Source organism: Thamnophis sirtalis, unplaced genomic scaffold, assembly GCF_051295495.1.
Source record: "Thamnophis sirtalis isolate CommonGarterSnake01/CBP01778 unplaced genomic scaffold, rThaSir2_p1.2 scaffold_6, whole genome shotgun sequence".
NCBI lineage: Eukaryota > Metazoa > Chordata > Lepidosauria > Squamata > Natricidae > Thamnophis > Thamnophis sirtalis.
The window spans coordinates 93973691-94045779 of record NW_028261386.1 but is presented as its reverse complement, the minus strand read 5'-3'; the positions used below and the strand labels follow the sequence as shown (position 1 = coordinate 94045779).

Here is a 72089-nt window from a genome sequence, read left to right as displayed (position 1 = left end):
TTTTTGGCAGAGAAGTTGTAGACTAATCAAATAAGTATGGAAGAAAAAATATACATCTCATTTGAAGTAATGGATTGTTGCTATAGTTCAATTCAACGTTTGAATTATTATTTTTCTAGAAAAGGAAAGGGAGTTTTCTTGCAATCATTTTTTTTTAAAAAAAACCGTTTATTTATATATTATAATTATAGTTCCCTAACTATACAATAGAGTTTAAAACAAAGTAATCAAAACAACTCAGAGAAATCAAACTCTCAATGCTTGTTCAGACAAAATTATCTTAACTACCTAGCTGAAGACTGGTAGAAAAATACCAGGTTCATTTCCAAGAAGACCACAACTGGGAAGGGTTGCTTTGAGATTTGATTGTGATTGAATTATCCTAAGGAATGGGATCTTGCAAGTACCCATTGGCCAAGCATACTCTATCTGGACAAGATGATTCCTACAGAACATAGAGCCAAGGAATATAGGTCAAAACCAGTGCTGTGAAATGTTAATAAAATTTTATGACTCTCCCTCTTGTTGACATCATCATCAACTTTGAAGTTACATTATATTGTAAATATCAACAAATACATATATACACTTTTTTCTGCTAATTAATTGGAGCAGTAAAATCTGTCTACTAAACAATGGAATTTTAGAGTTACCAAACTCTTTTTTTATTTACCCCAATAGAATTGGATGGCCTCCAAATAAGTTCAAATCATTTTTGAAATTAGGACTCAAAGACAAGTATATATGAAGTACCATATAATTTTTTTTTAAAAAAACCCTTTTAAATTCATTTCTGCTTTTGTTTCAACTGGTAAAAGCATTTTATGAGATTCCAGAAACTGGTCAAATCCTTCGTACTGAAATGAGAGAATTCTCACCCAGGCAGTCTGAAGTCTGAATGCTATCCTGAGAATTTTAAAATGTACTAGAAAAGGGCAATGGGATACTGCTTCTATACTGAAAGAAACTTATAAGGGGATGCCCAGGAAATAATCAGAAATAAAGCTGACGTGAAAAAAATTGTACCCAGAGAGCTCTAAACAAACTGTTTATTGCCCTAGTTAACATTCTTGAAAATTGCATATCTGATAATAGGAAATATTATTTCTCATGTAAGAATTTTGCATGTCAAAAGTACCGTAATGTCTCATTTTATTTATTACAGGCAGGGAGGAAGACTTGTTTAGTCCCTTTCTTTCTTAGTTTCCATTATAAAAGAGAATTATGACAGACCATCACTAGGAAAACATCTTGACACACTCTAGGATATCTAGCTGAGTTCTTCTACCATGAAAAGTAAGGTATTTTTGACTTCCCAGCAGCCTGAAGAAATAATAAACGTAATCTTTGGCCAGGTCATAGCTGCGTAACCATGCAATCATAATCAAGAGGAAGGTTTTAATAGAAACATCTCTTATTAAACCAAACCACTAGGTATAAAAATAGATTTGCTGGAAAAAAAGGAAACAAAAGAAAGCAGAAGAGACTTCCAAATAAAATAATATAGTCAATGGGATGAATCAGTTACTTATTATTTGCATTGATGAGATTTTGGATCTAAGTGCACATTTTAAGAGAAGGGAATAGTCTGTAGCTGAATAATGGGTAAGGATATACAAGTAACCAATCAGTAGTGTCATTATACAAATAAAAAGATGAAACCATTGCTTAGAAAAATAAACCATGAAAAGAAGACAGCTTAGAAATCAATAGGAATTTTTCTGTTATGTACACGATTCAAATATATACATGCCCAAGTGCTGGAATCAGACACAAAATCAAAATTTTGCAATTGGTCTTTTAGGTTTCCATTTGGAAATTGTCCTAAGCTGTGCTGCATAGACATTTTCACCTGAACCATTTCCTATCCCAGGTCCTCATGACTTCATCTCAAACACCTTCATCCCCAGATCATAGTTCAATGGAGCAGATGTTCTGAACATGTTTCTGAAACTTGAGTGTCCCCCGAGAATTTCAAAGAGCATTGCCTTCAAGCCAGCAGGCTTTTTCCACGCACTTGTTTCCTAGATCTAAAATGTGTATTTCCATCAGAGGCTTATGTGCTAATTTGTTTAGATGCTAGCAAGCCTTGCAGAACTGTATCCACTGAAGAGGGAAAAGATCTCTGAATAAAAGTGAAGGGGGAAAACTTCAAGATAATGAAGGGAAACTCTTTAAAATATTGACTGGATTAGAATGCTGCTAGAAGTAGAAGCAATGCAGAATTCTGGGGAATATGTTTGACCCATTAAAGAGGATATACTGAACGGCTACTTAAATCTAAATAATTGAAAGATATTCTGAGTTCATTTATCTGCAGTAACCATAGTTTCTAGAATACACTATATACATATATATGAGGCATAAGGAAATTGTGCACACACAAAGAGAGACCTATATGCATACATATATGGAGAAATCTAAAGTAATTATCTGAAATGTGTGTGTGTGTGTGTGTGTGTGTGTATTCAGGAGATGCCTATCTATATGTGTGTGTGTGTGTATTCAGATAATTAATATAGATTTCTCTATATAGTATATGTATGTGCACACATATACAGAAAAATCTATATTAGTTGTGTGTATACACAAAAACACACATATACATATATACACATACATACATACACACACAATTTCCTTATGGTTCAAATCTGTTTATATTGACTACTGAAGGCAAATAAATTAGAATTAGTCTGCCACTAAGACCTTTCTCCCCAATCTTTCAGGCATTTCTTTGCCTTAAAATTGTCTGAAAATAATATGTCATTGCTATTCCAAATGGAAAGAAAGAAGATTGAGGTTGAACACCTCTGCCTTTTTGAGTAATCAATTCAACTTTTCAACCATGTTAAAATTGTTTTTCTGATATTCAAATTACCATTTTCTCCCTCTATCCTACGCAAGGAAGAACAGATGTTCCCCTTCTGTCATGGAACACCTTTTCAGGCACCTGAAGATAGCTGTCATAGTGTCCCAATTCAATTCCATCTTCTCAAGCTTAAACATCACCAGTTCCTTCATTCCTCCTGAATTACGTAAACTTGATCAGATTCCTCCAATGTTCCAATCATAATGTAGGAAATCATGTGATTCTCTACATTACCTCTCTTCATATCTCACCTCATCCTAAGGATCATGTTCAAAGACTGCCTGATTTCCATTAGCAGGGTTGTTACGTGTCTTCCAAGGACACTGCTGAGGAAGAGAGCTCTCTCTGCCTTGGGAAACAAATATTCTAAAACCAGATTACTGCAAAAATAAGAATATTGCTTGGAGCCTGGCAAATGAGTTTGACAGGTATAAGACTATGGACGAGTGTGTGCATGCATGTACATATCCATCCCTCAAAGGCACAGGCAATGTTCATCCTACCATGTTTTTACCTGTTTAACTGATAATATTTATGGCGGGAGGGGAAGAAAAAGTTGCTGTTGTTTTTCCCCTTGAATATATGTCTGAAACTTCCTTTATATATGGAATCTGTAATCTTACCCATACTGTAGTGGAAGTTTGAATAAGCAGAGTTGCTGAATGCATAGTTATCTCTTATAGACTCAATGTATGTGTATATGGAACCTTGCACAGCTGAACTTTACTTGAAACTCATTTATTTATTTATTTATAAAAAAAAACCAGCTACACTAAAAAAGTGAACATAGGTCACTCCTGGATAACATGAGACTGAGATACCATTTAAAAAAAATTAAGTATACAAATATGATAATGGATGCGTTTTGGCCAATTAACATGATCGTATTTCAGAGGTGGGTTCCTACTGGTTTGGATTGGTTCGGCTGAGTAGGTAGCAACTTGGCCTGCCATGCCCCCAAACCGGTTCTATCGTCGGTGGCACTATCTTGATTTTCGGTTCTGCACATGTGCAGAACAATCTTCATTGCAAAAATGGAATTTTCCTCCTTTTCAAACGTTGTGCACATGCACAAATCTTTTTAGGTATGAATGGACATGTGCAAGGAGTGCATGTTTGGTGAAATTTGGCAAAAAAAAATGTACGCAGAACCGGCAGTAATGCCAGCAGCACCCCACCCCTGCCGTATTTTGCTCAGAATGCAACCTGAAACAATATGTACAGACTTCAGCTAGTTGGTTGGTGTTTTTTTTTACAGGCTCAGTTTATAGTTCAATCTGTAATTTTGCCATTTCGTAAGTATGCCAATTATTTGGGTTAAGATGCACAGCTAAATAATCATATAGTTTTGTTAGGAATGGCAAAACCTAGATAATTTGCTAGGCATTACAGATATGGAATCAGTGTGTGTGTGTGTGTGTGTGTGTGTGTGTGTGTGTGTGTATGAGAGAGAGAGGGAGGGGAGAGAGAAAGGAGGAGGAGGAGGAAGGAAGGAAGGAAGGAATAAGGAGAGGGAGGGAGGGAAAGAAAGAAAGAAAGAAAGAAAGAAAGAAAGAAAGAAAGAAAGAAAGAAAGAAAGAAAGAAAGAAAGCTAGCTAGCTAACTATTGGAAACTTCTCTGTAAGTGGGGAAAAAGACATCTTGATTTCATTGTTTTATTTCAAAATGCTTAAAGACAAAAGCCTTGCCAAGACAGCATACACATTACTTTCCCATATTTGGGCTAAAAGTTTCTTAAGCTTTTATTCCCTAACAATTACTTGAGGAATTTTAAGTGGAAAAATTGCAGGCAACAAAGGGTTAAGTAATTATAGCCCTCACTATTTTTTTCCCTGTTCCAGATGGCTCTGGGGTTGCTGCAAGTTTGAGCAAAGAAATAGCCAACCTTAGTTGTTCATCACCAAAGATACATTATCTGCTCTAAAATATTTCATTTGGCTTGAGATGAATGATGATTTAGGATAATCTTCCTCAGCCTGGCACCTTTTGTAGGTGTTGAAGTACAGCTGTCATAATCCTCATTTAATAGAGATGACTGGAGATGTTGGCAATGTTGAGGAAACTAGCATAGGGGGTGGAGGAGGGGTGCAAGAGAGAAAGTTTAGGCAGTACTCATTGCAGTGAACCGTAAGCATCTTCCATAGCTTTGAAAGTCCTACTTTAGGTCAACAATTACTACATTTTCCTTGCTCAGTTCTTCTTTAAATGGATAGGGCTAGAGTCAGGAAAATGAAGCCTTAAAAAAATAAAAAAAATAATGACAGTAAAATTTAAATTAAAAATATTTTAAAATCAGTTATAAAAATATGCCAAATCCACAGCTGCAACAATTCTCTCGTAGAAAACCTGAATTTAAAAAATCATCATTTTGACATATAAAGATATGCAAAGGGTTTTTAAAGAGATTGAAGTTAAAGAAAGTATTAGGTACTGTTGTGACTCAGCAGAAACCTCCTGTGAGTTGTTTTGGGATGCAGGGCTGACCGACTCACAGGAGAGGATAATGAGCAGCTGTGGTTCATTAGGATCTCCTCCTGCAGATAAAAGACTGATGGTGCCATGTCCTAGTTGCAGAAGTCAACATTTGTTACATCCCGTTCCGTTCCTGTTCTAGTCAAGTCTCTGTTTGTTTGCAATCATCGAGAAGAATCACTTGGATTAGTGATTTGATTTATATAAACCTGTTTTGCTGTAGTTTACTTTTGCCAGAGAATTTATCTGTGTTTATTTTGGGCTCGCAGCCATCAAGAGCCGGGACTGATAAAAACATTCCTTTGCAAGCTGTGTGTGGCTGTCGTTTCTGAACGGGCAAGGTGGGGGTCAGAACAGTTTGACTTCTGCCCAGACAAACCTCCATTCATAAATTATGCAGCAACTTTACGCTAAGAATGCCAGACTGGCCCAGCAAATAACAGTATTGGCTGATCAAATTTCTCAATTGCAGAGAGCTGCAAAACCCCCACAACCAAGGAGGAAGTGCCCAGTGGCTATGCTGGATAGATTTGATGGAAATCAAGCCATGTTTGCAGCATTTCTGGGACAATGCCAGCTGTTCCTGAGTTTGAGAGCAGAGGACTTTCCCACTGACCGGACGAAGGTGGGATTTATTATTAGTTTACTCTCAGGCACAGCTGCCCGTTGTGCTACCCCTTGTTAACTCAGCCTAGCCTGTTGTTGGATGACTTCCAGGGTTTTTGTCAATACTTTAAGCCTATGTTTGAGGATCCTATTAAGGGGGAAACAGCAACCAGTTGTCTTAAATCACTGCAGCAGGGGAGTGGTTCATTGCAAGACTATGTGAGTGAATTCAGGCTTCGTAGCCAGGATTCAGCATGGAATGAACCAGCTCTGATGGACACTTTCCAAGACGGGTTGTCTGAAGCCTTGCAAGATGAACTGGCGAGGGTGGACAGGCCACCGACGTTCGACGCATTGGTCCACTTGTGCCTTCGAATAGACACCCGGCTGCAGAGTCGGAGGCCTCGCCATGCATTCCAGGAGACCACTAGCGTGCCAGTTCATCAAGAGACTGCAGTGGAATGGGAGGAGCCCATGGAGTTGGGTGCTGTCAGACCTCGAGTGTCATGTACAGAGATGGACCGACGATGTACTGAGGGGTTGTGTTTCTACTGTGGGGATCCTGGACACCTGGCGGGGAGTTGCCCCAAGAAGAATAGAAGGGTTGCGCGGTCTGCGGCCGTCCCTCAGCAACGAACTATTGTGTCAGACAACCGGCACATTTGTGCAGCTCTGATACCCCGCTCGCACAATGTAGCGTCCATTCGTGGGGTGTGGAATCCAAGGGCAGATGCCCAGCCTAGGCAATTGGAGAACTCTGACCCTGTGGACTTGCTTCCACCCCGGACAGTTCTACCCATCGCATCCTGCACTGCAGTTTATCATCCCGTGAGCATACAGTCTCTGATACGGGATGCGCAGCAGGGTGATGAATGGGTGGAACGATGAAAGGCTGAAGTAGGTACGGCTTCCCTGTGGACTTTGGAGGAGGATCTTTTGAAGTATCGGGGCCGGCTCTATGTTCCCATAGGGCCCATCCGTAGACGGGTGCTCTCTCAGGTTCATGGCGCTTCTGCAGCGAGACATTGGGGTTTTTTCCAGACATTGTGCTTGGTATCCCGTAGGTTTTGGTGGCCCCGCTTAAAAAATGACGTGCGGAAGTGCGTGGAGTCATGTGTCCAGTGCCAATGGGCCAGGTCTGCGAGGAGGGCTTTGCCATGATTGCAGCCTTTGCCGCCCCAGTCCCCGCAGCACAGGGCTTCGTTTCTAGGATCTCGGCGGGGCACCAGTGTCTTGGACTGTGTTCTGTGGAGGCCGTCACCCACCCTTCCAGGCCGCATCCTGAGCGTCGGAACTGGGGGACGTGCCCTGCGGTGGGGGATAGTGTTGTGGGCTGGCAGGAGTCATTGGAGCTGCTGACAGACTCCGAAGGCAAGGGGTCTTATGAGTTGGCCTTGGAGGAGGTGGAGGACCTTGGACAGGGTGTTAGGGCCCGGCAGGAGCCATTGGAGCTGCAGCCAGAATACAACAGTACGGGGGCTGGTGGGTCGGCCTTGGAGAAGGTGGAGGACCCTGGACGGGGTGTTGACACCATGCAGGGCGGGAAGAGACGTGGTGGCCACCGGATACCGGGGGAGCATTGGATCAAGGGGAATGTTCCTGAAGGTATTCGGGAGTTATATAAGGAGACACACATGCTGAGGATTACTCAGCGTAAGGAACAAAGGAGGAAACACAGGTAATGTCGGGCCTATCTTATGGACAACCCATTCCGACCACATTCAGACCGTCAGACCTGGGGGAGGGCCCTGTGGTGAGGGATAGTGTTGTGACTCAGCAGAAACCTCCTGTGAGTTGTTTTGGGATGGAGGGCTGACCAACTCACAGGTGAGGATAATGAGCAGTTGTGGCTCATTAGGATCTCCTCCTGCGGATAAAAGACTGATGGTGCCGTGCCTTAGTTGCAGAAGTCAATGTTCGTTACATCCCGTTCCGTTCCTGTTCTAGTCAAGTCACTGTTTGTTTGCAATCATCGAGAAGAAGCACTTGGATAAGTGATTTGATTTATATAAACCTGTTTTGCTGTAGTTTACTTTTGCCAGAGAATTTATCTGTGTTTATTTTGGGCTCGCAGCCATCAAGAGCCGGGACTGATAAAAACATTCCTTTGCAAGCTGTGTGTGGCTGTCGTTTCTGAACGGGCAAGGTGGGGGTCAGAACAGGTACACAATTAAAGTTACCCACAATACCATATATGACATGTTTATAAGAATAATAATGTATTTGTCCAAAATCTAATACTCACTTTGGGAAGTATTATAGTCTTAAATATATACTTTTTTCTGACCTCTCAACTTATGTAATATAAACACCAAAAATAGATGAAATTGGTGCAAATCTCTTCTTGGCCACAAATACCCTTTGCTCCTTAAGCATGAATTCAATGGGGGGGGGGGGAGCACCTCTCAAATTTCAGTTTTGAAAGTCACTCAGTCTTACTGGGATTGAGCCTGATTCTGTTTCTTCCCATTCAGATCCCATAATCTTCAAACCTCCAGCAAGAATTTGATATGGGATTGTGATATCTACTCCCAAAGCTTATGAAAGCATATTCAGGAGGTATCTTCTTAACCTAGACAAATTCAAAAGTTAATATTTGGGGGAATTTGAATGGATGGGAGGGAGAGAAGAAGGAAATATAGGCAATAGATCACTGAAAATAAACATTCACTATCTTCAGCTATCATGCAGCAAATCAAGATCCAGAGAACAACCATAGAAAAAGCATATTATTTAAGCATAGGTACAATTGAGGGGGATGATATGCAATCTGCCACTATATATATCAGGAAAAATTTACTCTGTTCTTCCAACTGCCTAGTGCTTTGAAATTGCAGAATCAAAATTATACAGACCCTGACTATGTAACCAAGGAGAGCCAAATTAGTTTGGACCAAACTCCTTACTGGCCCCCTGTTACACCAGAAGAGTTATCCGATTGATCGGAGCCGTAAAGGCTAATAAGGCACCTGGTGCTGATAATGTCTTGCCAGAAATAATCAAAAAGAACGCCAGTTGGTGGGCTCTACTTTTAGCATCTCTGTTTACATTTATAAGCATCTCTGTTTACATTTATAGATAAAACAGGCCATATGCCAAGAGGTTGGGGAGTAGCAATTATCATACCCATTTATTAAAAAGGTAATAGAAATGACCCAGGCAATTATAGACCCATTAGTCTTCTGAGCGTTATTGGTAAACTGCATGCCAAACACCTAAACTATAAACTTCAGGATTGGCTAATTTCAGGGGGGATAATCAAAGATGAACATGCCGGTTTTAGAGAAAATCCTCTCTTTTTGTGGCCTTCCTTGATTTTAAGCAGGCCACCCTCTAGGCAAAATTAAAATGCACCACTATTGATAAACGCCTCCTCTTCCTCATACAAAAAGTGTATACCAATTCCACCTTGAAAGTGATGTGGCTAGCCCGTCAGGCCTGGGGATAATCTTATTTTCGCCCCTCCCGAATGCTGAGTGAATGCTGAGTTTTACTGTCTAATTTGCTTTGTGCACATCTTTTTTTTTGGTATTGTCCTACACTCCCCTTCCCTTTTTGATTGTAAGCCGCCCTGAGTCCCCTCAGGGAAAAGGGCGGCCTATAAATAAACAAATCTAAAAATCTAAAATCTAAATTCCCAAGGGAGTTTAACCAGTAAGGGTACAAAATGGGGTATGGCAGGGTTGCATCCTGTCCGCCTCCCTCTTTAACTTCTATATTAATCCTCTGATTTATCTCTTACCTAAGCCTGATTTCCACCCTCCTAACCTAGCACAACACAAAGTTCCAATTCTCTTATATGCTGATGATACCGCTATGATTTCACATACCCCTGTGGGACTGAAGAGAGCAATTAGGGCAACACTCGGCTACTGCAGGCAAAACAAGTTGGTCCTTAACTTTGATAAATCAAAAAAAATAGTTTTTGCTAAAAAAAACCCTAGCCAATACCCCTGGAAAATAGAAGGACATTATTTGGAACAGGTTAGAACATTTAAATACCTTGGGGTGGTTTTCCATTAGCAAGGGACATGGAAGACACACCTGGATCACACATTGCAAGCAGCCAATAGGTCCTCAAATGCAATTAAACGCTTATTTTACACAGGCGGAGGTCAGTTAGTACCTGCTGCCTTAAAACTTTTCGAGGCCAAAACATTGGCACAAATTCTATATGGGACACAAACTGGAATCCTTGCAAGAAAGACTTGCTAGAAACCATACAAACCAAATTCCTGCGAGCCATCTTAGCTGCACCCAAAGGAACTCCAAATGCCCAGTTAAGAATTGAGACAGGAATGCCTCAAATTCAGGTAAGAGCCTGGAAGATGATGATCATTCATTGGCTTAAAATGCATTTTTTTTCCAGAGGGACTGTCTCCACTAGTGTTGACTGACAACTTCCCTTCCCCCTGAAAACAGGCAATTGATCACAGGATGGGCTCTTATGGACTCTCACCGGTATTCTTAATGTCTCTAGGCTTTGATCAAGCAAAGCTAGTAATAATCAATAGAATGAAGGACATGGAGTTCCAAGAAGAACTAAATAGGTTGCCTCTCCACAGTAGGGACAGAATCAAACAGGGTGTGTGGGAATCGCAAGATATCTAAATGACCTGATCTTCCCAAAACAAAGAATAGCTTTCTTCAGAGCCAGTTTTAACATTCTTCCTTCAGCACTCCTCCAGGGCAGGTATAAGAGAACACCTATTGCAGAACGGGTTTGAGCTGAGGTGGCGCAGTGGATAGGGTGCAGTACTGCAGCCACTTGAGCTGACTGCTAGTTCTGCAGCTCGGCGGTTCAAATCTCACCGGCTTAGGGTTGACTCAGCCTTCCATCCTTCCGAGGTGGGTAAAATGAGGACCCAGATTGTGGGGGCGATATGCTGACTCTGTAAACCGCTTAGAGAGGGCTGAAAGCTCTATGAAGCGGTATATAAGTCTAACTGCTATTGCTAACTGCTATATGTGGTAAAGGAGAAGTTGAAAATATTTCACATGTTCTATTACACTGCGAGCTATACAGAGTTTGTAGGTCTGCACATATTCTCCCTTTTGAGGACTGGGAAATGAAGGATGCGAGAGCCAGGGTAACAAACTAGAAGAACCTTTATTCGAACAGTAGAACGAAGTGACAGCGATTCAAACAGGCGCTGGTCGCGCCAAGGTATTTATATAACGTTAACAGCCAATAGGAGACCAGGGACTGGGCAGCAACAGCTGTCAAGTCCCTGGTCCAATCAAAGGTATCTCTCAGCCAGCAACAGCTCCTGCTGCATCTCAGCCAATCCGGAGGCAGCAGGCTGTTGCTGGCCTTTAGTAAAGTACTGAACTGAATGAGCTATATTTGCATAGCTCATGAATATACAACACCCCTTCCCCCCGGATCAGCGCATGCTCCCCTGGTGGAGCATGCGTAGTCCTGTAAATAGGCGGGGCGGCGCCGGACCCGCCCAGATCTTCGCAGTTCTACAGGAGTCGTCGGCGGAGGTGGACCTGCTTGTTGTAGCTCCTCCCTGAAGGGGGTGCAGCTCCAAGGGACGCCATCTTGGAAAGGCCCAGAAGGCGGGCTCAACAACAAAGGTAGGCTGGGCCGAGGTGGCGCGTCCCTAGCGACAGTGTATGGCATGGGAGGAGAGTCACTGGGGGTAGGAGCGATAGGAGGAGTCTCTGCGGCGGTTTGAGCAGTCTGTGGGGCTCCCCGGAAGGGGGCGCCCGGGTAGGCCGGGCCTGGTGTTGCGAAGGCCCGACGCCGTGTTTCTTCGGATTGAGCACCTTCATCATCTGGCAATGGGAAGGCGAGGCCTGATTCAGCAAAGGCCTCATTCGGCAACTCCGGCTGTGCGGTGTTGTCTTGGAAGTGGCCCGGAACGCCGGCTGGTGGCGGGAGGCGCCTCCTTAGTTGATCCAGGTGGCGCCTCCATTGGGATCCGTCAGCCAGTCCGACCCTAAAAGAACAGGGGCCTGTGAGGGCGGTTACGGTGGCCGGAACCCATTGGGGATCCCCGGAGAAGGAGCGGGCCCAGACCAGGTCCCCCAACTTAAAAGAACGGGCAGGGAGGACCCCCAGGTTGCTCGGCTGATCCCCTGAATAGAGCGGATGGAGCCTATCCAGGGGAGTCCGCAGGCGCCGGCCCATCAAGAGCTCCGCAGGGCTTTTGTTGGTCGTTGGGCAGGGGGTGGAATGTTGGCTTAGCAGGTAAGCTGCCACTCTCGCCTGCCAGTCGCCCTGGTCCATGCGGCCCAGGGCCTCCTTGGCTGAGCGGACCGCCCTCTCCGCCCAGCCATTGCTGGCCGGGTGGTATGGTGCTGTGGGCGCGTGCCGGATCCCTTGCTCAGCCAGGAACCTCTGGAATGTGGTGGACGTAAATTGGGGCCCGTTGTCGGAAACTACAATGTCCGGCAACCCGTGGGTTGCAAATAACCTCCTTAAGGCCCGGACCGTACTCTCGGCCGTGGTGGAGCCCATCAGGACCAGCTCCACCCACCGGGAGTAGGCGTCCACCACAATCAAGAAGTTCTGGCCGTGGAAGGGACCAGCGAAATCAATGTGGAGGCGTGACCACAGGCCTCTCGGAGCCTCCCACTCTCGAGCAGGCCCGGCGGGGGGGTTGGGCCTCGATTGTTGGCATGTAGTGCAGCGGCCTACATAGGCCGCTATCTCTGAATCCAGCAAGGGCCACCAGACATAGCTACGGGCCAAAGCCTTCATCCGCGCTATGCCTGGGTGATCCTTGTGGAGCAGAGGCAGAACTTGTGGCCTAAGTGCAGCAGGGATCACTACCCGATCCCCCCAAACGAGACACCCCCCGTGGAGGGAGAGCTCCGCTTGCCTAGCTTTGAAGGGCCTAAAGCCCTCTGCCACTTTGTCTGTAGGCCATCCCCTCAAGACCCAGGAAGCGACCTGGGAGAGTATTGGATCGGCCTTTGTGTAGGCCGCAACGTCCGCGGCAGAGATGGGGAGGCCAGAGGACGCGATTGAAAGGACAGAGAGGCCTGGCACAGGGGCGGTGTCAGTCTCCGGCAAGGGGCAGCGGCTCAGGGCATCAGCATGCCCTAGCTGCTTGCCAGGACGGTACTGCAGCGTATAAGAATACGCTGCAAGGAATTCCGTCCAGCGTGTCATGCGGGGGGAGAGGATGGGGGGGGGGGTCGGCTTGTCACCTGCCAGAAGCCCAAGGAGCGGCTTATGGTCAGTGACAAGAGTGAAAGGCCGACCGTAGAGGTAATCGTGAAACCTCTTAATCCCGGACACTGCAGCCAGAGCCTCCTTGTCGATCTGGCTGTAATTGCGCTCCGCCGAGGAGAGTGTCCGGGAATAAAAGGCCACAGGGGCCTCCGAGCCATTCGGGAGGACATGGCTCAGGACCGCCCCGACCCCGTAGGGGGAGGCGTCACACGCTAGCATCAGAGGCATCCTGTCATTGTATTGAATCAGGACTGCCGATGACGTCAGCGTCTCTTTGACAGCCGCGAACGCATGCGCTTCGTGGCTCCCCCAGCGCCAGGCCGCGGATCGGTCGAGCAACCGATGCAGCGGCTCGGCTAGTGACGCCTTGTGAGGAATGAATGGGGCGTAGAAGTTCAGAAGCCCTAGGAACGCCTGCAGCTCCGCCTTGGAGGTGGGTGCCGGGGCGTTCCTAATGGCTAATACATTTGAAGGTGTGGGGTGGATGCCTTGGGCGTCAATCAAGAAGCCCAAGAATTCCACCTTAGGAACAGCAAACGAGCATTTGCTGCGCTTGAGTTTTAGGCCCGCGCCCCTGAAACGACTGAGGACCTTCTTTAGTATTTCGATGAGCTCTGAGCGGCTGGAAGCAGCGATCAGAACATCATAGAAATATGGTACAACGCCCGGTAGCCCATGGAGCAGCCGCTCCATGAGGCTCTGGAAGATCCCCGGGGCCACGGAAACGCCGAATTGAAGGCGGCGACAACGAAAAGCCCCACGATGGGTGACGATGGTCTGGGCAGCCGCCGCATCGTCATCCACTGGGAGCTGTTGGTAGGCCTGCGCCATATCCAGTTTGGCGAATGTGCAACCCTGCCCCAAGGAATGGAGCAGGTGTTGCACTACAGGGACTGGATAGGGGTTTGCCTGAAGGGCCAAGTTGATCGTCAACTTGTAGTCGGCGCAGATCCTCACCGACCCGTCAGGCTTGACTGGGAGGATGATGGGTGTCTCCCAGCGGGCATGGTCAACGGGCTCGATGACTCCCTGCGCCAGGAGCTTATCAAGCTCGGCGTCAACCTTGGCCCTTAAGGCAAAAGGCACCCTGCGGGCTTTCAGCCTAATGGGAGCAACCTGAGGATCGAGGCTCAGAGAGATGGGTGTGCCCCGATAGCAGCCGAGTTGGCCGTCGAAGACGTCGGCAAATTCGTTTAAAACGTCTTCCAAGGAAGTGGGAACTACCCGGTGCACCCCCCCAATGGACAACCCCAGGGCAGGAAACCAATCCAGGCCCAGGAGGGCCGGCAGGGCTTTTTTTACTACCAAGATTGGCAGCTTCCCTTGGAAAGCACCGTATTTAACAGTAATAGGGAAGGACCCCAGGGTGGGAATTAAGTTTCCCTGGTAGTCCCTTAAAACCGTTTGGGCAACTTTTGGGCAGAGGCGGGAGAACGCAACCCAGGACAGCAGAGAGCGGGAGGAGCCGGAGTCCACCTCCATCTGGCACGGCTGACCTTCCAGCTGGACGGTGGCTGCGATCTTCCGGGCTCTGGCGGAGGCCTGGCTGACCGAGCCCTCAGCAGCTTGCGGCAGGGATACGTTGTGGCAGTCATCTCCCCGGCGGGTTGGCCGCGGTGGCTGGCGGCGCGGCTGCGGTCTAGATTGCGCGTTGGCTTGGAAGAAGGCGGGGGCTGGCAAGGACGCCCGGCAGACTTGGGCAATGTGCCCTGGCTTCTGGCAACGCAGGCAGATAGCATTTCAGAATTGGCAGACTGAGCGGTCGTGGCGGCCGCCACAACTGAGACAGCTTGTCCTGGTTGCCTGGGTTGCCGCTGCTGGTGCAGGCTGTCTTCGCCTCGGTTGCGCCCGCAACTGCCCCACAGTTTCGGAGGTTGGCTCATCGGGAGGTGGCACTTCGTCAACCTCATAGATCTGGGATGCTGGTGGAGCGTGTGGATTGGTCCCTGGTGCCTGAGAGGCCAGCTGCAGCCGTTCTAGGTCAGCGGTGGACTGCTCCGAGAGCTCGGCCGCTCTGGCAGTCTCCACCGCTTGCAGCAGCGTGATGTCGTGGTTGTGGAACATTCGGCCTCTCAGGTGGACGTCCCGCACTCCACACACGAATTGCTCCACCAGGTTTTCCTCCAAGTTTGAAAAGTCACACTGTGCGGCAGTGGTGTGCAGGGATTCCAAAAATTGGCTTATGGATTCGCCTGGCTTTTGTACCCGGCGGCGGAATGCGAACCGGCGGGCGATTTTTGAAGGAGTCGGGGCGTAATGTCCCTTCAGCCTGGCCATTAAGTTGTCCCAGCCAAGCTTGTATGCTGGCCTTGGAGCGGCCAAGGCCCTGGCAGAGGCGAACATGGAAGGTTCGCAGCAGGAGAGGAAAAAGCTACATTTTTCTTCATCTGTTTGTGCCTGGTTTTTTGATGCGATGAGGTACGTCTCAAACCGCTCCATGAATCCCTCCCAGGATTCTCCGGCCGAGCCGAATGGAGCGAATGGGGGCAAGACTGAATTCATTTTGGACTTCCGGGGAGTGGCCTGTCGCCGGTCGGCAGCTTAACAGAGCTGCCCCCAGAATTCAGGATCGTTATCTACTCAATATCAAGAAGATAACTCTTTTTTCAGACAAGAAAAAAGCAGTGAGGAATCTCAGCTGGTAAGAATCTTCTTTGAAGTTCACAGTTTGTTTCTTTGTGAGCTGTGGACGGAGGGGGAGAATCAACCCAAAGCTGAGTCATTCAACTCCGACCTGAACTTCGCAGCTGTTATTCACAGCACGAGACAGGATCCCCTCCCCCTCAGGACAATCTTTAGAAAAGAGACTATTAAAAACAATACGAGCAAAGACCAACTTGTGAACTTTAAAACCTTTATCTATCTGAAATACCAGCTTCAATGTTATAAAAACCTCTTTTGCTTAATTGTCTTCAAAATGGCATTTACAGCTTCTGCATCTGTTATCTCCGGCTTCCTGCTACAGAAGTAAAGAAATAATCTCTTATAATTTAATTAGAGCTACTCCCTTAAAGCTTTCAAGACTCTTTGTTGATTCAGACACATTCCAAACATTCTAAACGGACTTTCTCTTTTGAAATCCTCCGTAAAACCCCTTGGAAAAAAAAAAAGAAAAAAAAAGAAGGGAAAAAAGGGGGGGGAGGAATTTCTTTTTCTCCACATAGCACAGTGGATTAGTAATTTAGAATAAATAATTAAAACCAAAATATAATGGCATCCAAATCAACCTCTGTTAAATTACCTCCGAAAACGTCTCCCATACCTGGCACAAAGTTGCAGCCCCCACCATCTATGCCCCCTAGTGGAGATGTACTAACAAAAGAATTTTTTCTGGAAATGTTCAAAGAATCCAGAGAACAGAACTTAGAAATGTTTAAAGAATTCAGAGAACAGAATCTAGAAATGATTAAAGATTTCAAAGATGAAATAAGGAATGAGATGGAAGTTCTATATGACAAATTCGATACCAGGGTCACTAAAATGAATGATAATATGATGGGAATTGTAAATGTGATAACAGAATATATTTCTGGAATGGAAGATAATTTAGAAACTCTCAATGAAGCTAAAACTAACCTGATATCCAAAACTGAAGTGGTGGAACAAAAAATTGATAATGCTGAAAAACAAATTATTATGATACAGTATAAGCAGATGGAGCTTGCATTAAGAGTGAGGGGGCTGCGTGAAGAAAAGCAGGAGAACTTAAAGCAAATGTTTTCTGAAGCTTTTGACTGTCTGGTGGGAAAACCGGGATCCAATTTTGATTGGCAGATTGACAGGATTTTTCGTGTTAACTCATGGGCGGCAAAACAAAGGCAACTTCCCCGAGACGTGGTAATATACTTTGTTACAAGAGAATCTAGAAATATGATACTACAAGAGTCCTACAATACTAAGCTTCAAATTGGTGGACAGGACCTGATTGTTCTGAAAGAAATACCGCCTCAGATGCTAAGAGCCAGAAGAGATTATGCTTTTCTGGTGGAAGAGCTCAGAAGGCGCCAGATACAGTACAGATGGGATGCCCCATTCGGTATTATAGTTACAATGGACAAACAAAGATATCGTCTCAGCTCTGTATGGAAAGCTCGTGATTTCTATCATAAGATTCTGAAGATGGGATATCCTGAACCTTCAGGATATGGTGAAAAACCACGAGACGAACAAGATAAACAGCAAACCACACAACCATCAGATAAAATGTATCATCTCCCTCTTCCGGAAGGGCAAGGAGTCAAGGAAAAAAGATCCAACCGCAAGACCACCAGACAAACGGATAAACAAGCTACTATGCAACAATCTCAACAATCATTGGCCACTGACCAAGGAGCTACTGCAACAAGCTCAGAAGCTGTGGGAGGAGCCAAACCAAAGGTGAGACAGGCCTTGCGGGAGGCTCTAAAAAAGCTTCAGGCAACCAAAAATGACAACTAAGATTTTGACATGGAATGTTAACGGATTGAACTCTCCACAGAAAAGAAAGAAAATATTTCATTATCTTAAACAGTTTAAGAATGACATAATTTGCTTGCAAGAAACTCATATCAAATCAACCGATCAAAAATATTTGTTTAACCCCAAACTGGGCCAACATTTTGCGACCTCAGCCATGGAAAAGAAAAATGGCATAGTAGTATATTTAAGAAAAGACATTAAAGCTGAGCTAATTGAAGCAGATCCCTTTGGAAGATATATTGCATTAGATTTAATCTTAGAAGGGAAAAAGACGTTACTTTTGGGAATTTATGCTCCTAATCAACAACAAGATGGATTTTATAGAAATCTCCATGCTAAATTAGTACAGTGGGATTTTGAGTCTTGTATATTAATGGGTGACTGGAATGGCGTGATCGACACCAAAAGAGATAAGAAGACAGCTCGCCCGAACACCAAATTTCGAGCTAAGTTACCCAAACCCTTTTTTGACATGCTGGACGACTTTGAATTGCGAGACGCTTGGCGCGAGAGGCACGCAGAAGAATATGACTTTACCTTTTTTTCCAATAGACATCAATCTCTTTCAAGGATTGATTTTATACTAATTACAAATGATTTACTTTGTAGGGTGAAGAAGACAAAGATTATGGCGAGAGTTCTTTCAGACCATAATCCAGTCTGGATGGAATTGGGAAGGGTAGCCCAGGCAAGAAGGTCCTGGAGGTTGAATGAAAACTTATTTAGATATGAAAAGTATGTTAATGATTGTAAAAAATTGCTATCGGAATATTTTGTCTTCAATATGAACAAGGGTACATCTTTGGAATATGTATGGGATGCAAGCAAAGCGTATATGAGAGGAGTATTAATGAATATAAATAAAATACATAGATACAAACAAGGGCAAAAACGAAAAGAATTGGAAGAGGAAATTAAAGGGAAAGAGTCAGAATTAACATTGAATCCAGGAGATACAAAGATTAGGGAAACAATTGCTATATTAAAATCTCAGTTTGATATGCTGATCTCTGACCAGGTAGCTACTAGTTTATTATATGCTAAACATAATACTTTCTGCAATGCAAATAAACCCGGTAGGTGGTTGGCTTATCAGATTAGAAAAAAAAGGAAAGCTCGAAATGTATCCAAATTGTGTCACAGAGGGAAGGAAGTGTTTCAACAGGAAGAGATTCAAAAGGTATTTCGGGAATTTTTTACAGAGTTGTATAAAGGGGATAAAATTAAGGACGGAGATATAGACAAATACCTAGATAAAGAGAAAATCCCCCTAGTCAGAGAAGAACATAGGCATAAGCTGAACCAACCTATAACCTCTGGGGAAATTTTGCAGGCAATTAAACAATTAAAGTTAGGGAAAGCACCAGGCACAGATGGTTTAACAGCTGTTTATTATAAATATCTACAGTTAGAAATGGTAGAACCCCTCAGAGAACTATTCAATAAAATTCAATCGGGAGGGAAAGTGCCTCCCTCGTGGAAGACTGCGTTCATATCGTTGATACCCAAAGAAGATCAAGACCTTACCCAACCAAAAAATTACAGACCTATTTCATTACTTAATGTAGATTATAAAATTTTTACTAAAATATTAGCAAATAGGCTAATGGGGGTAACTCAGCAACTGATACATACCGATCAAACTGGTTTTATACAGGGCAGACAGATGAAGGATAACGTTAGATTAATTATCAACGCTTTAGAATACCTGGGAAAGAACAATCAAATCCCGGCCGCATTCATATTTTTGGATGCGGAGAAAGCCTTTGATCGAGTTAATTGGCAATTCCTGCTGAAGACATTGCAAAAAATGCAGATAGGAGATGGCTTTTTACGGTCAATTGGTGCAATATATCAGCAGCAAACAGCCCAGATCATTGTCAATGGAAGTCTGACAGACTCCTTTCAAATTGAAAAAGGTACAAGACAGGGCTGTCCTCTGTCCCCATTATTGTTTATTATAACTTTGGAAATACTGTTGAATAAGATACGGGGCCTGGGCGGTCTAAAAGGGATCAAAATTAGACAGCAAGAATATAGAGTTCGTGCATTTGCGGATGATCTGGTTATAATATTGGAACAACCGCAGGAATCTAGTAGGGTATTATTGAATACGATCAATCAATATGGTCAAGTCTCGGGATTTAAAATAAATCTAGGAAAAACCAAAATAATAGCTATAAATATGACTATCAAACAGAAGGAAGAACTGGGGGCGACGCTAAGATGTGAGGTAGTTAAAAAAGTTAAATATCTTGGAGTTAATATCTCAATCTCAAATGGGAAATTATACAAGTATAATTATGAATCACTTTGGCATAGTACACAGTTGGAGTTGAAAAGGTGGGAAAAACTGCATTTGTCCTTGCTGGGTAGAATAGCGGCAGTAAAAATGAACATTTTACCAAAATTTTTATTTCTTTTTCAAATGTTACTAATACTTAAAAGAGATGCGAATCTTTTAGAATGGCAGAAGGGTATCAACAAATTTGTGTGGGCAGGAAAGAAGCCAAGGGTAAAGATGAAAATAATGCAAGATGCACGTGAAAGAGGAGGATTGAAATTACCTAACTTAAAATTATACTATGACGCAGTGGCATTATCTGCAATTAGTGATTGGATTCATCTAACTAATGACAGAATTTTGAATATCGAGGGATATGATTTGTTATATGGTTGGCATGCTTACCTGTTATTTAACAAAAAAACGGATAAGAAATTTAAAAATCACATCTTAAGAAATGCTTTATTGCGGGTTTGGAAAAAATATCAACATAAACTAAATGATAAAGTGCCCATGTGGGCAATTCCTAGACATGCAATTGAAAATATGAATGTAGAACAAAAACACGATAGAACCACCTATAGACAACTTCTTATCTCAGAAAGAGGGGTGATGGAACTAAAATCTTTAGAGGTACTTAAAGAAGAGAAGGTAGTTCAAACGTGGTTTCAGTATGGTCAACTACAAGCTAGGTGGAAAACAGATCAAAAAACTGGCTTTGTAAAAGTTGAGGATAATTTGTTTAAACAAATAAGAGATCAAAGCTCAATGCATATAAAGAGGATATATAATGTATTAGTACAGATGGATTCTGAAACGGAACTGATTAAGGATTGTATGATAAAATGGGCTCAGAATGTCGAGGAACCAATAATGCTTGAAACATGGGAAAGAATCTGGGTAAGAAATGTGAAATTTACACAAGCACAAAACTTGAGAGAAAATTTTTATAAGATGTTTTATAGATGGCACCTAGATCCTAAAAAGCTTGCCTCTATGTATCCAAATGTTCAACCTAAATGTTGGAGATGTGGTTCTTGTGATGCTACATATTTTCATATATGGTGGACATGTCGTAATGTTAAGGCATTTTGGATAAAAATATGGTGGATCCTGCAAAACATCTTTAAAAGAAGGATAAAATTTACCCCCCAGCTGTTTTTACTGGGTATATGCATTGATTTTACAGTAGCAGAGACTAATTTGATCCTGTATTTAATAACGGCAGCAAGACTCTTGGTGGCGCAGTATTGGAAGAAGAAAGATTTACCCACAATTCAAGAATGGACTTTGAAAGTTATGAACTTAGCCGAAATGGCCAAAATCTCAGCATATCTCAAAGAACATTCAAACGAGAGATACAAAAGAGACTGGAAAAAGTGGATTGATTACATAAAAAGTAAATATGGGACTAAAAAACTCCAGATAGCTTATGCTTAGTATCAGTAATAATTTAAATTGTTTAAAATTTGGGTAACAGTAAGAAGCTGAGTTCAATGTAGAGATATTTCAGACTGTGATTGTTCAAAAATTATACCACGTATGGTCTTTGGGAAGTCGGGGGGAGGGAAGGGAGGTGGGGATTTAGGGGGAGGGGGGAGGGGGGAAATACAATATGTGTTAAATTCCATGATTGTATTTGTATACTGTGGCTTTTCAATGTTAGTGCGAAAATAGTACAAACTGAATATACTGGAAGGTAATAGATACCGAAGGAAAGAGTCGAGTGAAAGAAGAAGGAGGGTGGAGAGGGTGAGAGAGAGGAGGAGGAGAAGGGAGGGAGGGAATGGAGAGGGAGTGATAGGGTTAGAAAGAAGGGGAGGGGAAGTAGGCGTAGAGGGGTGTGTGAGAAGGAAGAATGAAAGTTGGAGGGGGTTGAAAGAGGGTGTATGGCAGGCCAAGGTGGTATACTGGGTTTGTATTGTAGAGGGCATTTTCTATATAAGTGAGGGCCGTGTTTATTATTCAATGTTATATGCCCTGATCAAGCACAGTGAATATGTGATTGTATAGAATGAAAACATAATAAAATATACATTAAAAATATATATATATATATATATATATAAAAAAGACTGAATTCATTTTGGCGGAGAGTTAAGTGGCAGGCACGCAGTGGAGAGCGAGGCAAAAAAGGAAAAGAATTTTTCCTCCGTCAGCGTTCGTTGCCGGCGCGGATCGCGGCTTGTGGCAGCTGGCTGAATCTTCTCTCTCTCTCTTCCCTAGGCTACTCGGGAATCGCTGAATCCCATCCTCATCGCCAGTTTTGAGGACTGGGAAATGAAGGATGCGAGAGCCAGGGTAACAAACTAGAAGAACCTTTATTCGAACAGTAGAACGAAGTGACAGCGATTCAAACAGGCGCTGGTCGCGCCAAGGTATTTATATAACGTTAACAGCCAATAGGAGACCAGGGACTGGGCAGCAACAGCTGTCAAGTCCCTGGTCCAATCAAAGGTATCTCTCAGCCAGCAACAGCTCCTGCTGCGTCTCAGCCAATCCGGAGGCAGCAGGCTGTTGCTGGCCTTTAGTAAAGTACTGAACTGAATGAGCTATATTTGCATAGCTCATGAATATACAACACTCCCCTTATTAGAGAGATTGCCAGGGAGGGCAGACAATTTTTATGTAGGCTTTCTCCTCCAGGTCACAAACCCGGCTACCACATATGCAGCGGCAAAGTTCTGTGTTGCTGCAATGTCCACAAAAAAATTGGTTACAGAAGTATAGTTGTCATCTTGTACCAATTATTTGGACATATCTCTAACAATTTCTGGACCATTGTATTTAATCCCATACTTATCAGCTTTGCACCCAGGTAAACCAGGGAGTGACCTGAACAATTTGAGAACATGTATGTTATTATCCACTTTTAACGTCAATACTTTTAAATTATATTTCAATGTCAGTACTTTTAACATATGGTAAAAAGTAATGTGTATTGCTGGTCTTTGACCATAATAAAGATTTATACTTATACTGTAGAAGCAAAAAGAAAAATAATTTTGGCCTCATTCATCCACCAAAAGAATCTGGGCCACCAATTGCTATTTGAGTGAGAACACTTGATATGGGACGATCAACCTAGTCCTAGTCCAAAAGCTAATTTTAAACCATCTGGTTCTGGGGTTCAGGAATCCCCCCCTTTTCTCCTTCCCTATATCTGCTAATACTAAGACTCAGGTGTCTCCTAAAGCGACTACATTGTATATTGTGAACTCAAATGTAAAGATTTCTAATTTCCTGGTAGAGGGCTTGACCTCCATATAATAACATCTGGCTATTCACATCTTAGAAATCCCCCAAAGAATGAAATTGGTAATGTGAAACCTACCTCCTAATGATCAATTTTCTAATATGTCTATTCTTTTTTCTTTCCAAGCCTGGTTGGAAGCTTATTTTCTTTTTCTCTCAAACTCTCTTTGAATTGCAATGAGCCACTGAGCAGAAAGAAAAAGTGAGAAAAAGATTAACACAATCAAAATAGGGAACAATCTTGAAGAAGAGTACTGTAAAATTGTTGGCCATATCCATTGAAAGGGCACTTCTGTCCAGAACAGTTCTGTTTATTGTTAGCCAATTCTACTGATCTATTATATTCCATAGGAATAAGGAATTTTGCTTCCAGAAAATATAACTCACCCTGCTAAGAATATTATATTGTTCCTATTTTTAAAACAGTAAACTACCCAGAATTATCTGGGAGTCTTAAAATTGCTTGAGAGAGGGGAAGGCTGCTACATAATATGTGAGATAAATTAGGCACATTAAAACAATGTTATTATTTGGCCCACACAGAATTGCCAATGTTACTTTAGATATTGTGATATGATATACAGTGGTTGAAAGGCAACACAAAAAACAATGGAATTTGTAGATGATTAAAAGTGAAACACAAATTGAGGAAATGTAAAGTTCCTCATTAATTGAAGTTGCTGTAAGTTTCTGACAGACTAACTTTAAATTATTACTATTTTAAATGAAACCATATAACTACAAGACCTTGAAAATTTTGCTTTGGAGCGAAAAAAGTAATTTGGATGGCATACATGGACAGGCGCAATGGTATGTGGGAATGGCCTTTGGAAACAGAGGGAAAAGTAGTACCAGACCAGATTAGCATCCCAAGCGGTGTTTAGATCTGGCCGCAGGGCTGCTCTGGAAACAGCAAAGGACCACCCCACAGTGCCTCTGCCAGCAGAAATGGAGCTCAGGAGGGCCCTCCCAAGTTCTGTTTCCACTGGCAGAGGGTTGCAGGAGGCTGTCACAGCCGAAAATGGAGCTTGGGAGCCCATTTTCACTGGCAGAGTGCTCAGGCAACCACAGGTGTCTCTGACATTAGTGATGTCAAACTGGCCACGTCCAGCCTGGCCACGCCCACCCCGGCTCCCCGAGGTCAAACACAGCCCTGATGTGGCCCTCAATGAAATAGAGTTTGACATCCCCCATCCTACAATAAAACATGCTTTTTATCTGGATTGCCTTGCAATATCAATAATAGGTGAAAAGGTGCCATAGGCTGCTTCACCCCAAGAACAAAGGCAGACAATTTAGCTCAGAAAAGCAAAGGTCATATTTCAAGGGTGGACTGTTGAACTGAATATGCCCGACTGTGGTGGAATGAGCAAGCAAACCAGCACTTTAAAATCCCTCTATTGTAGATGCCGATAAATGTATGCAGTATGAGCACAGATGCTTGCTTCTTTATGCAACTGTTTTGAAAACATGTTGAAGATTAAAGAAATAAATCTATCAAAAGCATTGGATTGGTTAGAAAGCATAATAATATAAATTGTTAGCATAAAAGCTTAATGTTTTGGTGATGGACATTAAAACTGTAAAAGAAGAAAAACCGATCACAAATCCTGAAAAATCTCTTGAGAATCAGAAGGCAAAAAAAAAGGGGGGGGGAATGAGGCAGATGTCTACCTGTATTACTTCCAAATGTTTTCAGCTTCAGGCAGAGACATACATAGAGATAAATGGTTTCTCCAATCAAATAAAGCAGATCTTTATTTCTCATGATGGAGGAGGAACTGGAAATGAGGGAGTAGACTGGCTTTTCTTTGAATTTGTGTAATGAATGGAAGCTTCTGCTCCATGGGTTCATTGAGGCCAAACTTTGCAAACCACAGATCCTCCATATGCAACTAAAGGGTAGCATCCACAATATAGTCAGTGTGGAAACCTATGAGCGATTACAGGCTGGTGTGGCAAGTCTGAAACCAGACCTAATAGAAGTTGAATCCCAAATCTAAATTCTGGGGAAATTGTAAAGATCACAGAAAGGAAACTGATTTTTCCATCCACTATATTTGTAATTATAAATTTTAATTTTTATCTGTGGTTTTCCCATTTACAGTAACATGCAGATGCAGATACCTTCAAATACTGGGAAGGAATTTCCTCTTTCTGACTCTTTCTGAATTTGTTTTCAGTTTCCAAAATTCAGAATTCTTCCCTGTAAGTACAGCAGTCAATGTTGAATGAGATGAATGTGGCCTTTTAAAGACTTGTTACATGAAAAGATATTTTCAGTCATTTGACCAATGCTCTCATATGTTCACACATACACAGCAAGGAAATACAAATGTAATGATGTGAAATCTCAACCAGTTTTGGGGTTTTTTAGCAGCCTTATGTCCAACATTGGTCATAACTGCAGTTGGTGAGCTTTTTATGTCACCTAAGAAAAGAGTTTTTAAGGCACAAGAGGGGAAAGGGAGAAAAATGCATTTCACTGAGAAATTAATGGTCACCGTGACACTATAATTCATAGGCAACAACTATAGTTCAAATGATTATTTAACAGTATTGGTGGCACTGAAATTCCCTTTTTCTTAATTTGCCCAAAGTAGCTAATGCAATAAAAAATAAGAAGCGTGGATAAAAATAGCAAAATAAAATAACATAAAGTTTGATGCTTCATTTTAATCACAATGCATTTAACACGTTACTTTATTAGTACCTATGTATTTTTTCTAGATCCAAAATTACAAATCAGTGAAAACTCTAGAAAGGTTTATTTGATACACCCAAGGATTTGATGTGGTCATGCAATTTTCATTCATGTGATAAAAGAAATAAAGCTTTTTGAAATACAAAAATACAGCAGCAGAAGCGTGCTGGGCCCATAACCAGTGTTAGGGGTATCTCCATTGGGAGACAGAGAGTAGCGCAGCGGAATGTACAGCGAGAGAGAAGGAATGTTGCTAGTAGAAGAAACACATGAATAGAGTCTCAGACACTGCTAGTAAAAACAAGTAGCTTTACTACTAACAATAGCTTCACAAGCAGTGATAGTAGATGTGTGCCCAAACACAATTCAAAGAACAAAACAATTGCTTACAATCGCAGTTCACGTTCCAGTCATCAAACGAGCAAGTAGTCATCAAGCATAGGACAAGCAGAGAGAGAGAGAGAGTGAGCTTTCCTGACTCCCTCTTATTGCAAAATTAATTACAGCTGACTGTAAAGTCAATTACAGCTAATAAGTACATTCACCCATTTACATAAGGTGACCAGATTTTCAGATTGGTAAAGACGGACACCTTTGACGTGTGTGTGTGTGTGTGGTGTTGATTTAAAATTTCATATGGAGCAACAAAAAATTTCATACAACGCAAAAATAGTATTGTAATTTTTTTTATTTCAACATAACTACAATTTACAAATATAAATTGTAACTGTTGCCAAACATCAAAATTTTGATCACGTGACCATGAGGATGCTGCAATGGTTGCTAAGTGTGAAAATCGCCGCTAAGTGTGAAAAATGGTCATCAGTCACTTTTTTCAATGCTATTGTAACTTTGGTCACTAAGCCCATTATACCACCTTTCTTGCCACAGTTCTTAAGTGAATAACTGCAGCTGGTATTTTGTATTTTGGATAGAATCTTTTTTTAAATAGCCTAAGACAATTTAAAAAAAGAATCCACACAGAATAAATTGAAGTAAAACATTTCAAACTATTCTTTCTATGCACAATATATTTCAAAGTATTGTGCATAGAATTTTTAAACATGGTTTCACTTCAATTTATTTTGGATAGAAGCTTTTTTTAAATAGTCTAAGACAATTTAAAAAAAGAATCTACACAGAATTTTAAAAAAATCCTATGCACAATAAATAAAATATTATTTTAAAATACATTAAAAAAATAAAAGAAAAAACCCAGCTCACTTACCAGCAGGCTTGCTCTACAAGTCAACCCAGAATGATGTAGATGTTAATACAAAGAACTGAGCAAATTGAAATGGTGAAATTAGTCAGGGAAATATTTTTCAAAGAAACTTTGCCACCATTTTGGAGCAAACCTCCAACCTCCGTGCCCCTCCCCTCTGGAAAATCCAGGAAGTAACAGTCACTTCCCTCTCTAGCCAAGTGTTTCCTGGAGCTCTATAGTACTTGGTCATTTTTTCTTATAAAAGTGAGTAAAAGGGGCGCGGGGGGTCCATTTTGTTGCTTTAACATTTTAATATCTTCAATGAAAGTACTGAGACAGAGACAGAGAGGGATTAGACAGGGTGTCTTTTGTCTTGCCCCGGTTAGGATTTCTTAAGCAAATCCACTGGGCTTTCAACATGAAGCCAGAAAATCAGGACTTTTTAAAAACGGCCCGGGACACGGGATACATTGTTATAAAGCGTGACCATCCCGCTGAAATCGGGACATCTGGTCACCTTACATTTAAAGCAACATCGACCATTTGTTATTGTATATAAATCTATATTGCCTACCCAACACTAGGAGTATATTCCCAAGATTCTCCCCTTTGGGTACTTATCTTATTTTATTCCTGGTCAGATGAATACATTTAATATGTGGAATGAGGTGTCAAGATTAATTGACCTGGGCAGTTTCTGTTTCCTAGAATTAATGGTAGTAGAAAAATTGTAAGTGTGTGTGTGTGGGGGGGGGGAGAGCGAGAGAAAGAAAAAGAAAAAGAAAAGGAGGAGGAGGGAGACAGGGAGAGAGAGAGATTTCTAATTTTCCATAAGAGATTATCTCATGTTTTTACATAATAGCATTTGAAAGTATAAAACAATATACACATTTACATTCTGTTTCTGTCGGCAAACTATATCTTTAGTTGGAGATTTTTAGCTACTTTGTTTTTAGCTACTTAGTTGTCAGTCACCCCTGCTATAAATTCTATGGTACTGGAAATCATCTACAAGGAACTGAACTCATGGATCTTCACATTTCCGATGATCATACATAGTGCATTTGCTATCTAGGCCCTAGTATTCAGAGGTTGTAGGAAAAGATATAGACAATATGGAAGCTCTCAAAATTGTATATAATCTTCTCTCATGTTCTCAGACCACAAAGATACAGATTTTCTATTATGCTATTCCCTGTATATAGGTTTTTATATGATTACCATTCCTTCTGGAGGCAAATGACTTTTTTTTAATTATTATTTTTATAGGGAAATGTATGTTGCAGACCAGGTTAAGAAAGATCTTTATAGCAAATACTTAACATGTTTGTGGAGGGATGGGGATTTGACATTAAATAACATATACAGTCAAGAGAATAACTTAAATATATATTTTTAAACAACCATTGCAATTCCTATAGTGTGATAATGGGCTGGGTAGAATAAAATTGGAATATAAAAATAGGGGTATATGATTTCTTCTTTTCTTTTTCAGTTCTTGTTCCCTGACTAGCTAGTTCTCATTAAATATGACATAAAACAACTCTACCTGTTATAAAATCTGTGTGATGTAACTTTTTGTTTTGGACACCTCAATTTTAAAGTACATTTTTCAGAAGACACACATCTTAAAAGTTGGTAATAGAATTTATTCAGATCACAAAGACTAGTTAAATCTACATCTCCCTTCTGATTCATCCACTTGTTCACTGCTTGCTTAATGTGCAGCTGTATATAACAGAAAAAAACCACATTTTAACATCATGCCTAGAGATGATAATGTGAATAAAGTTGGATTTAGACCAGAGGTGGGTTGCTACCGGTTCGGCCCGGATTGGGCGAACCGGTAGTAGCAGTGGTGGGAAGCTCTGTGCTTAAAAAATTAGAAATTTAACTAGGCATTTGGCTTTAATACCCATAATAAACACCTTTTCAACTCTTGAAGTGTTCTACTTTCATTCCAATAAACTGTCTTTAAATGCTGTGTATTACATCCAGATGCCACTATGTCTGTCGAAGTGAAGAATTTGGACTGCTTGATCACCCTCAACTTGGTGAATATTGCTTTTGCCAGATTGCAATTTGACGGAGAACGCATAAGAAAAAGGACCGTTTCAGACCATAGAATTGTATTCTAACTCCACCCATGCAGCAGGATACAAGGAAGCTTTGTGTTTCTACAGGTGAAGCCTACACATTCAAGTCCCTCTGAAATGATTATTATTTTTGCTTCAGTAATTACTGCAGCAAGAAAAAACATCTCTGTAACCTCCCTGCCCTCAAAGTTCAAAGAATACGCAACCACATGTGATTCTTTTTCCTGTACACACTGATGTCATGTTTCATGTTGAGACCTTAAGTGCACTAGAAGATCTGCTTTCTCTTAAAAATAGTCAATACCATTAGCTTCATAGCTTCATTTAAAGCTGACTATCTTCAAGCAAGCATGAAATTATGTTCTCATGGACATTTCTTGAGGTTGTAAGATACTAAAAATGTTTTACGATATTGACACTTTTTATGCAGGCTAAAATATTTGTATATCCCATGGTTTTATTCTTCGTAAACTTAAGGGCTAGGAATTTAAGCAAACAGATGCAAATTCTTAAAGAGCTAAAATGCAATGTCTGAGGTTCTACTGTGTTGAAATATAATGGTGTTTTTAAAACAACAACAATAACCTTAACCCCATATGCAGGTGTGGGTTCTGGCAGTCACTACTGCCAGTTTGCTCGTTTCCACGCTGCGCACACGCACAGTCTAATAAAAATTGCTTTGCACATGCACAGAAGCAAAAAACAAGATGGCAGCGCCTAGGGTGACACCAGGAGAACTGGTTCCAGTGGTCCAGGCCACCAAACCACTACCAGTTCAGCCGAACCGTCTGAACCGGTAGGAACCCACCACTGTCCTAATGTATATAAGCTCTAAACTAACCATATATATACATATATGTTTTTATGTGTGTGTTTGTGTATGTGTGTGTGTGTGTGTGTGCATGCACACACACAACTTCCTTAGATGAGTAAAAGGTGTGCAAACAATATTTATCCCATGGGATGGCAGAATAATGACAATAGCAGATTTAACAAGACTCTGGCCTATGTTACAATGCATCATATTGACAACTGTTCTCCTTGAACTGCACAGGTCACTGAAAGGACTGCATATAACGCACTATTCCACTTTTCCATATGTGGAAGGCTTTCAGAATGAAAACTCTACAGTGGAAAGCCACACATTAAGGGAGACTCAAAGGCCAAGCAACTATCTTGTTAGCTTCGGCAAATCATTAAAAAAAACAACCTAGATTACCTAAGCAAGGGATACAATAGACACAATTGTGTGTGCTCTTAAAAGTGTAGTGGAAGCCATCCTTGGTTTTACTATCTAAAGTTAAAGACTCATGTGCAAGAGTTAGTAGTTACAACTAGATTTAGCTTGTAGTTAAGAAAAATATCAAGGTAAAAGTTCTGGAATATTTTTGTCCAGTACAGTTATGGTGGCAAAAATAATATTCAAACGATTTTTGAATTTTTTGAGAATAAGAATTTCTTCCTTAATTAGTGTGATGGATGAAGAACTACACTATACTGGAGCAGTCATTTCTTCAATTGAAGTTGTAGAGCAGGACTGTCAAACTCGCGGCCTGTGGCCAGATGCGTCACGCACTGGCCACGCCCAACCCGGTTTAGCAAAGGGGAAAATAGTCACAATATGTCATGTGAGGATGCTGTGACAATGCGAGTTTGACACCCTTGTTGTAGAGGAACAAGAATCTCTTTGTGCAATTCAGGGCCACACAACTTCTGGCAGTTATTGAATGTTAAAAGTGTGCTTTATGTGTCCTCATAAACATCAGGGGTTTGCTGATTTTAAAAAATGGCTGCTTGGTGCATATGGCAAGTCACCGACCAGACATTAAGAGAAGACAATAAGGTTGATTACTGCCATATTTTTGGTTGTTCTGGATGTTCTAACAGTTCTGAATTTTCATTTACTTTGTTTCCTAATTGGCAGACTATAGCAATTCACCATTTTTGTTATGCCTTTGTGGTATAAGAGCCCAGGGACTTTCTTATAAATAAATAAAAAAATTAAAATCAGAGAGGACAGGAATAGAGGAATGCCAGAGATTAAATCCAGAAGCATTTTGGTTCCTCTAGCCACCATTATGGTTATTAGGATTGAATCCCATTATGATAATGTTGGAGTTTTTGAACTTTTCTTTCATACCAAAATAAATGTGTCATTATGTCTGATATAATTGTTTGGCTAAATAAATCAGAATTGGGGTTATTTATAAAAATAATCCCCAACTAGAGCTTTTATGCATCTTGATTTAGCCAGTTATCAAAACCACCACTAATATTTTAATAATAGATAAGCATTTATTTACTTAATGCATATGCTGTCCATCTTGCTATCCAAAGGGATTCTACATGGCAAGTATCCCTCTATCTTCCCCATTCTTCTAGTTTCAACTAGAAATAACAGAGCTCATTCCCCCCCTGCCTCTCATTTTGGTTTATGGAGGAACTCAATTCAGATTGGCATGCCAAATATACTCAGACTCATTTGCTCATTTGCATTATTGCTCGAATCATCCAGTGATAGATCTGTTGCCATATTCTCTGAAATGCATTCACTCTGAATTGCACATGGTTTATTCTGTCAGTGACTTTAATGTTCTCCTCTGTTTGATACAGCATAAAATGCAATTTATTTTGAAAAGTGTGTGGGGGGGAGGTTATTAGCCTTTTTAAATCCCACCTTTATTACTTTATAAGTAATTCAAGGAAGTGAACAGACATCATATTCTTTCCTCCTCCTATTTCCCCCAGAACAGGTTGGCTGAGAGAGAATGACTGATGCAAAGTCACCCAGCTGGCCTTCATACCGCAACAGGAATCTCAATGTGTTAAAGGGACTTAAAAACAAGGCTGGCTTTAGGTCTATGGCAACCTAGACAGTTGGCAGGGGTACCAAGATTAAACACTTCTGACATACACAATAAAAAAAATGAAAAGTGGTATCAGCACAGTGTGCCCATATAATTTTGTAAAATTAGTGCCCTATGAAAACAGGAGGTGCTGATGTAATTAAAATTGGATGAAACAGTAAATAGAATGAACATATCAAAAAAAAATATCTGAGATTGAAAATCTTTAGCATAAAGTTTTAAAAAAAATCCCAAATGATTTAGGAATTCACCAGAAGTTGAACTAAGCCAGTGTTTTTCAACCACTGTGCCGTGGCACACTAGTGTGCCGTGACATAGTGTAAGGTGTGCCGTGGGAAAAACACCCGCCTATAGTCAATATAGGCACAGAGTTAATTTTTTTTAACATTTTCTAATGGTGGTGTGCCTCGTGATTTTTTTCATGAAAAAAGTGTGCCTTTGCACAAAAAAGGTTGAAAAACACTGAACTAAGCTATATGGCAGTGATGGCTAACATTTTTGTCGCCCTGCCCCCTTGCCCATTTTTGGCTTCCAGGTTGATGCAGGCTTTCCAGGCCCAAAATGGGGCATGGGGGAGGGACACATGTGCCCCCCCCCCGTGCCCTGTTTTGGCTTCCAGGTTGGTGGTGGAGGACTTCTAGGCCCAAACGCTTCCCCATGTCCTGTTTTGGGCCTGGAAAGCTTCCTACATCAACTTGGAAACCAAAATGGGGCATGGGGGCCCCATGCAAGGCCCCAAAATGCAATACCAGTGCCCCCGTGCATGCATCCTGGCCCCTGCGCACACGTGGCAGAGACCCAAAGAACAATTGCCTAGTGGGAGATGCACACCACACATACATGTGCAGTGAAGCTGGCCTGGGGTGATGGCTGGCGTGCCCGCAGAGGGCTCTGTGTGCCACCTGTGGCACACATGCCACAGGTGGCACAAAGGTTTGCCATGACAGCTCTAGGGGGTGTTAGAATATGACTTTGCCTACAATAGCAAAATATCTAAAGCTGGCCCTGAATATAAAGAGGCCTCCAGTGGTACATTCACTTTGATTCTTAAAAGTACTAGCTTCCCTTTAGGTTGATGTTCCTATTTATAAAGCCTAGAATACAAGAAAAAAAAAAACGAAGTTAAAGGGTTTCTCACATAGTTGAAACAAAATGTGTGTAAACTGGAATTGGCCAGTCACTGGACAGGAAGGAAGGTTCTTAGATGGCCATTTAGAGTTGAGTAGATCACTTTCAGATCACATCACACACACCCCAGTTATGTTTCCAAGATGCACTATGTTGTCTGTGCAAGCTTTGTGTCGAGAAGAGTGTTACCCCTTTCACAACTAAACAACTAATAACGATTTTACACAGCCTCAGCAGTGGGTGGAGAATGAAATAGAGGTGACATCACGAGCTCATGTCCATCAAAAATAACTACTAATGTATTTTTGGGCCATGGTAAGCAGAATGCAAGGTTAACTTTCTAGGCGATCCTATATTTGTTCAGGGAGCTCAATCAAAATGTGTTCTGGTTCTCCCCAAGGCTCAAAAGTGCTTTTAGGAATTTAGACACGATCGTTCTTGGTGATGTAGTTTTTACATTTTCTCCCCCATAAAATGACAAAAAGAATTGTAGTTGACTCCCTGCACTAGGGGAAATATTGCATGCACAATGTTTATCTAAATTGTTGTCCATTGAGAGAAAAGGATTGCGTTATGGCAGAGACCATCTATAAAAGAGAATCAGTGTAACAACACTACCACCATCAGGACAATTGCAGTAAATTCAAATGATTCAGTATTATTTTTACTAGCCTTGTCAGGGTTCTTTTTCTGGAGTATGTTTCACCCTATGATTACTTCCTTTCAAAATGTTATGCTTAAGATATAGCAATAAAACATAAATAGCAACATATTCATTTTTAAGGTATCTTTATTTAGATTGTATCATCCAGGTTTGGCTTTAATTAACCCCCCCCCCCCCAAAAAAAAATCTTAAATCTCAAGAGTTCATACTGTAAATGCTGGTTTTCTATCAAACTGCTGTACAAAAAAATGTAACATTTATACAGTAATTTAATAAGTTTAATTTATACAGTACAATTTAATACATTTTTTTAAAAAAAGCAAAGAACTAATTAGCTGGCAAAAATAACAATTTTTTAAATTTAATTTATTTCAAAATGGCACCCAAAAAGCAGTTTTAAAAACCTTTAATCTTGAGACAATTAAACTGTATGTAATTCTTCAGAAATCAAAAGGTTTAGTACCCAAGTAGATACATGATGAGGAAACGAGGATTAATTGCTTTATTAAAAATTGGATATAAGATCTGCTGTTCCTAGTGGCAGTTGATTGAATAGTTCAAGTATAATTCAAACTGTTATTGATTGCTCTACGCAAGATCTCCCCCTTTGAGGTCATGCAAATAGGGAGCCAGATGATCTGACTATGTTTCACTCCCAGTTTAAAAGTTTCATCCACTCCTTGGGGACCCTGTGGCTCGCAGATATAAGAATGTAGGATTTCAGATCCACGACAATCCACTCACAGAGCTCCCACTGCCTCATTCAGTTGTGTTCCACAACATAACTAACAATAGTTCTCCAAAGAGAGAAGTGTAAACTATGGGCATTTGAAGTAAATGTGCAGTTAAGCAGCTATACACATTAACTGCCCATAGACTCCAAACTTCAACCACCTAAGGAGTGCATAAATTAAGGTGCAAACAACTAGTTTTAAGTGTGTCCCAAAGTCTCAACTGTAAAGTTACACACACAAATCTACATTGCCCAAGATTTCTTGTTCAATGAGAATTGGTCAGGTTTGCTGATACCCAGTATCATGTTTATACACCAAAAATGTGGAAAATTAAAAATAAAGTTTTTAAGCAAAAGAAAAAAACAGCAGAAAAACATTTTGGAAAATGATAAGAGGCATTCTCCAAGAACCTATTAGCTTGGCATGGAGTGAGCTAAATGGGCAGACCGTTCTCTGATTAATGGAATGAGCCAATGATACATGATATCTCAAAGACTGGACATACGACATTTCTATCAGAAAGACAGCTTTTGTTTTTAAAAAAACCCTGTACAGATAAAGTTGCAGTTAAATTGATATTTTAAATTGGTGTTTGACAACTGACAGCCCACATGCACAACCTTCCCTCTAGCCTTTGATCCATGTGTAAAAGGTTGACCCACTTGGTCCAATGAGCTAAAATTGTCCTCGTATGAAGAATTCCAAGTAGTTTGGCCCAGAGAAGAAATGCAAAGGAGATGTACTATATAAAAACTTGCCTATCCCAGGATTAAATATTGGTGAATTACATATAAATGATAACTTCAAATTAATCCTAATACAGAAGCCAAGAAAACTCTTGGATTAAAAATGCACCTTGTGATAAAGCAGAAATTATCAGGTTTGACATATCATTTGCTGAACAGCCTTCACAATGGGACATGACCAGAAGCCTCTGGCATAACTGATCCTATGTCTTCACTAGTGACCATATAATTAGCACAAGAACAGCTAATCCTATTGCAAGTACAAGAATGAGGATGCATATTTTCTTCCGGGACTTGCGCTGAATGAGGGGAAGAAAAAAAAGGATACTATTAGTTTAACTTTCCAAAGGTACAGAAACACACGTTTGATCATATGAGATCATTCCCTTGCTCTCTCAAATGAGTGCTTCAATGAGTTGCTTTTGCCTGTTTCAATATTGGGTTTTTATGCCCTAGATTCCCGCTAACAAATTTATTTATTTAGCTTATGACACATAGCACAGGTAGTCCTCAACTTATGACCACAATAGAGCCCATAGTTTCTTTTGCTAAGCGAGAGAAACATTAAGTGAATTTTGCCCCATTTTATGACCTTTCTTGCTACAGTTGTTAAATGAATCACTGCAGTTGTTAAATTAGTAACAGGGCTGTTAAGTGAATCCGGCTTCCTTATTGACTTTGCTTGCCAAAAGGATCACAAAAGGTGTATCACATGAACCCGGGACACTATATCCATGATAAATATGAACTAGTTGGGCAGCATTCAATTTTTGATCACGTGACCATGGGGATTCTACAATGGTCGTAAGTGTGAAAAAAAATCGTAAGTCACTTTTTTCAGTAGCGCTGTAACTTTGAATGGTCACTAAGCGAACTGTTGTAAAGTCAAGGACTACCTGTACATGGAAAACAGTAGTAAAACTATACAAAAGGAGTACATAATACTATGGTGTACATAAAATGGAAACATGTAGTCAATTTTGTAAGGCTTGAAGAATTCAAAAAGTTATATATAAGTTATAGGTTACACTTTGAAATACGTTGGTTCATGAGAATGGAACAAGTCTTCTATACTTTAATATATAGGTCAGAGGTCCAAACTCGATTTCATTGAAGGCCGCATCAGGGTTGTGTTTGACCTTGGGGAGCCAGGGTGGGCATGGTCAGCCTGACATCACTTGTGTCGGGGGGCCCTGTGATGGCCTGAACACTCTGCCAGCAAAAACAGGTTCCCGAGCTCCATTTTCGGCTGTGACGGCCTCCTGCAATCCTCTGCCAGCAAAAACGGAGCTCAGGAGGACCTTCCTGAACGCCGTTTTAGCTAGCAGAGGATCGCAGGAGGCTGTCGCAGTTGAAAACGCAGCTCAGGAGCCCCAATTTCACTGGCAGAGGCACTGCAGGCCAGTCCTTCGCTGTTTCCAGGGCAACTCCGCTACTCAGATTTAAGCATCCCATGGGCCAGATCCAACATCGGGCTTAAATGACACCCTAATCTAGGCCATTTTGCCAATTAAGCACCCTGTTAGTTGGAGAAAATCTGCTTTTCCTTCTGCATAAGCTCTCAAATGGCAGCTAGTCATTAAATGATCAAGTGTCTGACAAGGAGCACCAGTCACATTCAGGGAAAGATACTTTGCCCTATTTAAAGTCAGCCTTGACAGATGCCATGCAAAGTTGAGAACCCTATTCAGAATTTTCCAGCATTGGTGGGTGGCATCAAAATCCTCTAATTTTTGTGCCGGGTCAGATATATATTTTTTTCCAGAATCTGGATGATCAATAATCCCATTTATTTTCCACTGGAATTTTATATCAAAGTTAGTATTGTGCAGTTGCAGTGCAAGTATCAAGTGTGGGGTTGATAGAGGAAGAAGAGGCAATTGATCTGCAGTGGCAAAATTCAGACTACACAGATGCTTGACTTGCATCAAAACTTTGGCCTCCAAGGCAAGGAAGCATTGCCTTGGAAAGCCAGGGGAAGCGCAAAGGTATGCCTAATCTGAAATGTAAAATTTAAGTTCTTAGTACATGAAAAATGTCTAAAATACAGGCAGTCCACGTTTAGCATGGTAATAAAGAGTTCATTTTCTAACCAATGTCTGCATTTACAAGAAGAAAAGTCTTTGGTGTGAAACTGATTAAAGTCTGGTCAGTTTCAGACAGGTTGCACCTAGCTGGAGAGGCTTCTAATCAACTAACATCACAAAGCTGAGCTTGTTAACTTGCAGTTAGCACTCTTGAAGGTTGCACTGTCCTGCCAAGAAAAACAGCTGTGGAAGAGATAGCTTGTTTAAGCAATCTCTCTGCCTTGCCAGAGGGCAAAAAGAGGTGAAGGAATATGCTAGGTACCAGATTATTATACTAGGGAACCTTATCTGTAGAAGAGAATATGGGTTATTATAATGCAGATGTTTCATTGATATGTTACCTAGTTTGATAATGAAAAGTCTGCAAGAAAAATACCAAGGTCAGACAGTACCAAAGACCCCACAGAACTTTATTTAAATGAAAGAGCAGCAAGCAGTGATTTGGTAGTATCTCTCTCTCTTCCTCTCTGTGTCACATGTTCACTTAGCAACCATTTCACTTAATCGATAAGTCATCAGAACCAATTGCAGTTACTAAATGAGGATTATCTGTGGTACTTTTGCTTATGGTAATCTTTACCTGGTATTCGGATGCTCTCGACAACTGCTGGTTTGCCTGCTGAACGTGGACTTCAGCTGTTTCTACATTAGCTTCTATGCTATCTTTGAGAAAGGAGAAAAAGAGCATTACAATTTGTCTTTTACAATTGACATGCGTGCAGAAACATCTTGCTCTTTATATTTTTATATCCATTTTGTAGACATAAATCCCAAGAACAATTATTTGAAAAGATATTAAATTAAAAGCAAGGACAGTGGTACATGTTCCAATACAGGTATTGTTATTATTATTAGCATATGGCATTGTTACATAAGGCAGGAAACTAGAGTGCAATTGCATACTAGTAGTATGGCTGCCAATGTACCGACCCTGTTGCAAGAAATGTTCGCACACTTCCCCTAGTGCACTACAAGAGGGCGAGCTGGTTTTGCACCAGAAGAAAAACAAGCAGCTCTTCCTGTAGTGTCATCCAAGGCCCCTTCCCTCTCTGGAGTTCCCTTGCAATATAGGGTGCCGCAATCAGGAAGGTTCAGAGGATAGGAATCTGACGGGCTGCATGGAGCACCAGCTCGTCCCCCTCCACCAAAGTAGTACCTATTTTATCTATTGACATAGAACATGTTTCTAAACTTTTAGAAGTTTAGACAGAAGCTGAGGTGAGTGATGGGAACTCACTCGACACACAATGCTAGAACTCGAACCACTGGAGCAGAAACTAACTCCAGCATCATTAAGCCACTAAGCTGCCATATCTCTTCCAATACAGGTAGTCCTCGACTTACAACCATTTGTTTAGTGAGATTTGAAGTTATAACAACACTGAACAAAGTGACTTATAACCAGTCCTTGCACTTATAGCCATTGTAATGTTCCCGCAGTCCCATGATCAAAATTTGGGAACTGGGTAACGAGCATGTATGTACGATGGTTGCAATATCCTGAGGTCATGTGATCACCAGTTGGTTACTGATAAGTCAAGTCAATGGGGGTAGCTGGGTTAGTTTAATGACATAATTCATTTAACAACTGCAGTGATTCACTTAACAACCATGGCAAAAAGATTGTAACATAAGGCACCATTCACTTAACAACTGCCTTACTTGGCAACAGGAATTTTAGTTCCAATTGTGGTCATAAGTTGAGGAGTCCCTGTGCCAGATGCTGCCAGAAATGCCAATAACAGTATCCTGATACTAGGAAAATATGTATTTTCTCTCCCAAACAATAGGAATCAAGACAGCAAAACAGACTAAATACTTTAAAAGTGGAGAAGCTACACTGAATACCCGTAAACTATGGGGTGGAAGGGAGAAAAATAATCCATAATGTTCTAATTAAACCAGAATACTTCTAACAATTCTGCTATGCATCCTGATCATTTTAACTCTCTGATCTGAACTCTCTGTAAAGTAAAGCTTCAGGAAAACCTGAAAAATTCTAGGGAACAATTTAATAAATTCTAACTCTTGAATATTTTTATTCCCAAAGAAGGGGAACACCTGCTGTTACATGACGGTACCTGCACTACAGCTGGTATTGTACTGAAATTGAACAAGGCATTCCATAACCAATTGCCCCACCCATGTAATTTGAGCTAAAACTCTCATCCTACCTATATAACATGTTCCTGGTAACTAAGCTCTTTAAATCAATCTCGCTTCAGATCCTGGTGTACCAAAGTTCTCTTAATGCAAGTCTTTTTCCTAATTAATTCTAGATTTTCCTCAACTGCTGCAGCATTTGTACTTGTAAAAGCTAATACAATATAACTAGCATACCAAAACGCGGCAAAAAAGCATCTCAAAAGGTTGACTTTTACTTACCTATCACATCTCCTTGTTCATGAATCATCATCCCCAAATCTTTAAATATTTCATTTATGTCAAGAATGTCTGACTACGAAGAAAGAAACTGTATTAAAACAATGTTCAACACCGAACAATGCAATCACAGGAATAAACCACAAGCAATTTAGAGTAGAGAGAAGGAAGGAAACAGACATAGGACGGAGATGTTTTGATGAGACAGGTAGTTTGGAAGCAATTTTCAATTTATAATATGGTATATTTGAGAAAAGTAGAAAAACTACCCCTGGAGAATGTAAATTTGAAGAGTAGGATAAATATTATGAAGGGGTTACTCATTAAGAGAGATTATACATCGATAATAGTGAAATGTGTGTGTGTTTGTGTGATCTGTATCAATATCACAGGCATAAACAACCTTTGTACATTTGTGTGGATATTATTTAATTTTAAAAAATGCAATTAAAAAATCGCAAAGTACAAAGTAGAATGAATGTGTTTCAAATTCTGAATGTAAGCATCAGCATGATTATGTTCATTTCCTACCTTTTTAAAAATATAATTTTAGGCTTAATTAATTCTTCCAATAAAATCATTTAAAAATCACAGGCATCCCGAATAAGAACAGAAAAAGTACGAAGAATTCTGAGGCAATTATTCACTTCATGTTTACATCATATAATAATAACCAGGACAGAAGTATCTTAGTACCTCTGGTTCCACAACCTTCATAAAATTCGGATTTTACAAATTGCTGTACTTTCGTTTTAGCAAGTTCTCTGCTAAATGTGTGGATTACACTTAGGTGATTCTATAGCAGTATTTACCCCAAAACTGGAGAAATTCATTTGTCTTAGGAACCAGGCTCTAACTTCCAATGGGAATTGACATCCTAGCAGATCTTCAAGATTATGAAAGACCATTTTAATGGCACTGATATCCAGGAAGAAAGCAAACTTTAAACTCTTGTAAAGAAGGGAATGCTATGTGATGTTCTAAGTAATGGCATACTTATTAATTATGGGAACTAATAATTTAAAGAGCAACAAGTTCTATCTTGAGCTGTTTTAGTTCATGGACATAATATAATAAATAACATCTTGTTCTTGATCTCATCAGCCAGTGCTCACCTCCAGCTGCCTGATGGCCGATTCTCTTTCTTCAATGAGCCGAAGGTCATCTTCTGTGATTTCTTCATCTAGTACTTGGGTCTGAGGTTGGCTTTGGGTTAAACATACACAGAACACATTATGCACTACACATACATAGTACATTATACATTATTAGGCTGTTATATGTGGAAAAAATATATACTGACTGCATTAAAAGAGATAATTCAGGAGATCTGTAACCTCAAAGTAAATAATGGTTGTAAGCAATCCTCCCAATATTCCTACTTAAGATTTTTTTTGTCTTTTTTTTATTCCAACTACAAAATACTTCTTAAAGGGTTCCTCTTAAGAAATTTTGAGATGCATTTTGGTAAATTGCAATCCTATAGATCGTTCAATGGAAGCAAACACCACCATTAAATTAACTTTTATGTCGTGAGGAGACTAGGTTACAGGTACTGTGTTTTCGCCAAAATAAAACAGCGTCATATTTTCTTTTGACCTCCGAAATAAGCGCTTGGCCTTATTTTGGGGGAGATCTTGTTATTTTTTAGGTGCAGGAGGCGGCAAGCATGGTCACCTCATGGCTGCTGCTGTGTTGCAGTATTTTCGGGGAGGGCTTATTTTAGCACATACACTCAAAAGCCCGATTGGCCTTATAATCCAGGGAGGTCTTATTTTCAGGGAAACACGGTAGTCCTTGAGTTATGTATATAGTACAGCACCACAGTCATAACTTGTGATGATTGTACAGCAACGACTGAATGAAATCATGACTATTATTACATATCATGATAGTATACTATCCATGATTCTCCTAGATGTTCGGTTTGTATACTAGAGGATTCATGGGAAGAAGGCAATGCCCTTTTACAGTTCATCTGTCACTCCTATCAATCCTCCAATTTCTCTTCAAATTGCAGACAATAATGACAGGAGACAGACTATTCAAACAGGGACTTTCGAACAATGCATATGAACAATGAGATAAAAAGTCATTAATTCTGAAAAAACAGAATAACAAGTTAAAACCACAGTGTACTTTGTAACACAGTAGTGTTGTATTATTGTTGCTTATTAGAGATGCAAGCATTTATATCTCTAATAAGAAGCCGTGGTGGGGCAGTGGATAGAATGCACTATTGCAGACTAAATCCTGCCTTCCACTGTCAGGAGTTCAATCCTCACCGGCTCAAGATTGACCCAGCCTTCCATCATTCAGAGGTCAGTAAAATGATTCTTAGAGAGTTCTGTAAAGTGCTATGAAGTGGTATATACAGTACTGTGCAAAGGTTTTAGGCAGGTGTGAAAAAATGCTGTAAACAAAGAATGCTTTCAAAAATGGAAGTGTTAAACATTTATGTTCAAAAATGAACAAAATGCAATGAATGAACAAAAGAGAAATCTAAATCAAATCAATATTTGGTGTGACCACCCTTTGCCTTCAAAACAGCAGCATTTCTTCTAGGTACACTTGCACACAGTCTTTGAAGGAACTCAGCTGGTAGGTTGTTCCAAACATCTTGGAGAACTAACCACAGATCTTCTGTGGATGTAGGCTTTCTCACCTCCTTCTGTCTCTTCATGTAATCCCAGACACACTCGATAATGTTGAGATCCAGGCTCTGTGGGGGCCATGCCATCATTTCCAGTACTTCTTGTTCTTTTTTACGCTGAAGATAGTTCTTAATGACTTTGGTTGTATGTTTGGGGTCGTTGTCTGCTGCAAAATAAATTTGGGGCCAATCATATGCCTTCCTGATGGTATTGCATGATGGATAAGTATCTGCCTGTATTTCTCAGCATTGAGACCACCATTAATCCTGACCAAATCTCCAACTCCATTTGCAGAAATGCAGCCACAAACGTTCAAGGAACCTCCACCATGCTCCACTGTTGCCTGCAGACACTCATTATTGTACTGCTCTCCAGCCATTCGATGAACACACTGCCTTCTGCTACAGCCAAATATTTCAAATTTTGACTCATCAGTCCAGAGCACCTGCTGCCATTTTTCTGCACCCCAGTTCCTATGTTTTCATGCATACTTTAGTCGCTTGGCCTTGTTCCCACATCGGAGGTATGGCTTGTTGGCTGCAACTCTTCCATGAAGACCACTTCTGGCCAGACTTCTCCGGACAGTAGATGGGTGTACCTGGGTCCCACTGGTTTCTGCCAGTTCTGAGCTGATGGCACTGTTGGACATCTTCCGATTTCGAAGGGTAATAAGCTTGATGTGTCTTTCATCTGCTGCACTGTTTCCTTGGCCGACCACTGCGTCTACGATCCTCAATGTTGCCCGTTTCTTTGTGCTTCTTCAAAAGAGCTTGAACAGCACATCTTGAAACTCCAGTTTGCTTTGAAATCTTTGTCTGGGAAAGACCTTGTTGATGCAGTATAACTACCTTGTGTCTTGTTGCTGTGCTCAATCTTGCCATGACATGAAGCTGTCTTTCACAACCTCACCTTGGTAGCAGAGTTTGGCTGTTCCTCACAGTTTTACACCTCCTACACAGTTGTTTCTGTGTCAGTTCATCACTGGGTGTCAATCTATGTGTGACATTGATGATCATTAGCATCTTTTTGGTATAAGTGGTTGATCATACACCTGACTATAATCCTACAAAATTCCCTGACTTTGTGCAAGTGTACCTATGAGAACGGATGCTGGTTTGAAGACAAAAGGTAGTAACATCAAATATTGATTTGATTTGGATTTTTCTTTTGTTCGCTCACTTTGCATTTTGAAAATTGACAAAAATAAACAATCCTTATTTATATTTCTGAAAGCATTCTTTGTTTACAGCATTTTTTCACACCTGCCTAAAACTTTTGCACAATACTGTAAGTCTAAGTGCTATTGCTATTGTAATAAAATTAAACACAGTGTTTTTTTCATACTTTAATTTATTTTAAGTGGAATGATTTTATATTCTATCACTTTTCTTACCTATCCCAAGATACAAGGGTTCCTTCTTTGTAACTTTCTTCTGGGGCACCACCCTGTCAAGCGATATAAAAATAAAAACGTATAACTTTAGAAGAGAAGTCAAATGTACTTCAATACTCACCAGCAAGAGTTCAGCACTTAATCAGATAAAAGAACAGATCAGGAGGCCTGAACTAGTTCTAAATTAAACTCTGATATAACAAGAAGAGATCAAGGGGGTCTATGAAATGTAATTCTAGAATCTGATATTAGAAGATTTGTGTACTGCAAGCATTCAACACTGTGTCATGCCCAACACTGTGTCATGCCCAAATCCAAGCATAAAAGTGATTTAGAGTATGGCTTAATACAGAAAATTTAAAAGATAAAAAAAATGCACCTAACATCTTTCTGATGTTAGCCATAGTCTAAAATAGGTATTAGACTATTAAGCCATAGTCTAAAATAGGTATGAACATGTGTGAATTTTAATAATGAAAACTGAAAGACAGAGAATGAAGGCAAAACAGAAATGGGACATCATGGACGTTGGAGATTAGCCATTCCCATGGATTGGGAATATTTCATTTTCCTATTTTCAGAAAACAAGAGTGGGTATCTGTCTAGAATATCAGATAGATCTTATAATGCACACGGAAAAACAACTGGGATAAGGTTAGATGCAACTGCTTACAATAGTAATATAAAATAGGAACTTTTGTAGATTAAAGACTAAATTGCCTTTTCTGATTATTGTGATCCTGAACACCCTTCAGAGATGGTTGGGACATTCCTCTAAATATTATGAGATCAGTGCAAGAGTGATCCAATTTTAGATTTTCTGTTCTGTCCACAGCAGCAGTTTTATCCCATATCCCAATCTTTCATAAAGGCTTTTTAGGGTAGAGAGGAGGGTGCAGAAGGTTGTATGGGATGAAGAGATTAAAACATTCTAACAGTTTTAAATTCACCTATAAGGATTAAGCTAATACACTTCCAAGTTCAGTAATACTGTATTTCCCCAAAAATAAGACCGGGTCTTATTTTCTTTTAACACCCCCCCCCCAAATGGCTAGGGCTTCTTTACAGGAGTGGGGTGTAATTATTGACTCAGCTCATGGTGGTGGCACCAACAGCCCCACACAGCAGGAGCCCTGTGCCTGCCCACTTCTTCTGTGGCCACTTGCTGCTGCTTGCATGCGTCGCCCCTGGCCTCCATTTCGCCATCCAGAAAGCCCTCTGCAGCTGAGAAACGGGCTCTGGATTGACCCATGTGTTGCCCCCTGGCTCCCGTTTTCCATTCAGATTCACCCGGACCTCTTTTATCAGCTACAGATGCCTTCCAGGAATCCCTCTGCAGCCAATAACAGAGCTCAAGATTGATCCGAGGTGGTCAGGATGTTAATTAGGGCTAATTTTGGGGGTAGGGTTTAATTTGAGCGCATGTATTCAAAAACATGATAAGACCTTTTTTCAGGATGGGTCTTTACGGGAAACACGGTAACAGCTTAGGATTCAGTGCTCAATGCAGACTTCAATCCCATAGAAAACAATAGCAGAAAGCAATGATTAGAGAGATGATTTGGTGTATTGGTTAAGGCATCGAGCTAGAAACAAAGAGATTATGAGTTCTAGTCTTGCCTTAAGCACAAAGACTGTTAGGTAACTTTAGATCAGTTACTTTCTCTTAACCCCAGGAAGACAGCACTGGAAAAACTTTTCTGAAAAACCTTGACAAGGAAACTTGTAGAGACTTGTCTGGGTAGTGTCTAAGAATCAGATATGATCGAACAGAAAAAAAATATGCAGAGAATCTTAGCGTAAATATTTAGTTAGGCAAGTGTAATATCATATTGTTGTACATTACACAGTGTTAACTCTTCTATTCAGGTGTCTGTAAATCCTACACACACACTGACAAAAATAAGGCTGAGTGTCTTCCTTTTTGGACCACCGTGCTACTGTATTCAGATCTGACTTGGGTTGCATGATTCCTGGACACAAGAAAATCTCTCGTTATTGTCTCTTGTCTCAAAATATTTATCTAATCTATAATTTATTGCGATTATAGAAGATCTGGCATATGACCAACTGTTATTGCATTTCCTAAATGGACTTTAGAAATGGATTGCACAGAAATGATATTAATACTGTACTTCATGCACTCTAAAACATAGACTGTAATGAGAAAAGAAATGGTATCATCTATTCCATTTCTTTCGATATCTTCCAGAATTAGTGAAAGTGTGGATTAATGAATTATACTTACTGATACTCTAGAACTGGCTCGAACTCTTGCTACAAATTCTCTCTCCTTCTCAGCAGCTTGTCTTTGGACCCGCTGGAAATTTGTAAGCGCTGTGGTGAACTCATTCACTAGTCGATCCTTTTGAATTCTTCTCTGTCTCTGAACAAAGAAGGCAAACAAAATACATTAAAATAATTTCATTGCAAACCAGTTCTTCAAATAATCTGCTGAAGTTTGGAGAATTTGAATTTTATACATGTTTTTCTGTTTTTCTGTTAAAATTTGACAGGCCTCCACATATAGACTGGGTTCACATATCATACGATGCCATTATATTACACCATAACATAATATATGGACCCAGAAAAGAATTGTCCTATAGAATTCCATGTCTCATTCCAACGGAAATCAAATTCCTTCTTTAAAATGAATGTCAAACTGGTCAAAATTCAGACACTATGGCAAAGTATTCTGCAATCATCTTCCCCTAATTATTTTTATGTAATTTTGTAAAGTATATAATTTAAATAAGTATATATACGTAAAAGTACACACACACAAACATATATATATATATGTATGTATGTATGTATGTATGTATGTATATACATACATACATACATACATATGTATATGTATATGTATATGTATATATGTTATATTTGTGCTGATAAATAAATAAAGGGAGACTAGTATAGATCTATTTCAAGCTATTTAGCTCTCATCAGCTAGCCATACCTTTACTGGGATTTGAACCTGGGCTATATTACATATTAGACAGACATCTTAGCCATTAGGCCACAGGCTCTGATCTGTTATCAGCCAAGCCAGGCTGATAACGGATACATATACATATACATGTACATGTATTTGTATATGTATATACATATACATCACGTGACAATGTGGCACCACGAGTTTGACACCCGTGCTTTAACAGTTCAAGATGATGCACATGGAGATTGCTTCTAATTGCTGCATCTGGGGGTAACTTGGGCAGAGAACTAACTAAAGTCATCAAGAAGAGGAGTAACAAGTCCTTCTACCTTACATACTACATCTGATAGATAGGTAAATAGGAATGCAAGAGATATACAAGAAGTCAGGGTCCCATTGATTTTGGAAGTACATTTGGTGGGACCATGTAAAAGGACCTTTTCAGCAGTAGCCTTTTCTTTGTGGAACATCAACATCCCACCCTGTTGCTTTTCTGAAAGATCCAAAAATATGATTTTATCAGAGGGCCTGGGGACCATGAATGGAGAAGGAGCAAGCAACTGTATTGCTGCTACTGCCATGGGGGTGAAGGTTATAGGGAGTTGTGGTGACACAATGATTAGAATGCAGAATTGCAGAATGACTCTGCTCACTCCCAGGAGTTTGATGCTGACTGGCTCAAGGTTAACTCAGCCTTCCATCCTTCTGGGATCAGAAAAATGAAGATCCAGAATGTTGGTGGCAATATGCTGATTCTGTAAAACCATTTAGAGAGGGCTCTAAAGCACTATGACATGGTATATAAGTCTAAGTGTTGTTATTGTAAGTTTTTATGTTCTGGATTTTTATATGCTGTAAGCTGCTGGGGATCAACTATGTGCGAGTTGGGTGGCCATATAAATTTGTTTTAACTAACCAATTAATTAATTAAACACAATTCACTGATAAGCTGAACATCTGTTTCTCACACATGTGTGCTGGAAGGACTTAAATGAAAGAGTTTGAATAATCTAACTTCTCCTTTCTTAAAAGCACAGGAGGCTATTTACAGGCCAAACATAATGAAATCAAATGTTATGCTATGTGTCTTTTACATAAACATCCCCCAAGAGAATAGTTATCAGGAGGGATGTGCAAAACATTTCAGCCACCTGTTTTGATCTCAGAATAATACATTCACATTTCAAGGGGTTAAGTCCAATCTCACATCTTTTTTTTAATGTGAAGATTTGTTAAAATTCTTTTCCCCAGCCTAGTCAAGGCAGCAGTTGGCAATTACTGTTATTAATTTAGAAAGGGCAGAATGAGGTGGAAGAGAATACGGAGGAGAAAGCAATGGATTCAACACATACCAAGAGAAAAGGAAACTACTTACACAAGAGTGTCTACTAAATAAATTATTGCTGTTTTGAAAAGCTTCTATGCTGCAGGGAACTTAAGCGTGTATTCTGATAATGAACTGCAGTTAAAGCTCATAGATGATGTGTTTTCTTGTGGTTATTCTTGAAGTTAAGAAACAGTATCAAACCAGAGACACTCACACCAGCAATTCATTTACATGCTCAAACAAGAACTTCACTTACAATATCACAATAAAGATTCAGGAGGAGACATGCCAAACCTGATATCAGATCTGTATCCTTACATCGTAAGGACTGTAAGGATACAAGCAACAAAGTTATAGTCATACAGTCATAAGTGGGAGGAGATGGATTAGTAATTACTATTAATTTTCACGTTCCTATCATCTATCTCCTCCCACTTATGACTGTATGATTATAACTTTGTTGCTTGTATCCTTACGATTTATATTGACTGTTTCCTAGTAGGATTTGATTGCTTATTTGTAACCTATGACTATCATTAAATGTTGTACCTTATGATTCATGATGAATGTATCTTTTCTTTTATGTACACTGAGAGCATTTGCACAAAAGACATTCCTTGTATGTCCAATCACACTTGGCCAATAAAGAATTCTCTTCTCTTCTATTCTATACATGGCTATTACAAACAAACAAAACGAAGCTGCATTTTCATGAAAACATTAAAAGAAACAGTCCAAACAGTTCAGAAATATCTAGCTTCTTAATTATGACAAATACACCAACTTCTTTTAATATGTTTTGCTCAACGCTTCCAGGCACATACCACAGACAACTTTATAAAAAACAAAATATTTATACAAACACTACATTCCTATTACCTGCTCACTTATTGAAGGCAGAATTCCAAATTCTTTTATGTATTTGTCTGTCTCTTTGGCAAGTTGGTTTGTATATTGCTGCTTTTGTTGCCTGGAACAGAAAGTTACAGGTAACTTGCTGGGTTATTTTACTAACATTGCTGTATAACTATCAACCGTCTTTAAGATAAACCTTTGGGAAATAGATGTTTATTACTCAATGTGTCCAAAATAACTCCTGGCTTTAGTTCAATGCAAATGAAGAACAGAGAATTGAATAGTGCTGGAGCAGATTTCACTTCATAAAAAGAATAGTTATTGACCACAATTGGTGACATAAACTCCACAAAAATTTTTTAGTATTTGCTACACAAATAAAATCTTCATTTTAAGTTTGTTGCAGTTTGACTGCAACATTCAATAATAAATGTCAAAGATAGCAAATGTGTAGTTCAAATTTTCGGAATCAATTTGATGGCTTTTATTAGTTCAATACTGGGTTTTTTTGTTTCCATCTGGCTATCTGGCAATGCCAACAATATACTTGATGTATTAACATGTCAATAAATGTTCACTCTCTCTCTTTCTCGTTTGTTCTCAAATGTTTTCAAGATGCTGAACACTTTGATAAGACCCCAGAACTTATTGAGAAGTTATCTACAATGCAACCCAAGGAAAGGTAATCTCATGAAGCACTTACAGCTGTTGCCGCAATTCATGTGTGTCTTGTGGGGTTCCAAGTTGATTCAGCACTCTTTGTATTTCTGCAGCTGTTTGGGGGTGGGGGAAAGAGATAGAGATTTTGTAAGTGATACAGTTCCACCACAATGACATGCATCCCTAATTGAAAATTAAGAAATACACACCAGTTAATAGGGTTAGGGAAAATCCAATTCAACACAACTATTGTGATACACGTGTACACTATATAAAATGGATCACGGTAAAACTGAACCAGTGAAAGCTGAACTCTTTCAAATCACATTTTAAAAATCTTTTAGCACTTTAAGTAGAACTGATGCTACACAAATACCAAATGCTTAAGAACATTCTCACTTGATATCAATAATCTCATATCTTCAATCTTATGTTAAGAGAACAAGTAATGTACATCAAAACAAGTCAACCAGAAGGTTTATAACAAGGTACAGATTATTCCTGTCTGTATTATTTCATGAATAATGAATATACTACAGATGTCACAAATATTGGCAGAGAAAAGATTTTAAATCTAGTTCTTAACCCCCTAAAATGTAATGAGATTATTTATAATTTAACAACAGGAAAGAAGGATTGTATGTGGAGATGACCTACTGTTGTGATTAGGAATCCTATCTTAAAAAATCAAAAACTTCATCCAAATGTACACAAATTATGGGATATGCTCATTAGAATTAACCCTTTCCACATACATCAATTGGTACATGAAATCAAGAATGAAAAGATTTGTATTTTGTAATCACACATATGAAGGGGTAGTTAAGTTGAAATGACACATCTATCAATTGTCAAGTAATCATTTTTTACTTTTCAATTTAGATTTCACTTATTCTAGTCCTGAAATTGGTGTAGTCTTCCTCAAACTGATGCTCACCAGTTGTGTTAAATTTGAACACTAGACAGGTACTCTGAAGGCAGTGAGAACCAGAATAAATGTACTCAAGAATTCAACATGGCTAACATACATCCTGGAAAATTAGTATGAATTCGTACCATCAATCCAGGCCATTGAATACGTGATCTGCAAGGGGTGGGGATGGGGAATATTGTTCAAAATATCGTAGGTTTATGAAACTATATTAAACATATTTTGTGCTATGATTGAAATGAAATTTAGCAGGATTTTAGTAGTTCGTATTTAAATGTGAATTTAAAGTATTTTCAGTTTTACAGTATTTTTTAACTTTAAATTATTTATTATTAAATTTATTTGGTATACAGACCACTAGCACATTTTATGAGTGATTGCCACTTGCTGGCCATTTTTCTTTGGTCTTAGAGATTAATTCCATGTCAAAATTCACCCAAGAAATATAAAGTTCTAGTAAATGAATTCAGAGCAATTAAAAATAATTAAAGATCAGGCTAAATTACAAGGAAACATTCTATTTGTTAATTTAGCAGTCTCTCTGTTGATGTGAACCAATAGGTGCCAGTATCTAACTGGACTTATAGCCTGATTAGCATTTGGATGGGAGATCTCCAGGTGATATCAGCAGTGTAGGTGAAGTTGGAACATCCAGGTGGCAATGGCAAACTACTTCCCAGATGTTGTCAACTAAACAAGGATGTCAGGAGTGGAGCTTGACTTGAAGGAGATGTTATCATTTATTCATGCAGTAGATTGATTGAAAATGTGCCATTAATTAGTTACAGTAAATCTAGTTAAGGTGGACTGAAAGCCAGCTTCTTACAAAAATAAATTATAAACTACGTATATCCTTACACCTCTACCCTTTTCTCCCTGACTTCTACTATGTAACGTTAACGTTTGAGATATTGGATGGGCCCCTAAAATGGAGAAAACTCAGTAAACCAATTATGTTTTTGTTGTTGTTGGTTGCAAAGTCGTGTCTGACCCATCGCGACTCCATGGACAACATTTCTCCAAGCCTTCCTGTCCCCTACCATCCTCTGGAGTCCATTTAAGCTCATGCCTACTGCTTCGGTGACTCCATCCAGCCACTTCATTCTCTGTCATCCCTTTCTTCTTTTGCCCTTAATCTTTCCCAGCATTAGGCATTCTCCAGTGAGATGTTTTAATTGATTAAAGAAAAATCAAAGAACTATGCTGGATTAGAACAGGGTGGGCAGCCTGTTGTAGTCCAAATGTCTTGAACCCCCATATCAAATTAGCATGGCCAATGGCTAGAGAATGAATCTGCAACAAAAGCCACCCTTGCTTACAAATACTGTATAATCAAGGCATCACCTAGTGCAAGAATTGTCCTCAAAAGTACATCAAGAAGAATATAGAAAGAAAAGTGGAATGGTGGAAGTGCTTAACTTTACTGTAAATGATGCTGATTTTTTAAAACCATGTCCTTCTACGACTAAAATGATGATACACTGATGAAATATTTTGCAAAAATAAGTGCTGTCACTCAAGCAGCAAAAATATTATTGATCAGCATGGAACTATGAAGGATAAAGTCCTTAAAAGTCAAACTACAAACTGTTGCTCCGGAGAGGTTTCATAAACTTTCACACTATACCCTACAGATAAAACTGGAAAAAAAAATCTAAGGAATGATGGCTTGACATTGATCACATATAAAACAGTTTTGCATCATTACTATTCCTTTGTTCTGCAATGGGATAAATAGAGAAAAAAATAATGTTTTATAATGTTACTTTTAGAAGATGTCAATGATGCTCAGGGTCACAGAACACTCTACATTAAAGATCATTATCATTTTATTCCTATACTACAAGGAAGAACAACCATTAAGCTAGTAACTAAGACATTTCTAAACCATAAGTTAATTAAATTGAAATACATTTGGTTATTTTTTTTTAGATAATATGGTTGTCATTTTATAAAAAGGTTTCCTGTCTTTTGATCCACTTAATAGGTTATTATCAACAGTAATGACCAAATTCACATCTTGAACTAATATAGTGAATAATTGCCTGGGTTGGCATAAAACCGTGATGGCAAACCTATAGCACACGTGCCACAGGTTGCATGCGGAGCCATTTCTGAGGGCACAGGAGTCGATGCCCTGTCAGCTCCAGTGCGCATGTGCATGCTGGCCAGCTGATTTTCAGCCTTGATTTTCGGCCATTTTTCGCCCTCCAAAAAACCGCCTAATGTGTAAACTGGAAGTTCAGGAACGGACTTTCAGTTTGCACATTGGGCTATTTTTTGCTCTCTGGAAACATCAGAGAAGCCTCCTAAAGCCTCAGGAGAGTGAAAAATGGATCTACTGGGCCCACTAGAAGTTGGAAAACATGCTGTTTCCACCTCCGGAGGGCTTTGGGGGGGGCAGGGGAAGCCGTTTTCACCGACCCCAGGCTCCAAGAAAGCCATGCATACATGTGCGGGGCAAGGGGGTCATGTGCACATGTAGTGGACACATCATGGGGGTCATTAAATTATGGGAGGGGGCACGAGCACGCCCGATAGTGCACGTTTTTGGCACCCGTAGCGAAAAAGGCTCACCATCACTACTATAAGCTATAATACTAAGCTATAAACCATAGGAATTAAAGTTTACTACATCCTCAGTCAATGCATTATGAACTCATCAAGATATGTGAACCATATGAATATGTTCATTTTTATTTTCTAAAATAAGAATATTTTAGTACATCAGGTTACCACCAGCAGCTAAAAGGAAAAGAAGGCAAAGAACTAGGCAAAGAAGCATTCTATAGTGGTATATGGGAAAGACTTTGAATTATGGGTTAAAGAGATGCTGCCAAGGGAATGGTCAAATAAGAGAGAACATAGCCCAGAGTTGAACAATGGGCAGAGCAAAAGGCTCAAGAGGGACCCTCCCTAGTTTCTCAGGCTGTCAAGATGGCAGGAAAGTTGTACTTTCACATTTGCATGATTCTGTTAATATAGCTTTACAAAAATAGCTCATCTGGTCATGTTTCCTGTCTGGTTTGCCTCCTTAATTTTACTGATTTCTTCTTTCCTTTGATAACCATGAAGTCTATATGTAGTTTAAGAGCAGATTTTATTAACTGAACATTATAAAAATTATGTTTTTATGACCAGAAATAACATACAGGGGATTTGCATTATGTAATAATTATAACAACTCCCTTGCTAGCTACATAGCATCTAAGTATTATATGCACAGAATGACTATTCAATTAAGAGGAAATAATTATACTATCCATCTTGATCCATCTTAAATACAAATAAACCATAGTTTTGTGGTTTCATTGATTCATGTATTTTTAAAGATAAATTGCTAGTGTTAATTTCATGGTTAGTGTTCCATGACCCTTGAACTGAATCTTGTTCTATCGAGAATGATTCAGAAGTTAATAAATCACAGTAGTAAGGTTAGATACAAAACTGTGTCAACATCATAATCTAATTGCCTGTGTTTACTCTCCTGTTATTCCTACTGAAGAACTTTTCCACTTTTGGAGTTCTGAAGTTGAAAAAGGAAAGAATTCAAATGCTCAATAGTGGGTGGGAGGGCGAGAACTGTTAGTGGCTAGGTTCAAACAATGTTCTATTATATTTTTAATTAAGGAGATCCAGTTGATCAATATGTGTCAGATTTATGTTAACCCAATGTCATTCTATGTTCCTCAATCAGGGAGGAACACTCTGTTGCCTTCCAGATGTCTCAACTCCTGGATGTTGCAACCTCCACTCTTTCTAATCATAAGTGATGCTGGCTGGTCCCACACGAGTAGATTACTACAGGCCCTATCATTTCTCAAAGCGACTGTCATGTAACAATTTCCTTCCTTTCATTTATTATTACCACCAAAGATTGCTCCTCACTGCAAACTCTTTCACAGTAATGGAATATATGGCAGAGCCTATGAAGTAGTTGTGTTCATCTTGGATTCTGATAGTTGTTTATAGTTTTATCCTGATTTCCAACTGTATATTTGTTGTTATGCTGTTTGGGTAGCTCACAACAATTTAAAAAGGCAACCCAGAATCATTACAATGAGATGGGTTGCCTTGCAAATCTAAATAAATAAATAGCAATCAATTCTAGAGTAAACTGGTGTGTTACAGATATTTTGAACTAGAGCTTCTACATGATTGGCCAGTGGGAGTTAAATTTCAAAATGTCAGAACTAAATTGCTTTTTCAGTGGAAAGGATCTTCGTATATCTTGTCTTCTGCCCACAATTTCACCACACAAACAACAAATCTCCCAAGCAGTTTGGATGTTATTTGCACGTGAAATAAGAATGAGTCATATTGGTAAATATTTACATGTCCATGTATGAAAACAAATGGGGCAACTCTGATTTAAATAAAATGTGGTTGAAGGCAAAGGAGAAGGTAGAGCAAATGAAGCTTAACAAATACTTTTAAACATATACAGGTAATCCTTGGCTTACAACAGTTTATTTAGAAACTGTTTAAAGTTACAATGGCACCGATAAAAGTGATTCATGACCATGTTTCACACTATGTCCTTTGCAGCATCCCTGTGGTCATGTGATCAAAATTCAGACCCTTGGTAACTGACATGCACCTATGACAGCTGCAGTTTCTAATTTTCCTAGGAGAGATGAGTGCGGGCCATCTTATGGACAATTCATTCCGACCGCATCCGGACCGTCAGACCCGGGGAAAGGGCCCTGCAGTGGGGGATAGTGTTGTAACTCAGCAGAAACCTGTGAGTTGTTTCAGGATGCAGGATAATGAGCAGTTGCTCGTTAGGGTCTTCTCCTGCAGATAAAAGACTGATGGTGCCACGCCTTAGTCGCAGAAGTCAACGTCGTCCGTCCGTTTGTTAGTTCCGTTCCATTCCTGGTCTAGTTCGTGTTCATGATTCAAGAAGCACTTGGATAAGTGATTTGCTTTATGTAAACCTGGTTTGCTGTGAGAGTTTGTTTTTGTATTTGCTGTGTAACTTTTTGCCAGAAAATTTATCTATGTTTATTTTGGGCTTGCAGCCAGCTTGAGCTGGGACTGATAAAAATATTTCCTTTGAAGCTCTGTCTGGCTGTCGTTTGTGAAAGAGCAAAGAGGGGGGTCAGAACACATATGTATGAGGGGAACCTTTACCTTTTTACCTTTTTAAAAAACGGGAGTTCTTACATTACCAGCACAATACCATTCAAATGGAGGAGAGATTCACACTATTCTTTTGAATAGACACAATTTCTAATGAAACAATGTCCCTATTTAAAAATCTATACAAACCTGGTGGTTTTTTTAAATCATCCATTTTACACACACACACACACTCCTTGCTACTTGAATATCCTTCTTTTCCTATTAAAGTTTGGCATTCAACCATGTTGCTATCCTAGATTTTCAAAGCTGTGAATAATTTTAGTGAATGCTTCACTAATTCATTAATTCCATTCTAAAATTATTCTGGGCTTATTATGCATATGAATAACAAGCTGAACAATGACGCTTTCAAGAATAGTAGAGAGACCAAGGATGGACTGATATGGATGGCATATTGAACAAAAACAATTGTTTTTTTTTATTATGAGATTAAGAATAGCTTGCTCCCAGGATTATACATCTGCTCTTCCTTCTACCATGTGGCCACAGAGATACCGGAAAGCCTTCATTACATGATAAAATTTATCACAGCTCACCAAGTCATTTGAAGCCAGATAAATGATAGTTTGCTTAGGTGGTGGATATAAGTAAACTTCAACAATTTATGAATCTGGTTTGTGATCACTTATTGTAATCAACCAGTTTAAAATGCAGTTGGTATGATAATTTGTGGTTAGTCCAAAACAGAATTGAACCTTTTCGCTTTCCTTCTGACAAGGTTTCAGGAGAATATGAGGAAGTGTATGAGATTGTAAATCTTTTCAGAATTAATTTTGAAGGTGCTACAGAGAATTCTACAAACATGAATGTCTCCCCCCAGTAGAAGTGGAGCTTTGAATTCAGGCTAGGAAGAGGACTTGCTAAATCTACACAATATATACACAATGAAGCATTTTTAGAACATCTCTTTGTGAAGTATGCCAACCTTTCAAAAGGAAAAGCATGTGTGATGTGTGAATAATTTATTGTCTAACTTTTTAATCCATTCTAAAATGATCATGTTAAAGTAAAAAGATTTCTGAACACATCAGTATACTGTGAGGACCATGAAGAGTTGTTACATCTCCAGAGTCCAGTGCTGCTTGTTCCAGAGATTGAAGCAAAAGCAGAACTACTTCTATTGTTCATTTTCTTAATTAAACACATACTCTAGCTGGACAGATCCCATTTCAGTTCCATGTGCATTGAGAGAGACAGCATTATGCACAGTATGTTTATGGAGATTCTCAGTCAGATCATGGTTGTCCCAAAGGTGCTTTTTCAAGAGGCAACTGGACTTTCTGATTTTTCTTTGAAGATGTTTTGCTTCTCAGCTTCTGACTGGAGCTTAAGAAGCTTCTTGGATGAGAAGCAAAACGTCTTCAAAGAAAGAACAGAAAGTTCAGTTGCTTCTTTAAAAAGCACCTTTGGGATGATTATGCACAGTACTTTATTCTGTACTATGGTTCCAAATGAGTTGCACTTAAGATATCCATCAAGGCTTGACAAGTCCCACTTGGACAAGTTTCTCATGCCTCTGGTACTTTCACATCAAACTGCTGTGGCCTGATTTAGTTTATCTGAGTACTATCTCTTGTTTCAGGAGCCATCATCTCTTGTTGTGAGAGCCATTATCTTTTTCTTCTTTGAACTCTTAATTTTCTTTAGGTTTTGGGAACGAAAAGTATAAACCTCATACTGATACCTTTTATCATATTCATTTCACCAATTAATATGAAGCATAAACATTCTTGCAATACTTCTTCTCTTTTAACAAGAGTTTTGCTTTTTCTACTTTTAAAATATATGAATACCTGCCTTGAATTAGCACCATCATTTAAAACAGCAAAACAAAATTTCTGCTTATAATTTCCTCCCAGAAGGTTTAATAACAGGTAATAAGAGAGGAAATTGAATGGCATATATTCAAGTTCTGCATGAGGAAAAGATGTTTCCAGGCCAATTTTGTCCTCTGCAGTGTTTTCTTACCATAAAAAACATTACACAAGATGAATTCACTCTTAATTCTTCACCACTCAGAATATATACTTTAGATAAGACTACCAAGAGGTTTAATTAGTAAGCTAGTGCCAAACATTCACCACTCAACAGGCACAAAATATTACTGCCTAACTAATAAAGTCAAGAATTACAAAAATGACAGCATGCTATTTACTTGTGGACGTTTAAAATATCTTTTAAATGAAATCTGCATCAGTCAAAAAATTGTTAATATGAGTAGTCAACTTACTGCATTGTGTGATTTTCTGTATATTAGACGTTATACGTTGGGCCAACTGGTTAGCATCCCCAGCAGTGTTTGCATTATCCGCCATGGTTTATTATAAGCCAACTAGTCATATAGTTCAGGGACCACTAAGCAACAACACCTGCAAAGAAAGAAACACAGTTTAAGGCCTTATGCACAATGAGGAACTGTGCTGTAGAACTCACATTAACAAAGTCCTTTCTTAAAAAAAAAAAATTGGAAAAAAAAAACAACCCCGGTTAAAATACAAAATTACAACAAAAGAGAAAAGATGAGAGATGGCAACAACAGGGAAAGTTTAAAATTTGATATTAAAACAAACAAAAGAATAACAAAAAAAAGGTTACTTCCAACTCTCTTCAATATCATTACTATTCTATAAAAAAATAAACTCTTGTTTTGGATTATCAAAAGAAAGATACAAAATTAAAAATATAAATACAAATAATAACAGCAACAGTATACATCATGATCTCTTAATTTGAAGAAAACACACCCACACGTGCATCATATTACCATTCCAAAAATATACATTACTGGATATTTCTATAATAAAAATCTATAATAGAATAACCCTCCACGTTCAGATTAGCCAAAACATAAACATCTAAGATAAAAATGTGTAGCTATCAATCTCCCTACATTTCTACAATCAGAATAATCCAATCCTTCTTGAAATCAGTAACAGATATCCCAAAGGTGCTTTTTCAAAAGGGAAATGGACTTTCTTCCTTTTTACTGGAAGACATTTCATTTTTAATCCAAGAAGCTTCTTTAGTAGTTCTTCAGAACATAAGAAGCTTCTTGGATGAGAAGTGAAATGTCTTCCAGGAAAAAAACAAAGTCCAGCTGCCTTTTGAAAAAGCACCTTTGGGACAACTATGACCTGGAAGACTGAGAAACCCCCCAGACACTAACAAATACCCAAATATATAAATACTGTACATCTGCATAACCAGAATCCCAAATATTACTGGTGGGTTCCCATGTAAAAAATAATAATTTGGTACACAATTTGCTTTCCTTTTACTAGTTGTAACATTTTAAAAGAAATATTAAATTCTGTTTTCATTACTTTTTATAGTCCATATGGTTTATTTTTGTAGGCTTCCCATTTTTCCTGAAAAAATTGTTTTCATGTTGGCATTTGCACCCCTAAAGAGGAATGAAAGCTTAGCAAGGGAGCAAAAGGAGAGTTCAGGACAATGAGACATTGAGGGCAGTTAAGACTTCCAGCAAATCCCAAAGGAAACACACTAATAAATAAGGACAGCTAGATGGGGAAGGAAGACACAATTCTGAAAAACTGTCTATGTAGAGAAGACCAACACATTTCTACACAAAGATGCAACGAATACACATCTAACACAGATTGAAATGATCAAACAGAGATCCAACCTAGAACTAAGAAGAAATTTCCTGACAGTGAGAAAAATTAACCAGTGGAATGGCTTGCCTCCAGAAGTTGTGGGTACTTATCACTGGAGACTTTTAAAAAGTGATTGGACAGCCATCTGTCCGAAATGATATAAGGTCTCCTGCTTGAACAGAAGGTTAGCCTAGAAAACTTCCAAGGTCCCTCCCAATTTTATTATTCTGCGTTCTACATCAATTTCCCCCAAACTGTTATCTTCCAGGTTCACTGAATTATATAATGCTCAGACATCATGAAGGATAAAAAAAAACAACAGAAATGTTTTTGCCTATTTCAGGAAGCTTTATCTCTGCAAACCTCCCTGTCCTGTGAACGTAAAAACCTTTGCTAAACCCTATTTGTTAGACGTATGTTTTTTTTAAAATGAAAATATGTCAAGAAGTAGCCGAGATATTTCTAAGAAGGCATAAGACCAATGAATAAGAACATTATGAAGCCTTCCACCAAATTTCAAAAAAACATCGCAGAAGCTACAATAAAGATACAAGCTGCAGTTTTTCAAACCTATTTTTAAGTTCTTTTTCAATTCCTTTTACTTTACACATGGCGATATTTCCTCTTTCTCTCTTTTCAGTCTTCAGCAATTTCTGCGGAATTGGCTTATGGAGGTCAAAGAAGTTTCTCAGAGATTCATTAAACTCATTATTAGGTCAGGGTTTCCTTCATTATACTGTGTAAGATATTAATCTTGAAAAATCAGCAGGTTTTCTTTAAAAACACAAAATATTTTTTATTCTAAAATAAAACCAACCACCATTCCTATCACCCTATTCCCTTTTGGGATAAGCAACATATAATAAGGTGAGGAAATGAAGATAGTATAGCCTTTATTGTCACTGTGCATCATGTATACAATGAAATTGGGGTTGTTGTTGTTGTTGTTTTTGCTTTATGGCAAGATAGGACTGTGGTATAAAAACAAAGTAAATAAAAATATAGAAATAGCAAAAAATGTGGTATATTACAAACACCCTTCACTGTGTTTCTCTTTACCTTTCTATCTCTGCAGTTCACCCTATATCCCTTCATCATTTCAATATAATTGGTTTTTTTTTGCCATCTTTGGACTTTCCCATCTCTATCATTTTCAAGAACTCAAACATTCCAGCTTTCCCAGTCTTCCTCTCCCTCTCCAACAACTAGGTACTTCTGATTTGTTATGAGAGTTAATCATTCATTCAGTTTCCTTGAACAAACCACTTCTTCTAGACTGGTTGCTCACTTTTGTATGGATTCACATTCATTCAGCTCCCATTCATTCTTGATCTACTTCTGGTTTTACCACTCAAGTTTTAAGTACACGCAATTATTTACTTTTGCATTTCTCTACGCTCCACTGCTCTTTTAACAAGTGAGGCAGAAAGTATGCTCTTATGCTTGACTAAGATGATTAAAGGCCAGGAGACTAAAATATAGGAAGAACAGTTGCAGGATTTGGGGTTGGCTAGTCTAGAGAAAAAAAGAACAAGGGGGGACATGATAGTAGTATTCCAGTATTTGTGCAGTTACCACAAAGAGGAGAGGGTCGACATATTTTCCAAAGCAGCAGAAGGCAAGATAAGAAACAATGGATGGAAACCAATCCATTGAGAAGCAACCGGGAATTAAAGCGAAACTTACTAACAGAGGACAATTAACCGGTGGGACAGCTTGTGCCCTCAGAAGTTGTAGGTGCTTCAACACTGGTGGTTTTTAAGAAGAGACTGGACAGTCACTTGTCTGAAAATTGTATAGGGTCTCCTGCTTGTAACGGGGGGCTAGGCAAGGTCCCTTCCAGGTCTATTCTGATTGATTGATTGATTGACTGATTTTCACTTATTTTGACAAATATTCATTCCTCACCAGAGATCACACATTTGATTTTGTGCCATTAAGTCAGTTTCAATTCTTAGTGACCACACAGATTTCCTCCACGATGGATCACATACTACCCTGTCCCATCTTTCTACCAAAATTTGTATGTCTTACAATTTCTCTAGCCTTTTTCTCCTATTTAGAAAACATTCCACCAATGTACAAAATGCATGTGCCTTCTTTAGTTATTTTGCAACCTATGCGTAGCTAAGAACTATTCAGTTTTTCCTGCCATACCCAACTGCCTTCCCTTCTTGGTACATTAATTCTCAGATCTATATGCTTCTTGGCATCATACAAGCTACTGTATGTTCCAAATTATTCAGGATCTAGCCAACAATATGACAGCAATTATAAAGATGAACATCACACACTCGCATGCACACCCAGTCCCCTTCTAAAATCACTACATCCTTTATACTTTATTTATAAATATATTAAATAACCATGACGCCCTATCCTTCCTGTTGACGGTTGAACAATATTCAAGTCCTACATTTTTTTTCACTTGCTTTTCTTTCAAAGAGTCTTGTTTTGAATTCAGAAACTCACTCCAGTTCCATCTAAAACAGGGGCGTCAAACTCAATTTCATTGAGGGTTGTATCAGAGTTGTGTTTGACCTCAGGGGGGGCAAGGAGGCGTGGGCAGCTCGATGTCATTTGTGTGGTGGCCCGAGCACTCTGCCAGCGAAAACGGAGCTCAGAAGGGCCGTGTTTTCACTGGCAGTGGGTTGCAGGAGACTGTCGCGGACAAAAAAGGAGCTCAGGAGCACAGTTTTTGTTGGCAGAGGTATCGTGGGCCTGTCCTTCACTGTTTTCAGGGCAGCCCCGCAGGCCAGATCTAAGCACCCCGCAAGCCTTGGGTTTGATATCCTGGAGCTAAAACTTTCCAAAATCCACTTATTCACTTTATTATATGCTTTCTCTTGTTCAACAAATGTGGAGTAAACTTTCTCGGGTTGATACATATCTCAGTGCCTAACACCATATTTCTCAACTGTTGCTCTCTGCCTTTCACTCTATGAAAATTTGTGAGGAGGCCAATCCTGACCGTGTGGGTCTTGATAACTTCATAATTCTGCCAGTTATCTTCCCAGACACATTTAACCAGCTAATGTCCCATATCTTTTGCATTTACTCTTGCTACATTTCCTTCTGTATAACGGAACAGTAGCAGCATATACTTCTGATCATCAGACATAAATCCAATCTTTGCACACCTAAAACAAGTTGCACAGCCATTTTGTAAACAACCCATATCTACATTTTAAGATTTTCCCAGGTGTACCATGTACACTTGCAGCCTACTGTTTTTTCAGCATTTTCAAAACATGACATCTTTTCAAATCTGATTAATAATTCTCTCAGAATGAAGACAAAGCCAATCTAAGAAAGGAAATCTGGAATAAAAGTAGGGAGAGTTATTAAATCTACAATCCAAAATTGTGTTTCCAACGGGTTATAGTACTGACTAGACTGTTCAATATGTAGCATTCCAGAATTCTCAGGAAAAGTCTAATAAGATTACTGGACCAATTCAGCAAATTGCTTGAGTGAAACAAGTGCACTTTAAAAATAGATATTCATTTTAGCTTAATTATTACAAAGAACTCTTTAACTGAATCGTGATTATACAACAACCAGAAGCATCAGCAATATACACAGTTAGCTATCTTAAAACTGGGGTTAGGTTCTGATTTTGTTTTAGAAAAAAGAAAGCAACTAAAATATTTTAACTAAGAATAATAGAGTTGGAAGGGACCTTGGAGATCTTCTAGTCCCTGCTCAAGCAGGAGACTTTATACCAGGACTGTCAAACTCCCGGCCCATGGGCCGAATGCGTCATGCAGTAGCCACATCCACACCGGTTTTGCAAAGGGGAAAAAAAGTCCTGATATGTCATATGATGCCGTCATGACAACATGAATTTACCACCCCTGCTTCATACTATTTGAGACAAATGGCTGTCCAATGTCTTCTTTAAAACTCCAGTTATGGAGTATCCACAACCTGTGAAGGCAAACACTGACATTTTGCTGATTTTTTTTTTCATTTCATTTTTTCATTTCATTTTAATGACATTTATAGGCCGCCCTTTTCCCTGAGGGGACTCAGGGCGGCTTACAATAAATAGGAAGGGGGTGCAAGACAAAACACAAGAAAAAAAAGTATGAATAAAAAAATGAACCAGTAAAACACAACATTCATTCAGCATTCGGGTGGGGCGAGGTTAGGGTCTTATCCCCAGGCCTGACGGGATAGCCAGATCTTGAGGGCTGTGCGGAAGGTCTGGACGGTGGTCTATCTTATTATTAGGAAATTTTAAAGTCATAGATTTATGTTTTAATATTCAGGCACCAGCCTTTTCTGAACTTAAAGAGGGCTTATAAAGTTGAAGTTCATCTTTTTTGGTGACATTTCTGCCAATATCCCTGTAGCACTTATATTTTCCATGATGCTCTGGATGATATCACCAAACTCTTCAGAAGTATTCCAAGAGGAAGACATCTATATTCATGGCCCTCAACCAAAGTCAAATGTAGATACTATTCCTTGGCTGACTTCATACATAGGGCAATGCCACTGTTCATTTATCTGCACTTGCTAAATAAATGCCAGTTGACTGTTTGCCCATAACACATAACTCTATAAATCATGCATTATAAACCAGTATGGGTGGATTCATACCAAGCCAAAATCAAACTAACCACATTATAATTTAATATCATTTAATGAAAATAGCCATTGTTTCAAACTGCAAGACTGATTGCACAATCAGCAGAAAGTCACAAACAATTCCTTGGTGTCCTAATATTATTCAGCGGTACTCAAATTAGAATTGTTGTCTAAAAAAAAACTTTTAATATTAGTTATACTATTGATGAGAAAACGCATAAGCAGCAATGTACAAATTTTAAACAGAGGAGTTTATTCAAATAACTACTTGAGGGGCCAAACTGACTAAGCCTTGATCTTACAAAATACTTATCTAATACTTATCTAAATACTTTGCAAACATTCCTGAAATTTTCAAAAAAGCATCTCAACAAAAATGAACTGAAATTTCTGTTCCACTCAGATTTTTTAAAAAAATATCAAAAAGTTCTCAAAAAATTACAAACGGAAAGAGAGAAAAGCCATATGGAGGATGATTAATTGCATCTTTTCTAACCTGTTTTTCCGCTTAGGAAACTAGGAGCAACTCTTTTGGTCAATCCAGTATTCAATTCCCACACAGGGTGGATACAGTTCAGCCCTTTCAGCAATTAGCACTGAGAAACTTACTGCTTCTGATCCTAAACCTGAGATGCACCCATTATTCTCTGTGTGTGTGCACGCATGTATATATGTATGCGTATATATCACACATATCTCTCTCTCATGTATGTATGTATGTATGTATGCATGCATCATATACATACATATATATATATACATATACATACAGATTTAGATTTAGATTGCAATAGCACTTAGGCTTATATATACTTATGTTTATATACTGCTTTTACAGCCCTCTTAAATGGTTTACAGAGTCAGCATATTGTTCCCAACAATTTGGGTCCTCATTTTACCAACCTCGAAAGAATGGAAGGTTGAGTCAACCTTGAGCCTGGTGAGATTTTAATTGCCAAATTGCAGTCAGCTGGTAGTCAGCAGAAAGTAGTCTGCAGTACTGCACTCTAACCACTGTGCCACCGTGGCTCATACATAATACATATACATAATAAACATAATCAACAATAACACGATACACTGAAAAGCAAAGGCTTATTAAGTTTTGTCAAGCTAATTTAGGAGCTATTGACAATCTTCCGCCATGGTGGTGCTTAATCTCCTCTTAAAACAATATAAGGCTCCCAACACCACAGCATTTCCCCCCAAAAACACAACAAAGTTTAAGTTAATTATGGGTTACATGTTTAATTATCAATTTATAACAGGGGCTGGGCTTGCATATCACATAGTCTAGTTGGGTTCAAACATTTGTGTTCCAATCAAGCAAGCCCAATTATTAATTTTAAATAATTGTGAACTTAATAAGTGAGCTTGTTACCCCCCAGAACTCTTTCACCCAGAAGCCTTTTTCTTCACTTTTTAATCTTCTTTACATTGACAGATGTGCACATTAGCTCTCAAAAGAGTTTCACTGCAGACTTTCGTAAAGAAAGGATAAGAGATACCTATCTCATTTCTTTCAACATTCTCCAGTTGCATAGTCCTTGAACCTTCCAACCTACACCAAGCTTTTCTAAACAAGATTCATTTAACATGACACACCGATTAACAGAGTTGGAGGGGACCTTGCAGGTCATCTAGTCCAACCCCCTGCCCAAGCAGGAGACCCTACATCTGCCTCTACCTAGGATGAAACTCACAACCTCCTGATTATGAGGAGAGTGTTCCACCTGTGATGGGGTGGTTTGTGAACCCAGGCAACTGCAATTTTAATTAACCATCGTCAAATAAACCCAAAGTCCTACTTCATATAGCCCCCCCCCCACCTCTATATATGATAACTGTATTTAGGGTAACTGTATTAAACTAAAAGGAGTCTGATTTACTTAAAATTGAGAAGGGGGGTGGGCCTTTTCATGACTGATATCATCATGTGCCATTAAGAGTGTTTTCTATTCCTGGGGATCACATACATTTAACTAGATTTTCTCCAGGTCTTTGGCCTCTTCACGCCAACAATGTATTCTATAGCAGGGGTCTCCAACCTTGGCAACTTTAAGTCTGGCGGACTTCCAGCTTGCTGGGGAATTCCGCCAGGCTTAAAGTTGCCAAGGTTGGAGAGCCCTGTTCTATAGTAAACTTCTACAAGGGAGACTATAGCAGCAGGCTCATCAACCTACAAGAACTCAAGACTCCCGCATAAAATTACCCAGGCACGGATATGTTTACGCGCAGGCTTAATCCCGTTTTCCTTCCCTCCGAAAGGCTTTTTAACCCATACAGAATCGCAATTTCCCCTACATTATACCCCTCACGTGATTGCTCCACCCAGAGAGACGAGGCGCTGAGCAAACGCCAGAAAGGAAGGGGCTAATTTATTTCCCGTTTCCTGGCGGTCAACCCCACGGGTCTTCTCCACACTCCTCGGGCGCGAGGCACCCCACAATTAATCCCTTCGCTCCTCGCCTCCCAGGGATGCTGCAAGAAAAAAAAAAACCCGCCTGGGCAGCGCAGCAGGAAAGGCAGGCGAAATTCCACAGCATCAGGAAACCAAGGGCAGGAAAAGCAGGGGAGGCCGGGCAGAGAGACGGGCAGACAGACAGAGAAGGAGACTTCGCCCGCTTGTTAGGACAACCTCCAAACGTATCCAACGAGCACCGGGGGACAGGCTCGGCGAAGCGCGGGGGGCTAGTTGAGGCAGGAGGAGGGTTGCTGGCGCAGATTAACCTCCTGCTCTCCCAATGTAGGAGGGGGAAATGCGGAACTAGCGCCCAGCAAAGCAGCCTCGGTGTTCAGCTGGGAAACTGGGCCCAGCGAATCTTCCCTTATCTCCCCCCACTCCACCAAAGAGAGCCCCACCATCTCTCCTCCCCCCACCCAATCCTTCCCTCGGGATTGCAGTAGTTCTGCGTCGGGGCGGCGGCCACCTGAGCCTATGCCACGCACACAGCCCGAGAGGGAACAGGGGCAGCCACAAGCAGGACACACACACTCCTTCAATGCACTACTCGCTTCTTACCCCCAAGCTCGTAGATTTGGCCTCTCGGCGTGTCCCGGGTGTGGGGTGGACGGAGACGGGGCCAGGTGTCCGGGTTCCGGACTTGGATCGTCCGAGCGCTCAGCTGATCCGCCGGAGACGGCCACTCCCCTCAACCCAGCCCAGTTTACTGCAGCATGAGCTATTCCCGGAAAAGGAGGAGAAGGAACCGAGGCAGGCCCCGCCTCGCTTCCAAAAGACGCTTCACAGCTGAGATTTCGGTCGGCATAACCTGCTATGGGGAAACCAGACACGCGTGGGTTACACGACTTGCGCGCACGTGTCCCCCCCCCCCCGGCTGGTCCGGGGACTCTGTCCTAATCAGCTACTACAACAACGAACCACTAGGCTCATGTGTGAAAAAGGCGGTGGCGGCAAATAAAAGGGTCTCCCCAGAAACCAGTTTGCCCCCAAATATCTTTTAACTGCCTGACCTTTTAAAAGCGCACGTACACCCACACACGCGCGAGAAACACGTTACTAGCGAAAGGCGATACAAACGGAACAGTGCAGTCTGTTATTTCTGAACCTTCCCTTCCTTTTTTCTTGTTTATTTTTTTAAATTTATTTGGTTTGTCAAGCATGTATGACAAAACAAGTATAAGTAGGACTACCTGTACATGACCGCATCCTCCACTTGTCCACAACCCACTGGGAGGGCAATCCCACAATCAGATGTGCCCCATTGCAACTTTAATCATCTCCAAGTCTCTTGGAAGTTATTTCTATACTTCTTATGCAGATCTTTTCAGAAGATTACATACATTTGTTGTAGCTGCTCCGTTAGTTGCTGTTGATTTTAGTATTTATTTAATTTATTTAAACAATTTATAAGTCGTTATATCTCATACAGTGATCTTAGGCAGCTCATAATAACCAGTAAAAATAGAATTAAAAGGAAACATTTCCTAGCAAAGGGAGACCAACCAAATTATTAATTTTTAAACTCAACCGCAACCCTAGCCCAGTGCTTGATGTCGGTGCAACCTTCTGGAAGTTGAAAGTGATTCTGACATCAGACATACGGGGCGGAAGTGTATTCAGCAGGTTCTGACCAGTTCTGGAGAACCAGTAGTGGAAATTTTGAATAGTTCGGAGAACCAGTAAATACCACCTCTGACTGGCCCCGCCCCCATCTATTCTCTGCCTCCCGAGACCGAGCTGATTGGGAGGGAATGGGGATTTTAGAGTACCCTTCCCTTGCCACGCCCACCAAGCCATGCCATGCCCACCAAGCCACGGCCATAGAACTTTATAGTAAAAATTTTTGAATCCCACCACTGATAGGGGGACCTTCAAATCTCAGATGAGAGGCTTTTCCCAAGGATTGCAGTAGCTGTAGAGAAAGTGAGCCTCCAAAGTCCCATCAGAGGACACCATTTAAGGCAAGGGACCTTGATCGTGTTCACTTTATCTGATCTAATAGGATGGGCAGATATCCTTGGAGAGACATGGCCCCTGTGCCATGTAAAGCTTTAAAGACAATCACCAGTCTTGTATTGAACTCAGAAAGCAACTGGGGGCCAGTTTAGCTCATGTAACAGTGGTATAGCTCTGGCGAACAGAGGGGCACTCTGAACATCACAGGCTGGTGCATTATGGATCCATTGCAGCTTATGGATGGTCTTCAAGAGTAGACCCACATAGAGCACACTGCAGTGAGCCAGTTGAAAAGTGATTAAGGCATGAGTAACCATGAGCAAAGTAATCCAGGAATAGGTGCGATGAATGCATTAAGATTGTAGGAAGTTAGCATCCACCCCTTTCCTAGGAAAATGGAATATTCTAGGAAATATTAAAAAGGCAGAATAAAATATTTCCCCTAAAAGAGAAATAGAAATCTTAAGGCAGAAACGCAGCCCCAGCTCCCTGTCCCCAGCTGATATTTTGGTTATCTACAAGACAAAAGACTGGGCCAGCTTATCTACAACACAAAAGACCCTCAACTCCAGGGTAATAGGATTAGCTCTCACTCAAGATCCAAACCAGGAGAAAGCCATTAAGCCATAATAGGAATTGTCCAAAGCCCCTTCATTACAACATCACCCAACAAGATATAATCTGGCCCCATGGGAGTCTGACAACCAACCAGAGTACATTTCTTACACAGGAACAGGAAGGTCCAAGGCAGGGCCCAAGAGAGACTATACATCTATCTCCCTCTCTCACCCATGTGATCTTTTTTGCCCAGGACCTCAAACCACGTGGTCCTGTCCACCATTAAACCATTTTTCCAAACAGTCTCCATATTTCTATGTCTATGTCTCCACTTGGAACCGAACCCAGATGGACATTTCTTCCAACAAGATGAATTTGTGCAAAGGTCCCCCTGGCTACAGCTGCTCACTCCTCTTCTGGCAGAAGCCATGAGTACAGGATGATGCCCCCCCCCAAATTTCACAGTTCTGTCAGGAGGATGTTAGTGTTACCCCAAACAGAGATATGACCTATCCTGATGTGGGGAAGGAGGGCAAGGCACACACCCACAGCATCTTGCAATGGTTGACTTGCAGCTGGTTTCTCCCCATCCAGTGCCCCACATTCTCAATCTGCAGAACTGATGCAGGAAGAAAACATGGTTGATGGTACTGAAAGCTGCAGGGAGTCCAGAAAAGGACAGACCACTCCCATCCTGAGCCCTCCAAAGGTCATCCACAAGTATGAATTATGCTGTCTTAATCAGTGGTTGGATTCAAAAATGGATGTGGCAGGGGAAGGATGCTGCAAAATTCCCATTCCCTCCCAATCAGCTGGGACTCAGGAGGCAGATAATAGATGGGGGTGGCGCCAGTCAGAGGTGGTATTTACAGGTTCTCTGAACTACGCAAACTTTCTGCTACCGGTTCTCCAGAACCTCCTGGTCCAGGGGTGGGTTCCGGAAGTCGCTACTTCTGGTTTGCTCATGCCTGCGTCATGCATGCTTGATGCGTGCTATGTGTGCATGTGCAGTGCAATAAAAATTGCTCTACGCATGTGCAGAAGCAAAAACAAGATGGCAGCATCTATGGCACAACTGGGAGAACCTGTTCAGGAGTATGCCAGGCCTGGGTCTCTGCCAGTTCCAGCGACCCAGGCCGTCAAATCACTACTGGTTCGGCCAAACTGGTCTGAACCAGTAGGAACCCACCACTGCTCTGGTCTTAATACAATAAACCTCTCCTGAATCCTGACTGCAAAAGGTTAAAGTAATATACTTCATACAGGGCCCTCTGAGCCTGGGAGATCCTCATAAATATCAAATAGCACTTTTTGCATTCTTAGGTAAAAGAAAAACATTGGCCTTGAAGCAGTGGTGGGTTGCAAGTGGTACGCCCCGATACGGGCATACCAAAGCCTGCCCAGAGCACTGGGTACCATTCCGTTCTGGTGCTCCAGAGGGCCCACCCGCCCGCCTGCGCTCCTTACCTGTCTTTAAACCCTTCAGTACTTCCGCACATGTGCATGGCACGTGCAGCACCTGCATGACGCTCCGCCCAGCAGCTGGAGCATCGCGGAGGTGTCTCTGGATGGTAAGACATATGCATGCACGCCGCATGCATTCAGGTGGAGGAAGCCCGGCCCCGGTTGCAACGGGATCAGGAACCCACCACTGCCTTGAAGACTAAGCACGACAGGACGCATGTCGGACTAAGCACGACGGACGCTGAGCTCCGTCGCTCAGGTTTTGAGAAAGAAAAACAACCAAAATATATGGAACCAAAGACTGGAAATTGCGGGAAAGGGATTGCTGTGCAAGACCAACATCAAGGGAGGTTCAGAGAGGCAGCTACCTGGAGGAGTGCTGCTTTCGGGCGGCTCTCGGACGGTGCTGCTGCCCTCGGTGACTCCTGCTCCGATAACTGCGATCTCGGCCCCGTTGCTGCGGGGAGCCGTTGGGCCCATGCTCAACGGCTGTGCCGATATGCTGGTGTGCTGTGTTCCGCTGTGCTCCGCTGCCTCAGGGGGACGGTGAGTTTGCGGTGATGTGTTTCGGGACTGGGCGGCTGACTTCTTTTGCCGCCGCTGCTGTTCCAGGCACCCCTCTCCTCTTCTTCTCCCACCGCTGCCTCTCTGTCACCACCGCTGTGGGGCTTCTTTCTACCCGATGCTTTGGCTGCTGCGGCCTCGGCTTCTTAGACCCCTTACCCAGCCTCTTTTGCTGTTGCTGCTGCCATCCGCTGCTGTCCCGGGCGCGCCTCCTCTCTGTCTCTCTGACCACCTCGCCCTTGGTGTCGCCATTTTGGGGAGTCGGTGTGCCCAGAGATCGAGCGACCATCCTCCTCCGCTGCCGCCATCCCTGGCTCCGGACGTGGCCTCACTTTCTTCTTGTCTTCCGATTCGATCTCTCGGACAATGCCACCATGAGGGACTTTTTCTGTTCGCCGCTCCGGCTGCTGCAACGGCTATGGAGATCTTTTGTCATGCCGGTAGCTTTGCGTTTTGCCCTATGTCACATGGTCCTCGCAGAAGGAGATGGCGGGAGATGAAGAAGACGTGGACGGGGATCCAGCACCTTCTCCAACTGGCGCCTACTCCCCCAGCCACCTCAGACTTTCGGACTTTTTGCATTTTTCCGGACCTCGCAGGAGGGAAAAGAGAGAACAAGGAACTTTTTCCTCCCAAATCACTATTGGTCCCAGCCACTTCGAACTTGCGCTAACCGCCTTTGCGAAATTAAGAACTGTGTTTCTAGCCTGTCTGTTGAGAGCATGAATGTATGAATGAAGAGAGAATGTACCCACTTTTTAAATTTGAGTATTTGAGTATTTATTAATACTTATAGGCCGCCCTTTTCCCTGAGGGGACTCAGGGCGGCTTACATAAAATGAAGGGAGGGGGTATACAGACAATAAACACAAACAATACATAGAAGTAAAATAGTAAGCAACATTCATTCATCATTCGGGTGGGGGCAATTATCTTTGTCCCCAGGCCTGACGGGCTAGCCAGGTCTTAAGGGCTGTGTGGAAGGTCTGGACGGTGGTGAGGGTACAAATCTCCACGGGGAGATCGTTCCAAAGGGTCGGAGCTACTACTGAAAAGGCTCTCCTCCGTGTAGTTGCCAGTCGGCACTGACTGGCAGATGGAACTCGGAGGAGGCCTAATCTATGTGATCTAATTGGTCGCAGGGAGGTAATTGGCAGGAGGCGGTCTCTCAAGTACGCAGACCCACTACCATGAAGGGCTTTATGAG

At 40.5% G+C, this 72089-nt stretch overlaps 1 protein-coding gene across 1 annotated transcript; it reads right to left on the bottom strand.

Moving 5' to 3' along the window:
* Positions 1-33910: 33910 nt before the first annotated feature.
* Positions 33911-67052, bottom strand: STX7 (syntaxin 7). The gene is made up of 10 exons (XM_087718471.1): positions 66899-67052; positions 57894-58032; positions 49628-49697; positions 48949-49039; positions 46047-46184; positions 43799-43851; positions 40867-40957; positions 39755-39827; positions 37950-38032; positions 33911-35581 (listed from the first exon to the last, which is right to left on the bottom strand). The coding sequence occupies exons 2-10, from the start codon at positions 57976-57978 to the stop codon at positions 35486-35488; spliced, it is 780 nt and encodes a 259-aa protein (XP_087574597.1). The 5' UTR covers positions 57979-58032; positions 66899-67052; the 3' UTR covers positions 33911-35485.
* Positions 67053-72089: the final 5037 nt, after the last annotated feature.

Bases quoted from the DNA above. Each gene is read 5' to 3' on its own strand.
- STX7 (XM_087718471.1), bottom strand. From the start codon at position 57,978: ATGGCGGATAATGCAAACACTGCTGGGGATGCTAACCAGTTGGCCCAA. The intron at 49,040-49,627 runs GTAAGTGCTTCA...TTTCTGTTCCAG, and splicing joins CATGAATTGCGGCAACAGCT to GCAACAAAAGCAGCAATATA. The intron at 43,852-46,046 runs GTAAGTATAATT...ATCGCTTGACAG, and splicing joins GAGCCAGTTCTAGAGTATCA to GGTGGTGCCCCAGAAGAAAG.